This window comes from Nymphalis io, chromosome 14, assembly GCF_905147045.1.
Source record: "Nymphalis io chromosome 14, ilAglIoxx1.1, whole genome shotgun sequence".
Classification (NCBI taxonomy): Eukaryota; Metazoa; Arthropoda; class Insecta; order Lepidoptera; family Nymphalidae; genus Nymphalis; species Nymphalis io.
The window spans coordinates 6,696,087-6,768,175 of record NC_065901.1 but is presented as its reverse complement, the minus strand read 5'-3'; the positions used below and the strand labels follow the sequence as shown (position 1 = coordinate 6,768,175).

General features: G+C 31.7%; 3 protein-coding genes across 3 annotated transcripts; 1 reads left to right on the top strand and 2 right to left on the bottom strand.

The window, feature by feature from the left end:
* Nucleotides 1-56,197: 56,197 nt before the first annotated feature.
* LOC126773379 (dual specificity mitogen-activated protein kinase kinase dSOR1) lies at nt 56,198-63,045 on the bottom strand. Its single transcript, XM_050494312.1, has 8 exons — nt 62,732-63,045; nt 61,836-62,005; nt 60,935-61,210; nt 59,884-60,077; nt 58,915-59,079; nt 58,395-58,562; nt 57,991-58,146; nt 56,198-57,126 (listed from the first exon to the last, which is right to left on the bottom strand). The coding sequence occupies exons 1-7, from the start codon at nt 62,851-62,853 to the stop codon at nt 58,027-58,029; spliced, it is 1,215 nt and encodes a 404-aa protein (XP_050350269.1). The 5' UTR covers nt 62,854-63,045; the 3' UTR covers nt 56,198-57,126; nt 57,991-58,026.
* Nucleotides 63,046-64,328: 1,283 nt separating this feature from the next.
* On the bottom strand, nt 64,329-69,944 carry LOC126773338 (chromatin assembly factor 1 subunit A). Its single transcript, XM_050494201.1, has 6 exons — nt 68,804-69,944; nt 68,149-68,389; nt 67,281-67,748; nt 66,663-66,862; nt 65,727-65,888; nt 64,329-65,015 (listed from the first exon to the last, which is right to left on the bottom strand). The coding sequence occupies exons 1-6, from the start codon at nt 69,767-69,769 to the stop codon at nt 64,554-64,556; spliced, it is 2,499 nt and encodes an 832-aa protein (XP_050350158.1). The 5' UTR covers nt 69,770-69,944; the 3' UTR covers nt 64,329-64,553.
* A 371-nt stretch (nt 69,945-70,315) lies between these two features.
* Nucleotides 70,316-71,175, top strand: LOC126773445 (uncharacterized). The gene is made up of 2 exons (XM_050494402.1): nt 70,316-70,649; nt 71,034-71,175. The coding sequence occupies exons 1-2, from the start codon at nt 70,350-70,352 to the stop codon at nt 71,166-71,168; spliced, it is 435 nt and encodes a 144-aa protein (XP_050350359.1). The 5' UTR covers nt 70,316-70,349; the 3' UTR covers nt 71,169-71,175.
* The last annotated feature ends 914 nt before the right edge of the window (nt 71,176-72,089 follow it).

Genomic DNA, 72,089 nt, shown 5'->3' with positions numbered 1-72,089 from the left:
CTTCCTTGTCGATCAAACTCAAATTTGACATACGATAGACCACTCGAATTGGACAATGATTCGATTAGTGGAACAAACGTTCGAGAAGTATACCATATATATCGTCAGCTTCGTCATATGTCATAACGAATTCTCTCATTATAATTTCTATACTATAAAAAAGAACGCACCTGTGTCCATTTTCTTGTCATTGAGAAAACCTCGAACTCTTACGGGATTATGCCGATATTGCACTTAAATATCATAATCATACGATATATTATATAGCCCGATAAAGAAAGTTAGTTAGTTGAACAAACGTTATGTATAGAACTTCACAATAAACAGCTTAGATTTGTATTATATTATAACAAATTTTATCTTTATTATTATGATATATTATTGTAAAGCCTGATAAATAGTTAAGTTTTGTTATTAATTAATAGCTTATTGAACTTTTTAAACTTCTATTGAACTAAGTTATTAACGAACTAACAATATTAATACTTTAGTAACTTTTTGTTTAAGTGTACATCCTGCCATTTTCGATTTATATTTTTTTTTTCCAAACTATATACCAGTTTTTGAGCTTCAGCTGATACAAGATTATTTTAGTGGAATAAAGTATTTTTTTTAGTAAGTATTTAATTTTCTAAGATTTTTCTCTATTTATGGACGGGCCGTTGGTGTGGTTGGTAGACTTACCTTTCACGCCGAAGGTTGTGGGTTCGATTCCCACCCAGGACAGAAATTTGTGTGCATGAACATGTCTGTTTGTCCTGAGTGTGGGTGTAATTATATATATAAGTATGTATTTACAAATGAAAAATAGTGTACGTAGTATATCAGTTGTCTGGTTTCCATACACAAGCTTTGTACAAGCTTAATTTGGGAACAGATAGCCGTGTTTATAATGAATAAAAATAAAAATATATTTTAAAGTTTCGCAAATGATGTGAAGTAAAAGTTAACACATTACGAGTATTGGAAACAGTATAAAGGAATATCATCGCGTAACGCAGTTCACGGCTCATTTATTTGGCATATTCGACATGGCCATTCGTTAGAGGAAGTTTCGGTGCACGCCTTTGATTTACTCATTTTTGCAGCAAAATGTGCAATTCCACTGAAGTTTATTTTAAAATACTCGCAGTGTAAGAATTATTTTATATTACAAATGTTAAACCATCCAAAAATGATTGCCATTCGTACAAAAATAAAAAATATGGTATCTATACAATCAACTTTTATTCTTCATTCGAATCAGTGTGTGTATGTACTAATTTATTATATAATGGTACGTAAATATATATTGGTGTTTATTTATATAAATATTTTTATTCAAATATGTTTTGAATAATAAATATTTCTTTATTTTTCATGTGGCAATAATTGTCCTCCACCCTTACGTGTCTGGGAGAAATTGCTTTAGGCAATAGGACTGCCTATTGTTGTTGTTGTATTATTGTTCTTTAAAGATTTCATACTTTGTAAAATTGTTTTTCTTTTATTTGGTGTACAATAAGTATTTATTATTATTTTATTACTCGTCGTCGCTCATATAATCGCTCATATAAAAGCAAGTTAATATTATCCCTACCAATAAAATATAAAGAAACAGATTTTCACCATATATTTTTTTTTATAAATAGAAAGTGCACTTTTTTGTACATTCAAGACCATTGACTAACAGTACGAGAAACTAAATCAACATTGCAAACTTTCGAATCGACATCGGCTTAATTTAAATTATTAAAGATTCTTCGACTCCGTTTCAATTACAAAGGGAGAAAAAAATAGAAGAAGTGTATAAAGGCTAAGTAGTTTAAACAGTACGTCTTATCTGTCATTTCTTAAGTTATATATTCTTTTGAATCTGTGCTAACATTTATAACGATGCTTTACTAAAAAAACTATAGGGGCGAGAATCAATAAACTCTTTGAAGGCGGCTTGGACTGCCCCATCGGAGTTGAATTTTTGTCCTTGTAAGAAGTTGTCCAAATTCCGGAAAAAATGGTAATCTGTTGGAACAAGGTCCGGGGAGTACGGTGGATGTCGCAGACAATTCAATTGTAGCTCATCTAACTTAGTGGTTGTTTTCTTGTGCAGTGTGTGGTCTTGCGTTGTCGTAAAGCAGCAGTGGCCTAGAGCGATTGACCAATCTCGGTCGTTTAGCAGCTTGTTCTTCCTTCATGGTTTGCGGTTGCTGATAACTGATATCTGCCGTAATCGTTTGGCCAGATTTTAGAAAGCTGTAGTGAAAGACACCGGCGCTGGTCTGGTGAGTGTTTGATACTCACAAGTAATTTTTTCTGACTCAATTTTCGTTTAGGGCAGGATTTGGCTGGGTCTCCAGGGTTCAGCCATTGCGACGAGCACTTCCGATTATCGTACAGTATCGACTTTTCATCACAAGTAATGATTCGATTTAAAATCTCTTCATTATTGTGTCGGTTGAGCAAAGTAACACAGCAGTCGACGCGTGTTTGCAAGTTCGATTCACTCAATCCAAGAGGTACCCATCGTTCAAGTTTTTTTACTTTCCCGATTTGCTTCAAGTGGATTAATACAGTTTTATCACTTACCCGAAGCCTGCAGCTATCTCTGAAGTGCTTCGTGGTGGATCCACTTCCACGATAGCCTTTAATTCTTCATTTTCCACTTTGCTCTCCGGCCGTCCACGGGATTGGTTCTGAAGGTCGAAATTTCCAGAACAAAAACGTTGAAACCAAAAACGTACCATGCTTTCTTTGGCGATACCAGCACCGTACACATCATTAATCCTTCGAGCTGTTTCTGTAGGACTGGTGCCACAGATGTTCATAATTATACCGATATTTCATGTTTTCCATTGTGCGGTAATAAGCGACGCCAAAGAAAAAAATAATGAGGAAAAAACAAATGAAAGCCTGTTTTCAAAACTCAAATGTACCAGCTAAATGAATTTATAAATTTAAATTTGGAATTCTTAACCAAAGAGGAGATATTTCAGATCAAAGTGGTCAGTACGACAAAACCCTAATTTCATATGTAAGGACCTAATATATCAAATGACATACATTATTTACTTCATATATTATTTCATCTTCGTTTAATAAGAATAAAACCAATTAGTAATAAGATTAATAAACATACAAAGTACCTTCTAAATTTTTTATCAATAGTTTTTTTTCTTCAGGTATCACAAGATATTTTGATTTATATCGGAATTATTAATTTATCGGAACTTATATTTGCAAAATATTTTATTTTTAATGGCTTTTTTATGGAAACGATACGCGCTAATTGCCAATTACAGTCTTTATTAAAAAGTCCTGAACTCCAAGATTTTTATAATAGAAGTTTATAATTATACTAGTTGTTTCATAATTTAATATAGCAAATTATCACTACACTACATTACTTACATTAAATATTATTACCCACCAAAAAAACCTAACCTCCTAGTATATTGTATTGTAGTATGACATTGTTGCTTAAATATTTACCTATATATTTACTTTTAATAAGTTACCTTTTTATCGATGTTTATATTTAAAAGAATGCCTTGCTTTGCTTTTGCTAATAGATTTCACCTATTCAATATGAAAAAACTTAAAAATCTGATATTGTCGCACAACAATTGTCTATAATATAATATACAAATAGATAAAAATTAGGAATCTAAATTATTAATAGCCTATTGTGCATTGGAGCAGAAAATGGAATAATATAAGTTTTATAATTGAATGTGAAACATGAAAAAAAAACAAATCGTTGTTACAAAAGTGGAATTTTCTTTTCTTTTTCAAAACGAGATCGTTACGCAAATTGAAGCACATATATCACGGAGTACATTTTTGCAGTAGATATAAAGTTCTGTCCGTAAAATCTGAGAGCAAGAAACGGCCATCAGTCACATACGTCGGCGAGGAATAGTCTTTTATATTATAGTGAGTAGCCGGAATCGGTTTTGGTATTCTGACCACAGAGTTTATTGCTCAGTTTATTTATTATAATGTTATAAAGTATAGTTACATTTATAGATATTATTTTTATTAAAAGCTAGCTGTGCTCCGCGTTAAATTTATATTATAAACACGAAATTATAAAAAAGATAAAAATTCTAATTTTATTCGTTCCCGAGAATGAGATATTAATGAAAATATGGTTTAGTCATTTTAATTATTATTTAATTACTTACATATATAATATATCCTTAAAATTGCAGTTAACAAATATTTACGTAAAATTTGTGTGGTTCTTACTTCTGATAGACTTGACTTATGATCTTTAAAATTGCCCGAACAAAGTGACTTACAAAAATAAATATGATGCTTGGATTGGTTTGGTTTGGTTACTTATAGCCAGCTACAAGCTTAAAATAACGGTAGTTACTTTATTACTTTTAACAGACACTTAAAATTTATTTTAGATGAAATAAACTTTAGAATAAGATGAACAATCACCTAAAATGAATCTTATAGACTGCTAGAACTTAATATTATCATCCCAATCATCTTTACCGATAAAAAATACTTAATAATAAAAAAGGGTTAAAGATATAAAAGTGATAAATAATAATTTTCTAATTTAACAAAAACGGTTTTGAAATTTTAAGCAGAGGGAATATCCGACACAAAGCCGTTTCGCTAATTACACCGTCCTGGATATAATGGGAACGTTATAGCACCTTTCAAAGAGGTCACTTTCAGAACCCTCGCTTTAAAGGTGGAATAGTTTTATATTAAGAACAAAAAGAATTGAGCATCAAAGTTTGTTATAGTTTGTTTTACCCGATGGTAAGGCTTTGTGCAGGTCCGTCTTGGTGGGTACCACCCAGATATTTTACCGCTAAAAAGACGAATCTCAATACTGTTTATTGTTGAAAAAAAGGCTCCGCTGACTTTCTTTCTTCTTTTTCTTTCCACACCTGTAGTGGATTTTTGACTATTAAGAAGTATATGTAATGCTTCTGTATCGAATAATCATTTCGACTTTAACTTTGAAAAGAAGCCTTGAGTCACAGTCAGTGGTAATCAATACACAACAACAACTAAATCACAAACATCCCAACAATCTTAATGCGTACTGAAAAGGAAAATATGTATAATATCTATATGCAATAGATTAGGTATCGTTAGTTCTACTAACAGTACGTCTTTAAACGTAATTAACAGTTTAAATACCATGGTTGGCGACAAATTAGCGCTTAGAAATTCATACTAATACTATAAATGCGAAAGTGTGTTTGTTTATTTGTTTGTTGCGCTTTTAAGTCTTAACTACTCAATCATCATGAAATTTTGCATAAACGTAAAGAGATACACACACACATGGGTAAACCGCGGAAACCTAGTTTGATATCTAAACTTTACTTTTTTTACTTATTATATAAGTCCGAAATATATTTTTTTTTAATTTTATTTAAACTCAAATAAAACATAATCATACAATATGCCGTATATAAAACCATCTTGGTCAATTTGTCGTCATATTTCCTGCTAATAATAAAAAAGCATTATTTTCTAACCAAATTATATTTTTAACATCAGTAAAAAATAGTAGAACAAACTATAATACATCGCAATGACACCAAATTTTTGAAAGTAATATGTGACAGTGACATTTACTATAATTATAATAATTTTAGCACTTAAATAACACACACATCAAAATAGCGTATCAACGAAACTGAGTTTTCAATATTGTGCGAGTGAGATACGAAGTAATTTTTTATAGAACATTATATATATATCCGTTTGAATGTAATATATTATTGAAATACATATAGAGCACCCAAGTAAAGAGCCTAGTTAGTTATAATAATGTGAGATTGCTTAAACAGATTAAGCTTGCTTCAAATTCGTTTAAATTTGCCTGAGGCTTGGCTCGTTTCACTCTTAATTAACTCTAATATGATGTTTCCGATGTTTCTCGTTACAGTAATGTTGGCAAACTTATTCGTGATGCCCTTTTGAAGGGTTCTTATGGAATACGAAATTGATCAAGTTTACTTTAGAAATATTGTTTTAGAATTATATTATAGTTTAAAAAAAAACGTCTTTGTCAGTAAAATGTATTTAATATTGAAAAAACAGTAATAAAATTTACTAGTCATTAATCAATCAAAAATCAAGACTTATCATTTTTATTTTATTATAATAGGTAGGCAGAGTGACGGCCTCCACCGCCCATAAACGCTGCCTATTATCAGTTTATTACATCACCAATGCATCGCCAAATAATGCAACCAATCTTAGGAACGAAGAAGTTCTGGCTCACTCAGCCTTCAAATTGAACTCAATAATAGTAGTGTTATTTAGCGGTAGACTAAATGATGAGTGGGTGGTACCTACCCGAAGGGGCTTGCACAAAGCCCCACCAACAAGAGTTCCATTCCCCTCTCACCATCGGACCGACTCGGTTATACCACGTTTTTGCATCGTAACGACAATTAAAATTACTTTAAAATCGATTTCCTGTATTTGCTTAAGTACTGACTTTGGTTATTATATGCAAATAAAACTATAAGTAATAGATTAATCACAATAAAAAATGTAATCCCTGCGAAGTTAACTTAATCTATAATAATATTTCTAAGCATAATTTATGGATTGTATACATATTCGATTCTTTCAAGCTAAATGTATTTTCCATTAACAAAAGCCAATAAGTTCATTATAAATTCAAATTGAATCCGCAAATCAAACACACCCGTCAATCCATTTGCCTGTATGTTTGTACGAGATAGCTTCGTTAACAACAACAAAGATCGTGTATTCAATACAATTCATACGCAGGTATAACCAAGTTAAGTGAATGACGTACCCTTATTCAAGTTCGCCATTTAGCTCAGTTTGTGGGCTTAAAATGTTAAACAAATAAATTTTAACTTTTCAACTGATGAATTTCTCATCGTTCAAGTAATTTATTGTTATAATAAAATTATGTTTAAAACAAAAACCGACTACCAAAGTTGGCCTGAATACGCATTAAATAAATCCAATACCAATAAAATTAAGGAACATCATGGAGCCAAACGTAGCCAAACGTAAAAAGTGACATCAAATCATATATTCCAATCCACACCAAAATCGATAAAAATTTTACGCAAATATATGTACAACAAAGAATAATTGAGTATATATACAGATACAGGACACAGAATTCGGAAAAACAAAATACGGAGGAGGCTATCTTAAGTTGACTTAATATGAATTAACTTTCATTCTCATGCTATTATTGGTACTAATTGATATGGTTCTTACTATCATAGTAGTCATTATAACACCTACATACAAAATTATGCAAATGTATGTTATGTTCAATCAAAATACGAATAATTTTAATGAAGTTTAGTAAGTTATATCGTGTTTTAGAATTAAATTAAATGTAAAATAATCACTGGCTTGGCATGTAAATCTAACAAAGAGAAACCGGCAGTTTTACTTTTTATTTTTTCTCAAATGACATACACAGTCAAATGTATACAATTCAATTTAGAAATCCTGCTGGAAGCCTGGAAGCTTATTTAACATCTTTATATGTATTATGCAATATGGCTTTTGTATTTACTTTTTTTAAATAATACTCAAATTTATTAATAGGTAAAATTAAGAATGTTTCTTTCTGAAACCCGCCTACGCAGAAATCTGTGCTGCTCATTTCTATTCCTAAAGAAATCAAAACCTTCTTAACGATATGTCTATTTGTAACTGTAGTTTCGTTTTGCACATAAAACGGTTGATATGTATGTGATTAATGTCGAAACAGATCATTGTCTAAAAGATAGCCTTAACATATTTTTGGCTTAATTGATATCAACTCTAAAATAACTTGTACGTTGCTTATTTTTCAAATTCTGTAACTAAAATGTATACGAACTAAAGATAAATATTTATTAAAATATTATAAAATGATAATTTTATTTATATTATATTCATTCAATTAACTCCAACTTCATTACCTAAAGAAAGCTATATAGATTAACTTAGATAATCTTCTGACGAGAAAAAGCATTGAAATAGATTCTTCCTAATCCTATAAATATTCAATAAGAGTCGTGTGTCCCTAGTCTTTTTCAAAATAGAATACATGATATATACAAACATTTATATACAGTGTCTTATATATCGTGTCTTTTGTGAATAATAAACATAAGCATACATAAACACATGCAAATTCATAGATGTTGTTTGAACACCTATGAACGATGAATTGTCCATGAACCCGCGATCTTCCCAGTTAAGATTCACCTGTTCTAATCACTACCATCTCGGCTATTTATGGATTATTATACTAACAATGATGGCGTCAATCGAAAACCGCGGTACAAGGACAAAGTATGACGTCAACGAATTAAGCCAAAAGAACCTTGATTAAAACCGTAGAAGAGAAAAGTTACAAAGAAAATTCGTTACAGAACGATAGAGCTAAAGCAAAATCCACATTATTTACATAATTATTAATAACATCTACAGTGTGAATTAATTATTTATTTATTAAGTGTATATACATGACACACGAGGTCAAATGATGGCAACAATACTAGCAACATTTCCCCTTATAACGCAATTTCGATCCTTTGAGTGAATAATGAACCAGCCCTCCTAAATAGATATGATAAAGTAGGTCAAAGCATATTAACAATAGTTGTTTTGATATGATACTCGTCTTTTCGAGTTGAATGAACATCGTGACGTCACAATCAAGCCAGAGTCCTTAATGCGGGGCAACTTATATTAGATACCATAAAATAAGTAAACACAATGAATTGTACTGCTCACCTAATGTGTGTCTTCGCCCACCACTTTACTACTTGTATTGTAACTATAATAAGCTTCATTAATTGCTTTCAATCAAATGAAGCAGAGAGAAATTGCTGTCGCTAAATGATATCAAAGTCGTCATCATTTTCATTTTATTCATCGTTGAAGCGTCAATAGCGCAATGGTTTACCGAACGGGTCGGTTACGGCCTAGTGATGTAAAGTCGCAGGTTCGATTCTGAACCTTTTAGATATTTTCGTCTCCACTACTAACACAGATTATACTCTTAATTTGAGAGGTAAATAGGTACTATTATTTATTATATTCTTAAAAAAACATATATGACAAAATAGTTTATATAACATTTTGGCGTCTACATGTCTGTACGAAGGTTTAAAGAATCACATTAAACATCAAATAAATCTATGCGGTATCTAAACAACCATAGTTGGAATAAAATACAACCATTTCTGAATATTTTTATTACGACTCGTCTGACAAGTACGTAGCAATTTGTTATAGATATAAAAAATATTCTATTAAATAACAACTGAGTTAAGATAAAATGAAATGTATTATATTATGTAACATACACATAATTATGAGCCGCGATGGCCCATGGGTTGGAACATATGTTGGCTCAAATGTTCTCAAACACACCACAAATTACAGCACCACCGCACCTTCATGTGTTTTTTTTTTTGTTTTTAATTTAGCTTGTGCTCGATGTTAAAAACATACTAAAGAACCTACACATGTTGCATGAAAATCTGCCACATTTGTATCTACTAATTGGCATTGGAACAGCGTGAAATCAGTTCTTAACCAGCTCCTTAAAATGCGGTCTTCAGTCCAGCAGTGACATTTACAGACTGTTTCGTTACTTTTTAGCGTTAAGCGTATAAATTCGCCTGAGTTCAGTTTACTTTATTACGAAATACGAAGAACTCATTATTATACATATATTTATTCAATACATATTCATCGTATACTTTTCGTAAGTGGTTTATTATTATATCTCCAGTTTTCGTTTTCGCCAGACAGATCTGGTATATATTTATTTTATACTGGTTTTTGTAATATATTTATAAATTTTTAAATATAATGTTTTATCAAAAACGGCGCAGTAGTCTTTCCATGATGTTCCGACAGACAGACAATGACCGTTTTATCTTAGAAACGTTATGTTTTGTGTGTATGTTTTTCGAATTTCACGCAAGTACTATTAATTCGATTGATATGAAACTTTCATATTTTTTTAGTTTATAGTTTCAGATCCGACATAGGCTCTGTATTATATGTACATTGTCTATTTTTTTAAGTATAGCTTAATATGCTGACGTAGTAATATAGAAAATAATTTTTTTAGACATTTTTTTAGTATTATAAATATTTCACAAATTTCTAACATATTAAATACATAAAGCTATAAAAAGCAGAAATTGTTTTATGGTATAATATTAACTGTTTATTTAATTTCATCTAAAAATAAATAAAAACTCCAATGCAGATTTTCAACACAGAATAAACAATATGATATTATTAATAATTACATTTCATCATCAAATTATACCCACACTAGGAAACCTATATCGTAGACTACTGTTAGAAGTCCATGTTACAATTATATTTACAACAATACTTTGTGTTGCCCAAATCAAATCAAATAATTCAAGTCATCCTGCTTATTGTGTCACAATAAGTATGTTATAATTGAGAGGATTTGCTGAAATGCAACGATAATGATACCTCGTTCTACTAAATTAATTAATTTACTGAGTACTTAGAAACATAAATATCATATATGTATATAAGCTATAAGCTTTTATACTTCAAAAGCGCTTTAGCACTGTGTACGCTATGATAATAATTACTGTATAATATTATATAGTATTCTTGTCTCGCTTAAAATTATGCATCGGTACAATATTACATGATATATGACTGACGGACCGGTTGGCGTTATTGGTAGATACTTGCCTTTCACGCCGAAGGTTGTGGGTTCAATTCCTACCCAGGACAGATATTTGTGTGCATGAACATGTTTGTTTGTCCAGAGTCTAGGTGTAATTATTTATATAAATATTTATTTACAAAAGAAAGTAATATATGTACTATATCAGTTGTCTGGTTTCCATAGTACAAGCTCTGCTTAGTTTGGGATCAAATGGCCGTGTGTGAATAACGTCCCAGTATATTATTATTTGCCATAATTTTGGTCTTTTAAATGTTCATCCCGAGACGTACTTGTCTTGAAGAATCGCTCAGGCTGTTTAGCATCTCTTCCTAATCCTGCAGAGTCTCCGCCATGATGACAATGTCGTCGGCAAATCGCAGATGTGTAATGCGTTGGCCATTTATATTAATTCCGCGTCCGTTCCAATCGAGCGTCTTCAAGACGTCCTCCAATGCATGTATCCCCGAGACCAGTGGTCGTAAATGGTCGTGAATATATCTACCTGGGCCAAACTATACAACTTGGCCGGCACAACTTTGAAAAGGAGGCTAAAAGAAGAATACGTTTGGGCTGGGCGGCATTCGGGAGGTTACGTCATATTTTTGAATCGTCGATCTCACAGTCGCTTAAGACCAGGGTCTTCAATCAGTGCGTCCTACCTGTAATGACTTACGGTGCCGAAACGTGGACACTTACCGTCGGACTGGTCCACAAATTTAAGGTCGCTCAGCGAGCAATGGAACCCGCGATACTTGGGGTTTCTCTGGCAGATAGAATCCGAAATGAGGACATTCGCCAGAGAACTAAAGTCACCGACATTGCGCGTAGAATTAGCTCGCTGAAGTGGAAGTGGGCTAGTCATGTCTCTAGGCGCATTGATGGCCGATGGAGCCGACACGTGTTAGAGTGGAGACCACGCTTAGGCAAACGTAGTGTAGGACGCCCTGTAACTAAATGGACCGACGATTTAAAAAAGGTGGCAGGTTCGGGATGGATGCGGACTGCCCAAGATTAGATGGTTGGTTGGTTGGTTGGAAGATGGGATAGTTGGCGCTCTATGGGGGAGGCTTTCGTCCAGCAGTGGACGGCAAAAGGCTTAAAAAAAATATTATTATTAAAAAAATATATATTTAGCATAAGTTTTAGTATAACTAATCCGATTTCATAAAAAACATGTTCATATTATTTTAAATAATAGAATAAAAAACTTATCTTTTTATTACAATTTAGTCAAACGTTAAATATAAACATGAATCACTGTAACGTACAATAGGGAATTGAGCCTAAGCTAACCTACCTTCAACAGCACCAACTAGCGTACGTAGACTAAGCCAAGTACGTGTCTTCGGTCCTCCTATTTAGTCTTCCATAGGTTACCAGTTGCTGAAGAAACCAGGTAGTGTCGGCCACACTTATAGATTTGATGTTAGAACTCACAGAGAACACAGATTACAGCTTTTTATGAGAGTGTAAAATATCGACCGGTCGGTTCAGATTTCTATGAGAAGAGAATAGATCAACGCATGTGGCGCTGTAGTCGCGCAACTAACCAATAGGAACGTTTTTATTCGGTTTCCTCTATTATGAACGAAGAAAGTAATCAAACTCATTACCAAAAAAAAACAGATAAATATTGTTTAAGAAACATTTTGCCTTATAAATTGAAACAAAATTTAATCATTAAATTTGTAGTATAAATTCTAATAAGAAATTAATGAGAAGCTTATTCCAATTTGGAACAATCACTTACTTCGTACGTTATATATAAATATAACTCGACTGTCTTGTTAGTCTATTAGATACTTTTATATATTATTTTTTTATGATTAGGTTCAAATACCATTGGGTTTTCTGTCGAAAATTCGCAGTAGCAGCTCGGAGTCTGGAAGTTGGAAGTGTGCACACTCCCGTACCTCGGAAAGCACGTAAAGCTGTTGGTCCTGCTTCTGAACTCTTTCCGATCGTGTCGGATTGCCGTCCCATCGGATTATGAGAGTTAGGGAAATAGGGAAATATATCCTGCGCAGTTGACTAATCTCTCTTGAGAATGTCCGATGAATTAATTAATATTGATATAACAATTGTATTAAATAAAACATACAATTAAATGTTTTCATTTCATCGCAAAACACTTCCAAATATTTATTTAATATTATAATTAATAATTAATAGAACGTTTAATTTAATAATTTATAGAGCTAAATAAATAATAGAACGTTTTCATGATTTAAATCCATCCTTCAGTTTAATATTAGATTTCAATATATGGAATTGATACATTGATTTTGACGTCGTATTACCAAAATATCATATATCCCAAATATAATGTTACACAACGGTCCAGTCGGATAAAACTGGACGAAATTGTTCGATTTCAAACTCGCTGAAAGCCTACCATTATTCTGGGTGACGTTGCAAGTTACTTATCGTCATCCATATTCCGAGCCGCGTCCCTTATCACACCTCAGATGACGTATTGAAAGGAATTTCGAAGTATTCAGTGAGCTTTTAAGATAGCAAGTATCTACATTTTAATGAAGCTTAAATTATCTTTGTTCAATTGCATATATATAAGATTTCACTGAAACTGTTTTTATAAAACTTTAAATAATTAAGATCAAGATCAAGATATAACTTGAATATAATTAAGATTTTTATCTTAATTTTAAACCCATTAATGATAAAAATGGTTGTTGATATTTTTTATCCAATATTTACAGAACCGTCCTTGCTCGAGTAAAATTAAAATTAATTCCTTAAAGAGGAAAACGCTTCTTCAAAGTTTGTATTAAAAATGAGCTTATCCATCTGTTGAATAAATACTGTGTTTATAATTATGTAATATTATTGCTTCTCAAACATGCAAACCTGCTAATATTATAAATGCGAAAGAGAGATTTTGTTTGTTTGTTTGTTGAATTATTAGTGAATTATTAGTACATAAAAGGACATGGGTAACTAACATACCCTTTGCCTATCTACACGCGGGCGAAGTTGTGGGCGGAAATTAGTCAGATATATAAAATTTAATAATATATATTAGCCGAGATGGCCTAGTGGTTAGAACACGTGAATCTTAACCAACGATCGTGGATTCAAACCCGGGCAAGCACCACTGAATTTTCATGTGCTTAATTTGTGATTATAATTCATCTCGTTCTTTACGGTGAAGGAAAACATCGTGAGGAAACCTGCATGTGTCTAATTTCATTGAAATTATGCCAAATGTGTATTCTACCAACCCGCATTGGAGCAGCGTGGTGGAATAAGCTCCAAACCTTCTCCTCAAAAGGGAGAGGAGGCCTTGGCCCAGCAGTGGGACATTAACAGGCTGTTGCTAACTACTAACATATAAATATATCTTGACCGGCCGATGGAGCCGACACGTGTCACGCGTTAGAGTGGAGACCACGCTTAGGCAAACGTAGAGTAGGACGCCCTGTGACAAGATGGACCGACAATTTAATAAAGGTGGCAGGTACGGGATGGATGCGGACTGCTCAAGATCAAGATGGTTGGCGTTCTCTGGAGGAGGCTTTCGTCCAGCTGTGGACAGCAAAAGGCTGAAAAAAATTATATAAATAAATATATAAATAAACATTATTTTTATTCAAATTTTATGTTCAATTTCTTTTTATTTTATTTCAACTATAAGTATATTATTATTGTTAGATTGTATATTCGTTGGTTAATTTCCACATTGTAAGTAGTCGTAAGGATAATTTTTTTTTTTGAAACATTTTTTTTCTGATCTTTTTACCCTACTATCCGTTATTCGTAGCCTTCTAATCTGTAAGTAGCAAAAATATAATAGATTTTGAATTACTCCTCGTAGGCAATTCAAAAAGAAAATGAATCTTTTTCAAATAAAGTCACCGGGCATGATCAAAGACGAAGGTAATCGTAGTAATGTAATGTATTATTTCATTACTACTATAGCTGAAGGCAAACCTATTCGTAAATACAAGATTCATAAGTATTATATTAACGAAAAGGTAAAAAAAAACTTATAAAATGTTTTAACAAAATGAATCATTGTTCCGATGAACAAAGGTTATGCCAAAAGTCGTTCTGTATCCAACTCACTATTGTTGCGGCTTTCTATTCAACAGCCGAATAATGGCGTTTTTGCAATGATTATTATTTACAAAAACAAGAAACTGAATTTCGGTCTAACGCTTCGGATGTTTCGTACAAAATTTTAAATATAAAACTATATTATATAAAGTAGCTAAGCTACTTAGTGGTTTACTCTCTCTCTCTCTCTGTAAGTAAACGAATTTTTTAACTTAAGCTAATTTAAATGTTTTAAATGCAAGTGTCACATATATACTTTTATTACTTGGTGGTAGGACTTTATACGATTCGCACAATCGACAAACGGGAGTATTCTCGTGTTCGCGGTTGGAAGGGGGAACGAACCAGTGCCACAAGCACAGGGTCATAGCATCTTTGTTTCAAGATTGATGGCTTATTGTCGATGGTTAATATTTCGTACAGCGCCAATGCCTATGGCGGTGGTTGTGGCGATCAGTAACGATCAGTTAATGTACCGGTCTATCTTCTTATTTTAAATAAATATATAAAAAAAGTCCTAACACGACTAAAAGTCTTGTGACAAGAAAAATGCGAAACAAAGATGGGTTTTATTTTTTATATTAATTCACGTATTCCTTTGTACTTTCGAAGTTTATATCTTTTTACTTATTGTATTTTGACAAATAGAATATAATTCCGTCGTTTTTTTATGTGTGATATTTTGGTGTGATAAGCTTTGTAATGTGACAATAAAAAAATGTATGTTATAAAATTAATGGTTTTAAATTGTTTAAAAAAGGATTTATATAATATAATAAGGTTTTAAACTTATTTTTATTCAGGTTTTAGTTTTTTTTTTTATTATGAAAACAAATAATAAGAGCTTATACACAATAATAAATAAATACATAACGTAAAGCAACTAATTTTTCACGTTAACTCATCGAAAACGAGTAGAAAAGAGTTTGTGTTATAAACTTATGAAAGGTTACTTGTGTATTATTGTATGGAACCCTAAAACCAGAATTTAAACATTAACAAAATTAAAAACATAATAATTATGCTTATGCACAATGTACATCTTATGTATAATGATTAGTGCTCATCAGATATTCTACCGCCAAATATATATGTATATATATAAAAGAAATATAAAAAATTAATATTATATACATATATAATATTTCTTATAGCGCCAATGTCTATGTGGTGATCACTTACTATTAGATGGACCATTTGCCCGTCTGCCTGCTTATTTTATTAATATATATGTATATATAAAATAACACATATATATATATATATGAAAATACATATATTCACGTGCCATTATAATATCAGAAAGCTTAGATGCAATATAGTGTACGAACCAACAAAGTTTGTTTGCTTTTTAAAATGAAAGCGATTTTTCATTACAGTCTACACAATCTAAACATCGTTGAACAAAAATATCTTGTTTATATTGGAATATTTTAACCGATAGATTTTTTATTTATTACAGAAGGCATATATGTGAATAGATTTTCAGCTAGATTTTGGTACTTTTAAAATTATAACTTTACAACACCAGTGATTGATTGCATATTAACAATCAATTTATCAAGATCAATTGAATGTACAGTTTTTTTAATATAAAAGAAGTAGGAGTAAAAATATTACTTTAAAATAAAAGGAAGCATCGCAGATGGTACAAGACTAATGTCCTTAGTAAGATCTAAGTGTCTCCGAGTCAGTAGTGAGTAGCAACATCGAAGTTTCACTTTGATAAATTACAATAAGTATGCTCTGTGGCGCGTGATGGATTAGAAAGGACGGACTTACTTAATTTTATAAATTACACACATTTTTTTACCAGAATGTATTTCTATTTTATATCAAAATTCAATACATATTTTATTGTTATAATAGTATTTGCTCAATGGCTGGAATCGAGTATAATACAGTGAAATCAAAGTGGAGACATTTTTTGCGTTCTTAGTTATGAACGATCAGCAGATAAATAAATAAAAAAATACTTTTTTATTTTTTTATATGTATTTACTTAATATAATAATTACATATTAAAAGTAAATTTAATCATTAATTTATTCAACTCCAGACATTCTGTATTCATCTTCAACGTCGCTTTCATCCGAAAAATAATTTATGTTAATGATAATTCGTTCCGATATTGTACCTTAGGCCTTGTCTCTATCCTGAAATAGCAAATATTTCTCAATTCTTCTTTTTTATTTTTTCCTATACATTTTATTATGAACTAACTACTTATAAAATAATAATAAACAAAACGGCACTTTTAACGCTAATTATTATATAAATAGTTATCATGTACAATAATTCGAGGAACGTCGACGTAGCTGTCGCAAACTAATCTACTTCGGTTATAGTATTAAATTACTACAAACGCAAAAACGTCTCCAAACTGATTTACCTGTACTTTACTATTATTAATTGTGTTAAGCTCAAATACTCAATAAGAAAGTATATATTAATTTGCATGTTTCGAATATTTTCCTTTACTGCCGAGCACGAGAATTATAATCGCAAATTTAACACATGAAAATTTAGTGGTGATTACCTGGGTTCAAACTCCCTACTATTTTTAATATTGGATTAAAATTCACCTTTTCTAACCACTGAGCCATCTCAGCTCCTGTAGGTACTTAAATTTACGATTAATTAATGAAATAGTCTTATTTTACTACACGCTGTCGTAAGCCTACTGGTATTACAAGATAGCGATTTTGGCCTGTTATATGGCTAAGTAAGTACTCATATAGAACCCAGTACTGACACCTCTGTGGGAGCAGATTAAGTGTGTGATAAATTACAACAAATAACTCCCTAAAGACTGTACTTCTAAATCGAATTGCTTTTATAAATTATTTCAACGCTTACAAATTCTATTACTATGTAAATTCTAATACTATATTGTAACTAAAATACGAAAAACTTTTTCAAGCAACGCTTCTTTCGAATTACGTTTATTTGTTAACTGATTAATAATTTATTACAAACTATACCTAAGTGACGCGATACGAGAGAGAAAAGTAAGTACTGAAATGGAATAATTTGAACACGTGAATCTTAACCGTGACTCAAGCCCGTAGGTGCAAATCCACCTAACACGACTGCATTTTCATGTGCTTAATATATTTTTATAATCCATCTCGTCCAGGCAACCTGCATGTTTTAGATAAAAATCTGCCACATATTTATCCACCAAACCGCATTGAAGATCAAAGAAGATGAATTGTGGTTGAATTATTTCTGGACCTTAGTGTATACATAAACACGACATAAAAATTTACAAATAGCGATATATTAACAATTGTTCAATTAATGATAAAGATTCAACCGATTGTAATTGAATTAAAAAATAAGAAAAAAGTAATGTAAAATCCAATAGTAGCAGACCCTTTTGACTGAAAAATAAATAAAAAAAACGCACATTTCTGCTAGCATCAAGTTGCACCAATATATTGGAAACCTAGAGTAACTTCGCTCGGAATTTTCCAATAACGGCGGCAATGAAGACGGTCTGCGTGCGAGAATGCGAACCCTACAACTTGATATTAAAAATTATTACTGTGTAATGACCTCTGAAATATCTCAGGTACTTACAGTTAAGTAGCTTTAGAAAAAAATAAAAGTGAAACTAAAGTAGCAATCGTCGAACAAATATAAGTTATGTGAATATTAATAATGGCATATTTCAGTGTAATTGAATTTTATTATGCCAGTGATATTTTATTGCTTTTTTATTAAAGGTTAGCGTAATATATATTTTTTTAATTTAAATAGGTAGGTGGAATAGCAATCGGCCACTTTAACAAATATTAACCATCCATTGCATCGCAGATGAGCCACCAACCATGGGAATTAGGATATTATGTCCCTTTGTGGCAGCCCGCATTGGAGCAGCGTGGTGGAATAAGCTCCAAACCTTCTCCTCAAAAGGGAGAGGAGGCCTTAGCCCAGCAGTGGGACATAAACAGGCTGTTACTGTACTGTACTGTCCCTTTGTGACTGTAGTTACACTGACTCACTCACCCTCCAAACCGGAACACAAAAAACTAACTATATTTTTAATTGTATTTCATATAATCGTTAAAATGTCCTATACATTATTCGTTGTTGAAATATAAATAGGTATATTTAATTAATTTCATTTGTTCTTTTTTATGCCACAGCTGGTGGTATTTGGGCATATATTAAGAGCTTTCTCAACAAATATTGGATGAGTGGATCACGTAGATGCTATTTGTTAAAGGTTGGTATGTGTGACGGGTCGGGGTATCGTGTGCTGGCATCTGACGCCATCATAAACTGAAAATAATGGCTCACGCTCAAAATGAAGTTCGGTTCACTCTAATCTAAACCCGAACGACGGCAGTATAATTACAGATAAGAATGACTTGTATACTTAACTGTTGAGATCTTTGTAAGTTGTTTGTTCATGTATTGTAGTTCTTATCTTATTAAATTTATGTTTTATTCAAAATTATAATACATACATCTAGTAAATAAACTTTATAAAAGTTAGTAACTGTACAACAATATAATTAACAGTTATTCAACAGTTTCTAGTAAATGTTATTGACCTTTTCTTATTATAGTCTCTAGTTTCTTTAATATAATATTAGGTCCTTACATAGGATACGCGTTTGGGCTCTACAACCACTTACCATCAGGTGGAGTAGAGTCATTTGCCCTCCCGGCGAATATAAAAAAAAATGAAATTAGCGTTTTGTCGTACTGACCACTTTGATCTGAAATATCTCGTCTTTGGTTAAGAATTCCAAATTCAAATTTATAAATTCATTTAGCTGGTACATTTGAGTTTTGAAAACAGTCATTCATTTGTTTTTTCCTCATTATTTTTTTTTTTTTTGTGTCGCTTATTACCACCGCACAATGGAAAACATGAAATATCTTATGTTTATACGAGTACGAGTTCTACTGTGGCACCAGTGCTGAAGAAATAGCCGGAATGATTAATGCGTACGGCGCTGGTGTCGCCAAAGAAAGCATGGTACGTTTTTGGTTTCAACGTTTTTGTTCTGGAAATTTCGACCTTCAGAACCAACCCCGTGGACGGCCGGAGACCAAAGTGGGAAATGAAGAATTAAAGGCTATTGTGGAAGCGGATCCATCACAAAGCACTTCAGAGATAGCTGCAGGCTTCGGGGTAAGTGATAAAACTGTATTAATCCATTTGAAGCAAATCGGGAAAGTAAAAAAACTTGAACGATGGGTACCTCATGAATTGAGTGAATCGAACTTGCAATTTATAATACGCGTGTTTACGCGTCGACTGCTGTGTTACTTTGCTCAACCAACACAATAATGAAGGGGTTTTAAATCGAATCATTACTTGTGATGAAAAGTGGATACTGTACGATAATCGGAAGCGCTCGTAGCAATGGCTGAACCCTGGAGACCCAGCCAAATCCTGCCCTAAACGAAAATTGAGTCAGAAAAAATTACTTGTGAGTGTTTGGTGGACAAGCGTCGGTGTCGTTCACTACAGCTTTCTAAAATCTGGCCAAACGATTACAGCAGATATCAGTTATCAGCAACCGCAAACCATGAAGGAAGAATAAGCTGCTAAACGACCGAGATTAGTCAATCGCTCAAGGCCACTGCTGCTTTACGACAACGCAAGACCACACACTGCACAACAAACAATCACTAAGTTAGATGAGCTACAATTGAAATGTTTGCGACATCCACCGTACTCCCCAGACCTTGCTCCAACAGATTACCATTTTTTCCGGAATTTGGACAACTTCTTACAAGGACAAAAATTCAACTCCGATGCGGCAGTCCAAACCGCCTTCAAAGAGCTTATTGATTCTCGCCCACATGGTTTTTTTAGTAAAGCGATCAATGAAGTACCTATGAGAAGGCAAAACAATACCATTAGTTTTTTATTTTTAAATGATTTACGTTCCTAAGTATTTATTTTACTTATTTATTTGGTGGTACTCGTCAGGTATCCATTCATCATATAAAATTACACCGCCTAACGGCAATACTTAATATCGTTGTGTTCAAATTTTAATTAAGCAAGTAGGCACAAGGTCAAATAATATCTTAGTTTCCAATATTGGTTTATTTGCAAAGGGATGGTTAATATTTCTTATAGTACCAATGTATATGGACCGCGGTGCCCCATTTGCCAGTCCACCTATATATTTTGAATATAAACTTAATATTCCTATCCAAAGTCCGTGGACTTGAGCTCGCAAACAATTGTCAAATAACAAAAATATCATAATTTATTCTCTGATATCGTTACAAGTGTACTACGTATACAATAAAAAAACAGCTCATATTTTTTTACATCAAAATTACTGGATTCTCCTTTCGCGGAGATGGAAATCTAAATGGATGGTTCGGTAACACAAAGTGCGCTTGCGGGAACAGTAATTCATGACGTATTCAGAATATAGTGTAATAATCTTATACGTCATAGAAGTTTACGCTTCGCTTCATATAATTTCGATTTTTTTCGATTCCTAACCTATTAGAATAGAATAGAATAGAATAGAATAGAATAGAATATGCTTTATTGTACACCAAAAGAGTTACAGAACCATTTTAAACACAAACACAATAGAAACGAAAACTATTTTGTACAAAAGGCGGTCTTATCGCTAAAAGAGCGATCTCTTCCAGACAACCTTTGGGTGAAGGACATGAAATAAATAAATAAATAAAGCGGTAAGGAGGTGTGCTAATCATCTCAATTTTTATTTTTTAAATAAATATAAATATATATATATACAGTACTATAGCTAAATATACATACATATAAATAAATAATATATACATAAACATACATATATAATATATAAAACAAAACATTAAAAAAAAGAATGTTATTATGATAATAATAATAATAAAGTGCGGCAGATAATAAAACAACACTCCCTGATAATTATAAAGATAAATAATATGCCTTGAGTCGGATTTTAAATGTGTTAATAGTTTGAGATTGTCTTAAGTGGAGTGGTAAAGAATTCCATAGGCGAACTGCTTGGACAGAGAAAGAATTGGTATAAAAAGAAGAAGAGTGAGAAGGAATTTTAAGAATTAGATTATCGTCAGATCGTAGAGTGCGGCCGTCCTTAAGCAATTCAAAACGGTATTTAAGATAGTGCGGAGAATTTGGATGAAAAAGTATACAGTAAAGAAGAGAAAGAATATGAGTATTCCTGCGAAGACGGATTGGGAGCCACTCTAGTTTTTTTGCGAAATTCAGACATGTGGTCAAATTTGCGGAGTCCGAATATAAACCGAATACAGAGATTTTCAATACGCTCGAGTTTATCTAATTGCTCCTCTCTTAGGTCAAGATAGCAGGTGTCAGCGTAATCAAGGGTGGGCAGGAGGATGGCTTGAGCTAACGCAATTTTGGTAGGAATAGGTAGAAAATTACGTAATCTACGAATGGACCCAATTGAGTAAAACATTTTCCTGCTCACCACCTATTTGTGACATCCATGAGAAATTTTGATCTATATATATTCCTAAATTTTTAACTTTGCTGCTTAATGGAATTACAGTATTGTTAAAGACAACAGGTGGCAAACAAGAATAGTCTACACGAGGTAATAATTTATAACTGCCAATTATAATAGCCTGGCTTTTAATAGGATTTACTTTGAGACCAAAAGAAAGACTCCAATTTAAAATTTTGTCTAAGTCAGAATTAATTAATTGAATAGTATGTGGTAGGTCAGTAATTTTGGAATGGGCATAAATTTGGAGATTGTCGGCATAAAGGTGGTAGGAAGAAGAGATATGTTGACTTACAGAGCTAATGAAAATTGAGAATAGAAGAGGAGATAAGACACCGCCTTGGGGAACTTACCGCCCAGTTAACCAGTCCGAGTAAGAATCCTGGATTCGAATACGTTGACGGCGACCATTAAGATAACTATAAAACCAATTAACTACCGATGGAGATATATTAAGAGAATTTAGTATAGCCAGGAGTACGTCGAAATCTACAGTATTGAAAGCATTACTAAAATCAAGCAATGATAAAATTGTAACTTCCTGGTTATCCATAGCTAATCTGATGTCATCGGTAATCTTGACTAATGCAGTAACCGTACTATGGCCAGATCTAAAACCAGATTGAAAAGGATTATTAGTAGTATATACCTAGTAATTGCGTTATTCATTGTTTTCATTTTTTTCTTTGTCTTATTAATGCTCCGAATCAAAATTACTTATAATGAATCGTTATCTTATAGGATTAAAATAATATGAAGCAACTGCCGCTTTGGGATATAAATTGTAACCGGAAGAACCGGCAAAAACTCAGTTTTTTTTTACAAACTATATATTACTTTATTATATATTAAGCTTTATATAGTAATGCTCATTATGTTGTCAGACCCGGACTTCACTTCACTTTGACATATGAGGTCTAATAATTTCGTAGCGGTTAGAGTACCTAAAATTACATTATTTTTGGCTGGGTGAGATGTGATCCCTCTGATGGCCGCGGCTGTATGTTGTATATACTTACAACAAACAGTGTATTATGCGTTAATATTTATTGGATATTTTTTGTTAGTCAACAGTAAGTATAAATAAAAGTTCACGATAGCATGATTATTATTTTTTCTAAATTTTAAATGTTCCTTAGTTTTAATCTTATGTATTTTTATTTACAATTTATTTGATTGATAAAGTTTCATTGCAATAAAAATATATTGTAAATTATAATTGCTTAAAATATGAAATTAATTTTATTATTATAATAATTATGCAAAAAATTTAACAATTTAACAAAAAAAAATACAATACATGTAGAACAAATAATGCATTAATAAAATATATAATTTGACTTTGTAATCACAAATATTGTATTTAATTAAGACATTATTTATAAAAAATATATTTACATATTCAAAACTCCTTTGATACAAAATGATATAAAACGAAGACATTTGAAATAAATCTAAACGACAAATATATTGCACAACTATTTTCCATTCAATGTATTCGATAAAACTTGTATTGTGTCGATATTCACTCAAACGCGAAAACTTACTCAATATTTGTAAGTGTTGTCGGAAACATCTGTTCAAGAGTCAATATTTGCTTTACTTATTGTTTAGTATATAAAATGTACGTACATATGTGCGTTAACAGTATATAACAATAAATATTTTTGCTTTATTCCTTTAACTGTGAGGTAATGGTAGTTTTTTTATAGTATTAGGAAATTCGACGAGCATACCACCCACTGTTTGGCGGTAGAATATAATGAGTGGGTGGTACTACCTATCGAGACGGACTTGCACAAAGTCCTATCACCAACTATAAATAGATGCTATCTTATATTAAACATATTTTTGTTTAAAGAAAATTTGTTAGTAAATAAATTTGTTAGTAAATAAACTGTGCCCCTGTGCACTTCGCCCACTCTGTTTAACTTTACATTATATATGCCTTTTTTTATAAATATGATTAATAATAATATAAAACAAAAGTTTTTATCAATAAAAAAATACCCCTTTTTGGCAGTAAACGTCTTCACTTTCATGATTGTGTTCTAAACAGGCCGCTTCGCATCCGTCGCACCCATGTTGTATGTCGTTCTCGCTCAGCTCACTTGCCTGATCGGTTGACGTTTATGGTTACTGCTCCGCTCTTTTAGGCCGTAAAATTATATTCTTTTATTCGTAAATAAACGAGCTATCTAAAGCAATGAAATTCCTAACAAACATTCCAGTTTATTTGCAACAATTTAAAACATTAAAAAGCTGTTTTCCTATTTTATTTTTTTCTTATTATAAAGTTGTGATATTTTTGTAATTATTTCTTGTATTTTCGACACTTTTTATATATCACAAAGAGGGTTTGGTGCAAAGTTCAATATACATTTGTTACAGATAGTTAATATTAGTAGATTAAAACCATTTTCAGCTTTTCGATAATTAATTAGAATACAAATAAGGGTTATTATCATTTTTTGAAACAAAATTTGTTTTATGAACTCATTATTTGTATTGGACACGTGACCTGAATGAGAATTTGAGTTATGTATTTAGTTAGTAAGCAAATAAAAAGCCAGGCAAGTGCGAGTCGGACTCGCACACTGAGGGTTCCGTACCACCAAACAATACTGAAATATTTACCAGGTTATTTTAAGATTTATATGCATATTTCATAGGTTTTCTTTTAATTTGTTCATAATAATTAATTTCCTTAATTTTTTTTAAGTATGTTTTTAAACAACAAATCAACGGTGTTCGGATTATTCTTACAGTTGTGCTACAAGATATTGCTTCTTGCCAAATTTCGTGATTTTAGGTTAAAGGGAAGCACCTTATAGGTTTTAATTCCCATACATTCGGGAAATGCCACATAAACAGCCATAAATTTTAATGCGTAGACTTATAGGTTTGATTTGCTCCAAGGGACCGCTGATCTCCGTAACAGCCTGTGAATGTCCCACTGCTGGGCTAAAGGCCTCCTCTCCTCTTTTTTGAGGAGAAGGTTTGGAGCTTATTCCACCACGCTGCTCCAATGCGGGTTGGTAGAATTCACATGTGGCAGAATTTCAGTGAAATTAGACACATGCAGGTTTCCTCACGATGTTTTCCTTCACCGTAAAGCACGAGATGAATTATAATCACTAATTAAGCACATGAAAATTCAGTGGTGCTTGCCCGGGTTTGAACCCACGATCATCGGTTAAGATTCACGCGTTCTTACCACAGGGCCATCTCGGCTTTTTCTGGGCCGCTGATCTCAGTATTTGGTATTTATTTCAACTTTATACCTCTACGCGTTCTTGATAAAAAGGGTCTTGACAGACAGACAGATAGACGAACAACGAAATGATCTTATAAGAAGGGTTCCTTTTTTCCTTTAGAGGTACAGTACAGTGAACAATAACAGCCTGTGAATGTCCCACTGCTGGGCTAAGGCTTCCTTTCCCTTTTTGAGGAGGTTTAGAGCTTATTCCACTGCGCTACTCCAATGCATTTTGGTTTGAAATGAATGAATGAAAATGCGGTTTGGTTGAATACACATGTGGCAAATTTTCAATTTCAGTGAAATTCGACACATTCAGGTTTCCTCACGGTGTTTTCCTTCACCGTTAAGCACGAGATGAATTATAATTACAAGCACATGAAAATTCAGTGGTGCTTACCCGGGTTTAAACCCACGATCATCGGTTAAGATTCACGCGTTCTAACCACTAGGCCATCTCGGTTACAGTAGAGGTACGGAACCCTAAAATTTACGAATTTATTGTTAATAATAATAATAATAAAATAACTTTATTCGCCAAAAAGAAACTATGACAAAAAAATAAGGTACAAAACCATAAAAAAAGAGTTAATAATATCATATTTCATAATTTGGTGAAAAGGTCGTAGTCTCAGCTAGGCTGCTTTTCAGTCTACGCCTTGTACATATGCTGCCAACACAAACGCTACATTTAGTGCAGTAATTAGTAATTCGGTTTCTTAATCGGAGGTGGGATATCGTTCCAACACTTAGAATCAGCGAAACGAAAGCTACCTCTAAATGCTTGCAAATGTGGTTTAGGCAGTACTAGTCGCGGAACTCGGCTCAATCTACAATTGGATTCATTTGTTTTTTCATTTTTGATTCAATTATTCATTTGTTCAGACCATTTAAGTTAATCCGTCAAATAATTGGAAATATTACGATATTTTAAGGTGAAAGTGATATTATTTAATTTAAGTGTACGGCGATTTTTCATATTTAATATATTCTTGGAATTTAAATAATGTGTAATATGCGAATATCGAGGTATATTGTAACAAAATCTTAGACAAGAATTTTGTATCCTCTGTATTTTCCTTTCAGACTTTTTATAAAGGCAGGGGCCATAAAGGACATCAAAGTAGTCCAACTGAGATAGAACCAAGGATTCTACAAGTTTTGATCGCCCTGATTCACTCAAAAATGGTCTAAACTTATAAATCATTTTGAGTGAAGCGTAACACTTCGAAGTAACAGATGATATGTGTTCTTCAAAACGTAATGACCCATCCAACTTCACCCCAAGATTCTTCGCTAGCTTAGACTCAACTGAGGAATGACCATCTATAAAAATCCTATGACACATTTGACCAAGCAATACCATTTGTTGCCTAGTACCAAAAATTATGTAAGTACATTTTTGTGAATTCTTCGACCAACTAAAAATTTGAGAAAGATCATCATTAAAATTTTGGATAGTTTTATCATTATTTATATATGGATTGATGTTCAATAATAACTGTGTATCATCTGCGTATATGTGGACTTAACTAATGTGTGTTTCAAAGAATGTTAAGCAAAATTGCTAATCTTGTATTTGTTTAGCTACGGATAAATCGAGTTTAAAGTTAAATATAAAATATTGTAGATAAACTACATTATATTTGTTGTTTGATTAAAAACATAATAGAAACCACATAACACTAAAATTATCGCTATAGAAAATAAATCTATTTTATTTTTTTGATTTTTACTCCTAAAGATTATTGAGACAAAACCCTCACTCTTGTCGTTTTATTTTTATAATGGTAAAAAAGTTTTTGGCACATAAAGTAAGAAGATGGACAGATGGGCCAACTGGTGGTAATTGGTCACTATCGCCTATATACATTGGAGCGGTAAGAAATATAAACCATTATTTACATCGTCAAGGCGCCACCAATCTTTGGAACTAAGATGTGCTTTGTGCCTGTAGTTACACTGGCTAAGTCACTCACTGCTTAAGAACAAAGTCATAGTCATTTTGCTCGTGGTAGTGCGACGCTGCATACCTTCAGGTTGCTATCGAACGATGAGGAAGTACCACTCTCTCACTAAAAATCAGCGTGAAGTGGTAAACTACCGCGTTTCATTCGGTATGTGGGATTTCCGGAGGCCTAATCCCCCTCACGAGGTTGAGGGGTAAATCCCAAAGTCAAACACAACGTACATTTAACACCATATCACGATTGCTTACGATAATTAATACAAGTATAACTTGAACCATACACGCGTAATTACATTGACCACAGCCATTAGTACAACTTAAAGCCAATTAATGCCAGCGTTTCTATTCTCAATTCCAATCATCATTATTTATAGCCAGGCAAACGTATAGGGTTAATTGGTAAAGCACTACGTAATATATCTATCGTACTATCGTAAAGAATATGAAAATTGCCTAGTTTTAAATATAAATATACAATGGTTATATAATCTTATTTAATGGAATTAATAATATTGCATTGTGCGTACCTTAGAATATCAGAGCAAATATTGCATTGAAAATAATAATTGTATTCATTTATAATCACTTTTTTTGACATTTTATATGCCTTAGACAAGTTCCATTCAAATTGCGAATTATATATATTATACTTTCGTTAAACGATTTAATCAAATCTTTCCCGATTAGGTTAAATGATGTCTCTAGAATATTTCGTCACGGTAGCATGCGCAAGCAGTCCCGTGGCGCTCCTCGTTAAGACGGAAAGGGTGCCGCTGGTTTTTCAGTACGTATTCCAATGTTCGGGGCGCAATCGGTGCCTTGAATATCGGCGAGCCCCTCTGTTCCCGTGGGAGAAAACCGTAATGCGTTTTTCCAGTGTTAAAAAAAAATGTCTAGAATATTATAAGTTGTTATTTTTAATTGAAGTATATTAAAACGATTTATTATGTTTGTAATAGGCGATGATTACTTACACGTTTATATTTTAGAAGCTACTTTAATATGATAAATTGATAAATTTTGTTATAATTTAAAAATATTTTTAATACGCAAAATATTGTAAACTTTCTATAAAATGAAAAGAACCATGAGTTTATATGGACACTGAATCCGAAATCATAAATACGATATAATAAATAGACTTTATTATTGATACGTGCTCGTATATTGTATATAGTTAAGAAGGCAAGCATTTAGAAAGCAAGCTTGGAGCTTTTTTAGAGCACTCATTTAAGCATCGTTACATTGTATCATTATAAACTAAATTCCTTGAATTATATTTATTTATTTATTTGGATCTCCAACAGTTGTACATAAATTACACCCTACAAATGATTTACATTTCTCAAACTAAATATGTACTACCAATTCAGTTTAAGTGAATGTAATTGACGGGCCGGTTGACGTGGTTGGTAGATACTTGCCTTTCACGCCGAAGGTTGAGGGTTCGATTCCCACCCAGGACAGACATTTGTGTGCATGTCAGTTTGTCTTGAGTCTGGGTGTAATTATCTATATAAATTGTCTGGTGTCCATATTACAAGCTCTGCTTAGTTTGGGATCAGATGGCCGTTGGTGAATAATGTCCCAGGATATTATTATTATTTAAGGAGAACACGCGATTCTCAACTACAACAACAATGTTTTAACTTAAAAAAATGATTTGAAATGATGTACAGTAACAGCCTGTTAATGTCCCGCTGCTGGGCTAAGGCCTCCTCTCCCTTTTGAGAAGAAGGTTTGGAGCTTATTCCACCACGCTGCTCCAATGCTGGTTGGTAGAAAACACATGTGGCAGAATTTCAATGAAATTAGACACATGCAGGTTTCCTCACGATGTTTTCCTTCACCGTTAAGCACGAGATGAATTATAAACACAAATTAAGCACATGAAAATTCAGTGGTGCTTGCCCGAGTTTGAACCCACGATCATCGGTTAAGATTCACGCGTTCTTACCACTGGGCCAAGTAAAAACAGGGACTTTGTTATATTCGTATACTTTTCAGTTTTATGAACTCTTATTAGCTCTTCATTATGTATAATCAATAAATAATAAACAATAATAGACTCACTAATATATATTTCGACATTTAAAAAAGAAAATATAAAACTGCTCTAAAAATCTAAACGTAAAAAGTTGTATATATTTCTTTTTATACTGTAATGCAAAACGACAGCTGTAATTAACCACCCTTTTCATCCGGAAGATCAAGATTAATTCAAATAATACGCTTCTAAGAAACAAATATATTGCATTATCCGAGAAACTGACTACAACTACTACTGAAGGTTGTGATTGCTTATTCGATCATCCGTAAACATAGTTGGCCCGCTCCGGGTATTATTAATTAAGGTAATAAATAAACAGTGATTCAGTGTTAAAATTATTTGGATGAACGAATTTATATAGACATACAATTTGTTTTTAGTAAAGAAGACGATGAAATATAATGACGCATAAATGTAAGAGATCACTTTCACCTACGTACACTGGTACTTCAATAAGGATCGAGGAAATCATTGCTTATTCCGTCCACCAATCACAGGATGTAATGGGAATACACATTATGCAATATAACATAATACCGGTGGATTAATTGGGGAATGGGTTCCACCCAGTCAATATCAGATAAAGACAAAAAGGAAAACACGCACGTGATAAAATATACAATAAAATTGTTGTGAGTGCCAAGGTATCTACGACAATTGATGCGTAAATAAAAAAATCTAACACTAACCTTCGAAATCTTACGCTGACGTCATCTGATGCTCGAAATCTCACGCTAACTCGTCTGACGCACGAAGTCTCAGTTAGCCCCTACCGTGTACCGAGCGCTAAGATGCTTGATGTATGAAAAATGAAAATAAATATTTGCAAAAATTAAACGCATTCTTGTGATTCTTACATATATGTGATTTGTTTTAAATGTCTGTCTCATGACACGCTCAATTTTTATTAGTTCCATTTATAGCTACACTTTAATTTCTTTATGAATTATATCGTACACACATCATATTATTTTCAGAAAATATATATAAAAATGTCTCTACGATACGTTACCCGAAAATCCAGTTCAAACAACTTTGATATAATTTTGTGTGCCTTACCAACTCTCTCGTTAACAAAACGTCCCAAGCGTTTGTGGCGGCGTTATGTCCGTTTATTCCTACTTTAACTTCATATTTATTTTTTAAATCTACTTTTATTATAAAAAGCCTGATTTAATATTGATAAATAGTATAGATAAAATTTCAACAGGCCGATGTCTGTACATTATAGATATTGAAAAAAAAATACTTTATTAGAGCAACAGAAGCATAAAGTACTTTTTTTTTAAAAATATGTCTGTCTGTATGTTTTTATCCGCGTCAAGCAAAAACTACTGAATGGAATTGAATGCAGTTTCCACCGATGTATTGCTAGAGGTCTAAATTAAAATATAGGCTATATTTTACTGCACTATATCTTATTCCAATTGTTTTTAATATTACCCGAAACTCGAGTTATTCAATGAACTTTATGCTAAATAAACAGATTTTCAGGAAACCAGAGCCGCAATTACATGAACATATAATAAGTTAGTCGTTGTGTATAGTTGTTACTCAAAAAAAACATAGTTTACAACTACTCTTATACAATAATTACAAAACAATATTAAGCTTTTTTTCATTGAAAGCAGTAATCGAAAAAAATGTAGCCATAGAATCGAATAGAAGATAATAGAATAAAAGGACACACAAAGTTAACAGAAATTACAAATAAGAACATGGCGATCCTATTGCCAGGTTGCTATCCTATAGCAAAATGTAGTTATTTATATTTACTAATACTATAAAGAGGTCAAATTTGATTTGACTGAGTAACATAGCCTAGATTACTATGTATGTAGTGTAATATACATAGTATTTAAAACCCAAAAAAAAACTTTATATTGGACCGACCTGGGATTTGAACCCAAGACCTCAGTGTCTGCAGCCTTTTATCTAACCACTAGACCAAGGAGGCAGTCACTTAGCACTTTACTCTATGGGCGAAAAGATCGATTGGCGGATATTTATACCTAATTGATTAAAAAATGCACGAGATAAAATCTTTATTTTACCCGTACGAAGTAGCTAGTCATTAATAAAATAATCAGTTAATTTACGAGTAAGTATTTACGCCGAAATAATCCTAATTTCGGGGGATCAAACGTAAATAAACCTAAGTAAGAGCTTTCATCTGTTAACATGACTACATTTATATTTTACAACTACATTTATTTGATCATCTCGTGCTTGACGGTGAAGGAAAACATCGTGAGGAAACCTGCATGTGTCTAATTTCACTGAAATTCTGCCACATGTGTATTCCACCAACCCGCATTGGAGCAGCGTGGTGGAATAAGTTCCAAACCTTCTCCTCAAAAGGGAGAGGAGGCCTTAGCCCAGCAGTGGGACATTAACAGGCTGTTACTGTTACTGTACATTTATTTGATCACTCTAGGATAATCACTTTCACACTATATATACTCAGTAGCGAATCTAGACAGCGCGATTCGGGAAACTGACAAATTCAATTACCGCCATATATCACTACCGAGTAGTAATATACGCTATTATACCCAGTAAGTAGTAGTATTGAAATGTTTGTATATTTGTTTATATATATATATATATATATTACGGTATACGTTATTGCCACTCGCTGTTATTGTACTTCTATAATTATTTTTTTGCATATGATTGTTTGTAAGCCTGGGTACAATTTAGTAGTGCTGAGAGGAGTAGACTGTTATTTCCGCGAGTCAACGCGCAATGTCAACACTTCCGTAGCCGACGTCGGCTGAGGCTGATGGCTGCAAACATCGCTTTTTTGTCGCACATGCTGAACAAAGTGCCCGTTCTGGGCACTAGCCAATTTTCATTTTCCCTTGCTTTGATGTATATTTTATGTGTAAGAACATTCTTTTGAATCGTTCAGAATCGACGCTTATTTATTTATAATAAATAGGTGGACTAGCACATTGGCCATCCGTGTGATCACCACCTTTCCTAGACATTAGCGGTGTTAGAAAAAAATAGCCAATCCTTACATTTCCAATGTGTCGCCAACCTTAATATGTTGTGCCTACTATTACACTGGTTTACTCTTATAACAGTCAAATCGAGTCAAAGTGCACCGTCAGTAGATAAATAAAAAAATATTATTATTTTTATAGATACTTATAATACATAATAAAGGTAATTTTTAATCAGGAATTTCTTCAGCTCCAGCCATTTCAGCCATCCTCATCCTCGCTTTCGTCCGATAAATCATTTATGACAATAATAATTCGGTCTGACATTGTATCTAAGGCCTGAAAATACTTTTCAATAGCATGTAGACAAACATTTCTCGATTTCTCTACAAATTATGAAGCTAAATATTTCCTCAGATAATGTCATTATAGCATTTCATTTATTCATTTCATTTGGTTGCTGATTGGCATTTCAGACTATTCAAAAGTACCTTGATTACCGTTGATTACCTAAAAACCTTCTCCTCAAAAAGAGGAGAGGATGTTCTATATGGACGAGACACATGATGTCTGTTCTTGTGTAATGTAATTGTCTAAGTCATCATTTTTAGGTTCCGTAATTCCGTAACAGCCTGTGAATGTCCCACTGCTGGCCTAAGGCCTCCTCTCCCTTTTAGAGGAGAAGGTTTTGGAGCTTATTCCATCACGCTGCTCCAATGCGGGTTGGTGGAATACACATGTAGCAGAATTTCAGTGAAATTAGACACATGCATACTATTATTGCTATAGGTTATTGAGACAAAAATTCGATGGCTAATTATATTTACAAATGAGCTAAGGCTACCATTATAAATTAACTACAACGTTATGAGTATTAATTATCATATTATAGTTAAAAAAAACTACCAAAAGAAATACCTCTAATAATAATTTATAAAGAGTAATGAGAACCCGAACTGACGAGGGCGTGTAAGAGACGCGCGGGTGGAATATGAAATTTTGCTGGCTTTAGACCCAATCTTAAAGGTAGTAACCGTTCAAGAAAAACAAAAGATTTTTTAATTATATTGAATGATCTTTAACAATTTTTATTAGCCAATACAAGAAGCTATCTTTTTATTCCCATGGTAGGCTATGACACATACATAGGGTTAAAAAAAAATTATTCTCATCAAGAAACACATTCACTAACATGAGAGGGTATCTGTGAAAACTTTGCATTATTGTCAATAGACTAGTCCCATCGCAAATACACGGATTAAGTACAGCTAGGAAGTTATATGAGTGAGTGAGAATTTATTATTATTTAATTTATTTTACATTATTATACAATTTGTTTCATCGAACATGTATTTTATTAGTCTTTTAAACTGATGTATACTTTTTGCTTCTTTAATATTTTTTGGTAAATTATTAAATCGTTTTGCTCCGTCAAACAAAATATTTTTCTTCCCATAGTTAATAGTACGAGGACTTCTTAATTTCATTCTTTGTGATTGTTGGTTTTTATTCAATTGTATTTCTGTGTGTATTTTTTATCTAAATTTTTTTATTAGTATGCAAATAAAGTAATTGTAAGTTTGAGCGACATTCATTATTTTTGTATGTTTGTAAATTTTTTGAGTTGATGTATAAAAGTCGTAATTAAAAAGTGTTTTTATTAATTTGTTCTGCTTAACTTGTAATTGCGCTAAGTTTGTTGGGGCAGCTGTACCCCAGATTTCGATTAAATAGTCTAAATGTGGTTTGATTAGGGAGTTATAAATCGTATACTTTACTTCGCGTGGAAGACATCTAGTAATATTTCTTATAATTTAATGATGTTAATTTGCTTTTAATTTTGTCAAGATGTGGTTTCCAAGTTATGTGGCTACCTAAAATTAATACAAAGTACTTTTCTTCCCCTACTTTATTTATAATTTGATTATTTATCATTAATGGCTTCTGGTGTGTTATTTGCTTATTTTTGGTTGAAAAAATTATATAATTTGTTTTAGTAGTATTTATTGTTACTAGGTTATATCGGAACCAGATATTTAAATTATTTAAGCCTTCTTGGGCTTATGATTATGGTTGCCTTATAATTATGGTATAGATAGTAACGTCACGTTTTAATCCAATGTTTTGGATGTTTTTTTATATATATAAGAAATAGGGGTCCCATTATCGATCCTTGTGGTATACCAAACGTTATATTTTTAGGATTGCTTTGTATTTTACCAATTTTAACAATCTGAACTCTGTTAGTGAGATAAGATTTAAAAACGTTATATGCAACTCCTGTTATACCGATGGCCGCTAGTTTTTGTAATAACCGATTGTGGCTTATAGTGTCAAAAGCTTTTTTAAGGTCAATAAATATTCCTAAGGCTATTTGTTTGTTATCAATACTTTGTTTTATTTTTGTAATCAAATCCACTGTTGCGTATAGAGTATTAGATTTTTGTCTAAAACCGTACTTTTTATTATATAAGAAATTTTGACTTGAGCGATTATATATAATCCTTTAATAATTTTTTGAAAGAATCGAAAGAACCGATATGGGCCGATAATTACTGGGATCGGATTGACATCCTGTCTTAAATATTGGCGTGACTTTGGCAATTTTGAGACTATCTGACTACTAGACTGATGATTTTGGGAAATGTTTCATCTTTAAGATTTTTATTGAAACTAGTAATTTCTTCAACTACTAAGTTTGAAATAAATTTTAGAGATTTAGTAAATATGCCATCTATTCTTGAACTAATATTGGAATCTAACTTCCGTATGATCCCAGCTACTTCACTTCCTGTAGTCGGTGTAAGTTGGGTCAGTGTGGTTGTTTTAGATGAAGGCTTACAATATATCGAATTATTACTGTGATAATGTTTAGGGATTTGATTAGCTAATGCCGATCTTACATTTGAAAAAAAGTCGTTGAAGCATTCTTGAAGTTGAAGATACCTCTTACGACCGTTACACATTTGTCCAATATTTGAAGTTTGTTTGGAGCTACGATTTTCTTATGTTGGTTATTGGTGAGACTGTTTATTAAATTCTGCATTTTTTAGGTTTATTCTTGCAATTTTTTTAAGCACGAAGATAGAAATTACTTTTTGTTTCTTGTATTTTTAGAGTAACTTCATTTTGATTTTTTATAAAAAGTTCTTTACATTTTTCATCATGAGGATTATTTTTGTAACTAGTCCATAAAATGTTCCGTTGATTAATTTTATTTACAATTTCTTTATTTTTCCATTCTTGTCTAGGTGGGTTCAATATTTTAGTTTTGGTTATTTTACTTTTCTTAATACTCGTAGTAATTTTTTCTTCCAATACTCGATACTCACAGTTTTTTGTGTCACTTTGTTTACTTTCCATTATTTTGTACATCTCGCTGTAGTTCACTGCATCATATTTAATAGAAGGTTTTGATAGTTCTTCTTGATTTCCAGATATATATGTATGTGATCCGACATCGGTGTATTTATTATGGCAAAGTGGAATTTGTTTTCTTGTAAATTGGAACATACGTGATCAATAATGGTATTGGTAGTGGCTGTTTCTCTAGTACAGTAATCTGGATTGATGTTATTCAAAATATTATATCCATTTTCTTGTATGATTTCTTTGTAGGACATAGTCAAGTTATCTGAGCTTAAAAGGTTAAAGTTTAAGTCTCCAAAGACGATTCCTCTCTTCCTGTGATGCAGCTGGTAACTATAAGTACCGAGAAAGTTTTTATCATTTGTCAATGTTGGTTTTCTGTATATAACTCCGATATCCAGAGATTAATTCTTAAGATGTACCCAGAGGTAATGATTGTCATCCAGGCATTTTTCTTCGATTAAATAATGATTTAGGTTCTTCTGTATAAAAAGAGAAACTCCACCACCACATGCATTACACCGGTGATTGAAATAGTGTACATAACCGATTGGAGTCTTTTAGCTTCATAGTTTGATTTAATCCACATTTCCGTCACAACAATTACATCCAGAGTATTTTTAAATGACTGAATTACACATTTTAGTTCATTTAATTTGGTTGACTTAACAAGGCTTCGAGCATTTGTATAAAGAAATCTAATAAATTTTTTGCTACTTAGGACATTTTCATAAGAATCAGTAATCTAGTAGGAGATAATGTTATCTAAAAGTATGGTATATATATTTTTGTTTTGATTAGTTTTCAATTTATTTAGTTTTTTGGAGCAGATTTGGTGATTTTAGAAACTACTCTTATATATTTTTATGTACATTAAAAATACATAAAAGAAATGCCATTTATACCAGTTGAACATATCTAAATATGTTAAAACATAAGCTCTAGATTGAAATTCATTCTATTAAAAATATATTTATTTCATTTATAATTTTTTATTTATTATAATTCTTCATAATTTTTCAATATTATAAAATTTGCAGTAATTTTTATGTAAAATAGATATTATCTAAGGTAAGTATTTTATCAAATATTTTTCAGAACTCTTAGATAGTGTTTTCGATTATTATATTCACTGCTTGTAATTACGTTTTATTTCTAAAAATAAAATATATAAGATTAACAACGAGTGTGAAAAAAATAAGCGTAAGGAATTTAAATACCTAACATTACAGTTGTTAACTAAAGGATTTCTGACTTCACAGAAAAAAGGCGACAAGAAGAACGTTGCTCTCGTGTTTGTGGTAAGGTATAAACTGGCGCTAAATTATAAATAGAACTTTTTAATATATTTAGCACGAACAAAAACTCTTGCTACTATTAAAGTAATAAGAATTCTGGGATTTTTTATATGGACTTGAATAAACTATTTTTCCTGGAAATTGAGTTTTAAAGAGAGGAAGCAAGATGGTCAAGTACACGGAAAATGTGGATATTAGCTGAAGGTCGAGGTTGAAAATTCAGCTGAGTACAAATTATTTAAAGCGGAAAAGAAAACTCATCACGAGAAAACTTCACTTATCCTGAAGAAATTCATATACAGCCAACGCGGTTGTTATATAGTAACAGTCTGTGAATGTCCCACTGCTGGGCTAAGACCTCCTCTCCTTTTTTTGAGCTTATTCCACCACGCTGCTCCTGTGCGGGTTGGTGGAATACACATGTGGCAGAATTTCAGTGAAATTTGACACGTGCAGGTTTCCTCACGATGTTTTCCTTCACCGTCAAGCACTAGATGAATTATGAACACAAATTAAGCACATAAAAATTCTGTGTTGCTTGTCCGGGTAAACCAACGATCATCGGTTAAGATTTACGCGTTCTAACCACTAAGTCAGCTCGGCTATAAACCAAATAAATATAACCTCCAAATATTCTTCCATTAGGGCACAATTATGTTCTACAACGGAATACAAAATTGATGTTTCGTTGTTGGAAATATTTTAATAATGGATATTCATTCGTTTCGTAATAACAAATGTTGCTGCTATCATGTCGAGTTTCATTAAAATCCAATACTCGCTTTTATTCGTGGAAACAAAACACACAGAGGGACGGAGAGATAGTGCTTTCAAATGCCACATCACATCACAACGATTTAAAAAACATTACATATCCAGGCATGGGTTCTTTATAACATATCTATTTAACTAATGTTGTAGAATTATTTTTTATTATTACAACCATTTATTTTTGTAACAGGATATGCATTTATTTTTGTAACAGGATATTTAATTATTTAATATATATTTTTATTTATTTATTATCAAATGTGAATTGTTAAGTGATGAGAAATAAAGACCGGGGTTAAAGGTCTATTGGTATATAATACGGTTTAGTAAGTTCCTTATAAGTATTAATTATTAAATGATGTGGTACAGATTTGGTAGGATTTATCTTAAGCTCTTCTAAGTGACAATGAACGAATGTATAACAAATTTTGTAAATTCATGGACGACAAGGACGTAAATATATTTACCCAAATAAGCTATTCTGTGTACGGGTATGCATTTGCATATTTTAAACTTCATTTTGTAGGTAAAATTCATTCCTAAAATAGCTTTAAACAATGAACGTAGACTATTATAACTTTGGGGTTCATTTCAGGGCCGTAATTACTACCTAAAATTAAGGCTTACAAAAAAAGGTCAAGCTGGTTTGAAAGTCAAAAATGTATAATTTCTTGTTAAATATTTTGAAATAACCATCTTTAAATATTTCATATTTTACATTAGCTACAGTCATAAATTCAATGTAAACAAATCTGGGTAGTGTATTTTAATTTATTTATAAGTACAGATTCTATAATAGTTTATTTATTTGTTGAAACTATGTACAGACATTTTTATAATATACAAAAAAAAAAAAAATACACATTACAAATTTATAGCAAAAACACGCCGTCTAAAATTATGTGTATATCATAGATCTGTCTTATTTTCTATTTATAATTATTGTTATATAGATTTGAATATTTATAAATATATATTACTTGGTGATAGTGCTTTATGCAAGCCCGTCTTAGTAGGTACCTACCACCCACTCAAATATTGGCGATGTAAGGTACGGTCAATATTTAAATATTTTTTACAACGCCAATATCTATGGCGGACATATATACACGGTGGACACTTACAACCAGGTGGACCATTTCCCCGTCCGTTTTATAAAATAAAGGCATTTAACATTGTTGTAAGATCATGCCAACATGATGACGTAACCTGGAGCTAGTTAGTGGACTCTTCAATAGCTACTAGTAAATCTCTCGAGTTTCGGCTTCTACGGTTTGTTTTAACGAGCTCTATACATTGCGGTAAAATATCAGACGAGTTAGTGGTACCTACCCAGATGGACTTGCACAAAACCCTAACATCAAGTAAAAAAATTATTGTTATATTTTAATAATAATGAGTTATGCAATTATATATTCTACTTTCCTTTTAATTTCACTACATTTACCTATTGTCTTATAAAATTTCTTTCACCATATCAATGAAATGAAATGACCACTAACCTTCCTTTTTCTTCCTCTTTCTTTATTTAAGTATCTTTAATGATTTAAAAATAAAATTGCAAATATTCTTGTAATGTAAACTATGTGTCATCTTTTTATTCTTCCCTCAAGATATGTGTAATGAAAGACACTAATGAATAATGATCATAAACATAGAATAAACATCAAGAATAGTAATGCTCCATTATGGCGAAAAAATAAAAAATACTTAAGTTTACGAGCGAAACCGCGATAGGGATTGCTAGTGATCGGGCTTCAGACTGATGCATGAATTTATGCCTTAATTTTCCCGCGCTGTCAGCGTAAAAAACATGTACCTTTAATCACAATCATTAACAGTTTTCGTTCAGTTTAGTTCACGCGCTCAATTAACTTCTGCTATAGACATAACTTTTGGACTAATTACAATTGAAAATAAGCAATTTTAAATCATATTACAAGATTAAATTGAATGTAAAAGGCTATTTTTTGGATCTTTACATTTACTCTTTATATACTATGATACAAATGTTTATGGAATTAAAATTCAATGTGCAGCATAGAAGTGTAATTACCTATATTGTTAACCTAGACCTTAAATCCCTTGTGTTAATTATACTAACTCACTCACCCTTTCAACTAAAACCTATCAATACAGCTTCTTGTCCAATAAGATCAGGTAGGTAGTATTAAATGAGGCTTAAACCTATCAACTACAAATATTACAACATGATCGTATTTCAACAAATATTACAATAAATAAAAATCTTTTTATGGAATTAATTTTATTAGTAGTAATAACAATGATCTGATAAATTTATATATACAGATATATAACAAAGATTTGTGTAATTTAAAAGTATTGAAAACTTAATAATTTAGTGTATTTTACTACCTAAAAGGCACGCTATTGCATGCCGAATAAAACAAGTGAGCAAGTGTTTAAATGAGTATCAAAGGCGTAAAGAAAATAAATGAAGGCATTAGCGCCGACCCTCGTAAAGCCGTTTACTTTGAACGTGCCGCATGGAGAAAGATCCATAGAGCATTTAAAACATGTTTCATGTAGTTTTGTTTGAAAATAAGACATTAGATAATTAATCGATGACAATGTTCCTAGAATTATAAAAAATTTGAAATTACTCACGTTATGAAACAAACCTCAAAATACTCTACAGAACTTCTCCTAGAACCGAGGCAAGGTTTTGGCACACTAGTGAAACGTTATTTCCTCTACAGATGAGTTGTTTTGGCAGAAATTAAAACTATGTTTAAGTTAAAGTTAATAGAATTTTTTTACGGAATTAAAGTTACCTAAATACCCATTCTATTTAAACAAAGATGTATATTACCATGTAATTTTTTTTTAATTTTTTTTGTTTCACAATCAAAGAAGTCACAGATAAATAAAGTACTGGTGGTAGGGCTTTGTGTAAGCTCGTCTGTGTAGGTACATCCAGTCATCAGATATTCTATCACAAAACAGCAGTACTTGGTATTGTTCTGTTCCGGTAAGTGAGCCAGTGTAATTACAGGCACAAGGGACATAACATCATAGTTCCCAAGGTTGGTGGCACATTGGCGATGTATGCGATGGTTAACATATCTTACAATGCCAATGCTTATGGGCGTTGGTGACCACTTACCATCAGGTGGTCCATATGCTCATCCACCTACCTACACTATAAAAAAATTAATATAAATGATCAACGATTTAGTCTGATGGAAGTATATTTTATCAATAAGTCGAGAAGAATTATATCAAGTACTAATCCTTTAACCGAAGGCGTTTTTAAAAACTGTTTGATGAAAAAACATAAAAAAAAAATATTTGATTACAAATGAAAATAGTGAGTCGATCGATGTGTAATAAACACAGTAGTTGATAGTTGGTAATACGGAGAAAATGTTATAAACACACTGTTTTGCTGAATATCCTGAAATTGTCCTGAAATTATTTTGTTCGTCGTATATTCATATTCCAAGAAATAGAAATCGATGACTCGGAACAATTTTTGGAAAACATATTTGTAGTAATGTTGTGATATTTTTATTTATTCTATCGAGTACTTGTCGAAAAGTACTCTTCCGAATGCCTTTCTAGAGATTGATGAGACTTTGTGTACGGATTAATCATGATACATATCTCATTAACAGTGCTTAAAAGGTTTCCGGTCTAAGGTATTAGGATCAAATTTCAGTTTAGGTTAGTAAAAAATATTTATTTTTTTCACCTATAAATTATAGTTCCGAGATTATTTGTCTTATTTCTTATATACCGTAGATTTGGCTGCCAACGCCTGTTTAACAAAAAAAAAACAGTTGTATATATATCTATATGTACTAATAGTACTGTAAATTAATTGTGCTCTAATCTAGGATCACTAATCTATCTTATTTAAACTAAATTGAAGAGAATAAAGGCAATAGATTCTCCTAACAAATTAATTGCGAAGAAAAAGCGTAATAATTTAACCTGTACAAACTCTGCAGCAGAGGAAATAACGTAAGAAAATATATATTTCTAATAATAAATTTTAATTATAAAAACATCACAGTCGTCGATTAAATTCTTTGGTAAGCAAAGCAGAAGAGACTAGTCGTTGTTTTTTTCTACATAATATAAATCACTACATATTATAAAGTGGGCCCGCCGCGTCTGTTTTTCTATCTGATCGTGATAAGCTCAAAATATACCAAACAGATATTCATAGAGTTTTCACCAACGAACAGAGTTATGAGGAAGGAGAAGGAACCTTCTCCTCAAAAGGAAGAGGAGGCCTTAGCCCAGCAGTGGGACATTCACAGGCTGCTACTGTACTGGCGTGCGCCGCGTAAACCAATAGAATTTTTTGTATTACGGTACAAATGTTTTGTTTAGACCCTTATTTTACACGTGCGAAGCTGGTACGGGTAAATAGTAATACTTAAAAGTAACGACTTTGAAATTTTCTTCTGATGGACAAAGGTCTCGATTAACGAAAAGGACATATACGATACGATATTGGCCATTGGAATTATCAATTACAATTATTAGTATTATTATTTGTAATGAACAGACGTGACAAATATACTAGTACGGCAACATTGCGATGTGCTTTAGAGGATTGATATCACAAAATTAAACTGAAAGTGATTAATGAAACCGTATAAAAGTACACTCAGCTTTCATTTTATAGTCAAAATTATTTTTTTTCTAATTGTTTTAAACAAACAAACAAAATTTACAAGATATGAACAAAAAGATTTTCATACCATAGTAGTACAGTAAAATTCTCATTAGTGTACATATTCCTAAATCCTCCTAACTAAGAGAACTTACCCACCTATGGGACATGTACGTTATTAGTTAATAGAAGAATAAAGAAGAGACTTTTACATGTCAACATAACAACAGCTAACTGTACTATCGTATTAATTTGTATCTCCCTTTGTCGTATTTACGAACTGTAGCGGCTGATTGTATAGCACTCCCAAGGAGTTGAACGTTCGCTACCGAATGTACCTACCGATGTGAAAGCGTGACACATTCGTACTCGTAAGTAAGTGCTCCTGACAGACAACTACTATCTTTTATGTAGAAAAATGAGGACGCTCTAGCAACGCACCTCTTTACGTTTTCCAGCTGCAATAAAGGTAATTTTCGAAAATATTTTTCTTTAACAATCTACTCGTATATGCTACAATCTAGGCTGTTACGGAAAATTTAAAAGAAATTTTGATTGTCAAACGGTTATAATTTTAGAATTGCTGTCAGTAAATTTCTTATAAAATAATGTTATTATTTTAAAAAGAAAATGAATGTTCAATGAATATACATCATTTTAATTTATATGTTCGCTCGATATATTAGGGATATTTTAAAATTGGTTGTTGTATTTTCTGTTTTATTCTTTTTTTATAATAGTAGGTGAACTGGCAAATGAGTCACATGATGCTAAGTAGTCCCCATCACTTATAGGAATTGGTACTGTAAAAAATATTAATCATTACTTACAAACTTTTATCTTGTGCGTAAAACTTCCACTGGGTCAATCGCTTTAAACGCTATCGCTATATTAAGCAGTTACTAAAAAAGACAGTTATCTCGTTAATATATATATATATATATATATATATATATATATATATATATATATATATATATATATAATTACATATATACGTTTAAATTACACTTAGAATATTTATAAAAAAAATTTAGTACATATTGAAACAATTCATAAGAATTTTCGTAAGTAAACAATATAATGAATAACGAAATTGAAGACGAAAAATAATTTTGTAATATTTTTAACGTCTATAAATAATTCATAAGTTTAAGAATAAGAAATATTGCACGACATTAAATAAGGTGAGGTAATATCGGGGCATTTAGTGGCTCATAGGCGCTACCTCCGAGGCAATATTTCACATTACAAGCGGGTGTCACGGGAGAATTAATGAAATCCTGCCCCTCGTCCAGCCCTCTTAATAGCTTCGCCGAACGTTTACCTACACAGGAGTGTTTCATAAACTTTGTAATGTATTTCTTTCATAAGAAGATAGGTTTTTAATGATCAAAAAACTTCAAAGGTGACGCCAGCACCTTTTACTTATCGTTTTAAGCACTTAAGATTTTTTGTAGTATAAATGTATATGATATATTTATATCAACAGTAGAAGAAAATCAAAACTTAACAGGTTTATTTAATAAGCAGTTTTTAATTGTCAATTAATAAAATTTAACATCTGAATTTCGATTCTGACAAATAAAACCGTAAAAACCCTCGAATGTCTTATCGCCGGGCTAAAGACTCTCCTTTTGAGGAAAAAGTTCGAAGCTTATCCACTCCCTCCACGATGCTCCAATGCGGGTTGGTGGCAGTTTTTTCCACCTACACACATGCAGATTTACTCACGACGTTTTCCCACATCGCTAAGCACGAGATGAAATTAATCAAATTAAGCACATGAAAATTCAGTAGTACTTGCCTGGGCTTAAAACATAAATTATTGGTTAAGATTCAATTCTTCGTCTATAAATAATTATTATTTATTGATATACATATTACATGCAACCAACAAAAGCGTTGAAATGTTTTAAAAACGATCTTCTGATCGTATTTAAATGAAGCGCACCAAATTTGGACTTCTGAAAGCTTGTTTTAAGGTACGTTACAGTACACAGTTGTATTTAATCAAATTTTTGACGCTTTATAGCAAAGCGGTACAAGTGAATGTTGATAACGAAATAATTTTACGTTCCTTTAGACTATATCACGCAATAAAAAGTCGATTTAAAATAAATCAACAAATAAATATGGCTTTTAATTTATAGTATACAATGTTATTAAAATTCGGCTCCATCATACCATCTAGGTTCTCGTGTTACACAAATGGTACAATTAACTGTACACATTTAGTCGCGTAGAGCTCAAAGCATTTTTAAAGTCACGTCGATGTTGTGATCAATTCAGACAACTTTATCGAATATCCAATAATTCAGTTCAATTTATCTCATCTCAGAATAAAGGGATGAATAAGCTAGCTTCAATATCTATTGAAAAATCTATTAAATAATTGAATACAATGGGATTACGTTCATTTCTGAATAGTTTGCGGTATCAGAGCGATTTTAAAAAATGAAAGATTTTTTTTATGTTGCACTCCACCTAATAGCATTCAGAGAGGTTTGATCAAATTAGAATTTTATCGAGATCACTTTTAGGCGGAAGAATATTATTTTTTGTTCGATGAAATAAATTAAAAATATATTAGTAATTTTTTTTTTCTTGTTTCGAACATGTATTTTTCATCGACTAACGGGCTTACCTAATTCTTTCGAATGCAAATCAATAATAACAAATTGAGAGAAATCGTTAGAAAAGTAAGGAATTTAATTTTCACAATATTCGATTTTTGTCTCCGTACATACTTTTTAAATTGATATGTATAGTTTACAAGAAAATAGGCACTTAATGATAAAACTTTAATCCTTATATATATACAAAATTATGCAGAGTTCATAACGTAATCGCGTAAATTGCTTGTCAAAAAATTAAATCGTTATTGGTAGAAGTCGACAAGAATGGGTGTCTAGATGGAATTTAAATTAAAAAATATATAGTTACGTTTTACAGGTATGAGGTATGATTCCTGGAGGTATTATATTATACACACACATAAAAATGTAGTGCAAAAAATATAAAAATATGATACTGTAAAAACAATATATGTATGAAAAGTGCTCAGGGGACGCTTTAAACCGCTGAACGAAAGAACTCCGAAACAAAAGAGTACTTGAATTTAACGAAAACTTATGATAACGAGGACGCTGGTATCTGTATAAGTTAAAACTTTTCCCAGTTTAGATTTATTTATAATTAGCTTCTGCGGCTTCACTCGCTGCGTTAGGGGGCATGTTTAACAATAGCCTATAACCGTACATGGGGATCAAGCTTACTGCGAAACTAAATTTCATTAAAATCAGTTGAGTGGTTTGATTTGAAAGCGGAGTAAATAGACAGAATTACTTTCGCATTTATAATATTAGTATAGAGAAATATATTTTACTGGTGGTAGGGCTTTGTGCAAGCTCGTCCGTGTAGGTACCACCCACTCATCAGATATTCTACCGTAAAACAGCATTACTTGATATTGTTGTGTTCCGGTTTGAAGGGGTGAATGAGCCAGTGTAATTACAGGCACAAGGGACATAAAATCTTAGTTCCCAAGGTTGGTGGCGCATTGGCTATGTAAGCGATGGTTGACATCCAACATGCCAATGTCTAAGGGCGTTTGGTGACCACTTACCATCAGGTGGCCCATATGCTCGTCCGCCTTACTATTCTATAAAAAAAAAGAAAGGCTTCTTTTAAAATATTCTATATACATATTAAATAAATATTAATATTGTAGGTACATCCGTTATTTGTACATTTTTGCATTTTGATGAAATTTTTAATTTCACAAAACTAAGAAAGCAATTTTACATAATTTTCAGATACCAAATTAAAATTGTTATAATTAGTACGTGTTAATGAGTATGTATTAAAACGGATAACTATAGTATTTATAGAAGGGGCCTAATAAATCTCTATGAACATCTCGTCTTTACCAATTAGTGAAATTAAGAAATACATTAAAATACTTATTCAAAGGACTCTGTGTGGGCAAAAGGATTGAGGTACTCACTTCGATAGCAGAGGACGAGCACACGATTTCCGCGGCGTAGTACCATTACCCACCAACAGTAGTTAATTTTGAAATTACACAGCACACACGCACTTTAGTTACTTGCGTAATAATTTATAATAATTTTCTCTTCACTAATTGTAGTGAGTTTTATGACAAATTTGGAAGCTGACCGTCGCACGCGCACAAGTTCGATCATACACTTTGTAGCAACTGAGCGGGGGCGGGGGAGGAGCGGGTGCGTTTGTATATTTGTGCAAGTATTATAAATATTATTTTTTACGTTATATCTATTCATTTTAAGCACCTATTGCTTAATGTCATTTATTTATTAAATGGAGCATACACTGTAAATATAGCATTTGGAATTATAAATTAGCCAGAAATGACAAATCTCTGAAAGGTAATAAACACTGAGATATCGTATTAAGAATCAACAATCTTAACACAAAATTTGTTAAGAAACTGCAACGCTTATTACGAACAGCTTGCGATATCGGAATGATGTTCAAAAAAAAAAGGAATATTTTTTATATTGCACTCCAACGAATAGCGTTCAGGGAGGTCATGATCAAATTATAATTTTATCGAAATCACATTTAGGCTCGAGAATTTTTTTGGTCGATAAAATAAATACAAAATATATTAGTATTTTTTTTCTTTGCTTTGATTGTTTATTTTTCAGAGGTATAATTGAGTCCATTTATCTTACCGTATATAATAAATGTAAGAAATATAATTAAAAAAAAAAGACAAATTGAACTCAATGTAAGGTAAAATATAATATTTTTTTATACAGATTATCTTCAATTAGTAAGATTAAAAAAATAAAGATTTCGAAAGCATTTATTTCTGATAATTATACGAGGAACGAATTATTATAATATCTATAACAAGAAAAAACTTCCAAGTAACGTAATTCGTATCATTTCCTTATTTTATTTTAGAATAGTGAAATGTAATTTGCCCTAACAACTAAGATTCAGCAATTTTGAATGCAATTCTAGTTTCTCGTCTAAGATTAATCTTGGTCCATGGACATTGGTTCGCTTTTAGCTGTAAAGGAAATTGTCCTTTCAGCAAAGCATCGACATGTCTAGACGCAATAAGGGTTTTCAAACATGTATTCCGATCGGTTAGAATCGTGTAACGTGTAACGTGTAACGTGTAACGTGTAACGTGTAACGTGTAACATTACTACAAATTTATATTACAGTTTTATAGTTATTTTATGACATAACACGGACAAAGACGAGCCGGATGGCGCGGTTGGTTGGTTGCTTGCCTTTTACGCCGAAGGTTGTGGGTTCGATTCCACCTAGGACAGATATTTGTGAGCATGAACATGTCTATTTGTCCTGAATCTGGGTGTAATTATCTATGTAAGTATGTATTTACAAAAACAAAAATAGTATATGTAGTATATCAGTTGTCTGGTTTCCATAGTACAAGCTCTGTACAAGCTTAATTTGGGATCAGATGAAAAATGTCCCAGAATATACATAACGTTTTTATATTAAATAAATTTACGTACATATAATATTTATCTACTTTATAAGTTACTGAAAAGTCCTTAAAAGGGAGAGGAGGCCTTAGCCCAGCAGTGGGACATTAACAGGTTGTTACTGTACTGTACTGTAAGTTACTGAAGAAAGTACAAAATTTAGTAAATATTATATTAGTTTTTTCAATTAAAAATTGCTGTAATTTATAGTGATAGGTCTGTAGTATTAGTATTTTATAGGACGTAAATATATACTTTATGTTTATGATTTTCTTAAAAACCTCATAACACTTTATGACTCTTTCATAGATTATAAAATAGACATATATAAATCTAGTAGGTACACATAGTTATAGGTATAAAAATAAACATTCAAAGACCCTGTTAAAAAGTATTTACTATAAGATCAATCCTTATTTAAATGAAATTCATCAATAACATTATCGATTAAGAATCCTAAATAATAACGAATAGATCATTTTTTGCACTGTTATTATACCTTAAACAATTTGTTGAAGTATTTTAGCTATATTGAAATAAGATTTACATAGTTACGTGTGTATTAATGACATAATTAAATTAAAAATTTTAAAAAATATTTGAAGACAGCTAGCGATTGTCTTACTGAACGTTAAACAAATGTCACATTTGTTTAACGTCAATTGTCAATACTTATTGCTATTTTAATCATAATCTCAGAGGGATGTGGAATATCGATTGACCTACTTATACTTGTCTCGCATCGCGTTCCTGACAACTCTATTCGTTCCTTCTTATCACTTAAATAGGACTTCGTTTTTTGCACGCATTAAAATCCAATTGTAAGTTTTATATATTTCGATCTTCTTTTGGTATAATTGTAATAAATACAGTTAAATATTAATACAATTTAAAATGGGATCATTAAATGATCCCTATATCCCTTATAATCCCTCCCCTTATAAAATAGTTTCTTATAAATTTATTGATATGAAATTCCTTAAAAAATTTAATTGCTTTTTTTATGTTTTGTTTTAAAATTTATTGCGTGTTTTCGTAATTAATGTAAAAAAAGTATGTGTGTAATAATGTAAGTATTATGTTGTATTCACTATTTCCTTATCAGATATTATGTAAAAAGCATGAAAAAATCGTAGCAACCCCCAGTAGAATTGATAAAGAAATCGAGCCTTTATCATTCCAGGTTCATTTGTATTTTGTATGGATATACAAATATTTATTATTATTACTATAAAATCAAAAGCACAATTAAGTAAATTATACTATTTCTAATTTAAAATAATTTAGATTGGTTATATACTACCTAATTTACATACATAATATATTGTGTTGTAATATTATTTAGAATTATTTTTATTTTTGGAATCAAATTTGCCTAATTATTTAACGTAACCGTTTTTAAGTAGCTACAATTAAAAAAAAATTAATTCATACAATTATTTAAATAGCTAGTTAAGTGTGAAGTGAAGTGAATAAGTGAAGTTAAGAGTGCGTTCTTTCTTTAATATTTTTAAGCATTCATGTTGTGTAGTATGACAAAATATGAAATCCAAATAAAGAAAACGTTTCCAATCCAAAAAGGCTTTTTGCAGACAAATTAAGAACCTCCTTGCTACTCACGCTCACTCGGAATAAGATTTTAAAACACTATAATTCAAATAATTTGCGATTTAAACCATTTAAGGTATCTTTCGTTTAAACTTTCTTTTGTTATCGTCAATTTATTGTATCAAAGTTGAAAGGCATATCACCATTAGGTAAAACAACTGTAAGATTCTTCATAGTAATATATTTTATACTTTAATAAAAAAATGAGTTAAGGGGTGGTTATAAACCAAATTATAAGGTTAAGAACCGTTAATGAGTTAATACACAGAAGTATTAGGTATGTGCGAAAGAAAATAATTGCGAAAAGTATATAAAGTTGTAGATAGGAATAAGAAAACTGTAAAAATAGATAAAATTGTTACATAAAAACGAAGCATTGTACCAGCAATAGGTACTTCTCAACGATAAAAACCACAAAATAAGTTTTTATGCGTGACCGTTAAGAAATAGTTTCTCTAATAGTAAGATAAGATGCAATCGAGCAATTTTATTTATATTGCTGGTGTGTTAATAAATAAGAACTTCACTATTCACAATATAATATTATATAGGTAGTGAAAAGTATCAATTAATTACGGTCGCAGAATTATTAGATGGCATTATTCCTTTAAGCGAAGTAAAAATACTTATTCAGTTTAACAAGACAGTGCACCTGCTGCCGATGTAACTAAACGATGTTAAGATGAACATTTAACGGTCAGTCCATGGGACATATGGTTCTATAAAATGTTAAAAACATTTTTCCGATATGAAACCCTTCGACAAGGATAAAGTTTATAGATTTTGATATAACATCGTAAAAGAATTAAAAGCTGTTTTCTATGATGTGAATAACACGTCTCGAAAAGCTAATAGAAATATTATTTCCTGTCTTACTAGCAATTCACAGAAGAAATGGATTATATTTAATATTAAATGATGAAGTTATCATTTAATGTATGTAATAAAATTTACAACATGTATGACTTTTTATAGTTATCTATTTCATTAAATAAAGTAACTTTTGTCCACAATTTCGAGTTACGATATATAAGAGTACCTACATGAAAATATATATGAAATTGATTCACAAAATTAAACGAACCTAAGAATGAATCTGAATACACTTTGATTTTAACATATTACCCGACTTAAAAATATATCTGTTCATATTATAGAATACATGAAATATAATAAATGATTTTTTTTCTTTTAAAATTGACGAAACCAAAGGTGTCCATTATTAACCTTTGCCTGTTTATATAATTTGAACATAAATTTACATTCCTTGGGTTTGACACCGACTTCAAACAGTTTCGTAGTACCTAAAAAAACACCTCTTCATAAAATACCAAATTGAGTTCTTTTTAATTATTCAGTCCATTTCTATCCAAATTGTTAAAAAAAATACTAGTGAATTCGCAAAAACTCTATAAATATACACAGCTTAAATAATTGATATCAGACATTTATGAAAAGCGTTGTCGAATAATATTTATTGTAATCAGTTAAAAATGGAATTCTACTGCAGTAAGTCTGGCGTGTACTGTTAATCCCTTAGCTTCGTACCATTAATGGAAGCTCCTGTATAGCCTAGGAGTATTATGTGTACGAGCATTGTTATGGATAAGTTGTAAAAATAGTGGGATTATATTAATGCACCTAGCATTAATATAATTATTATACGTATTTTACATGTCTAAAGCTATCACAAGGCTAGCTTCGGTCAGGTGTTCTTTTTGTACCCCTGACAATGTGTGTGCAAAATTTCATGGTGATCGGTTAACACGAAAAAGCGTAAAAAACAAACTAACTATCGTATTTATAATATTAGTAAAGATTAGGATCACTAAATCATTTTAAAAAATCCGAATGGCAAAAACATTTTGGTACATTTAAGAGTGGTTCATCATTAAACTTCTCTAAGCACCTTTGTATTCTGTAAAATTTATAACGACGCAGAAAATTCGAGGCAATACAACAACAAAGACGTTTCGAATAATAGCTAATGAACCCTACTCAAGTTATTTCAATAGGCCTCCTAACGTCCAAGTTCGAATGGCTGAGTTCGCTGTAAACTTCTTAACTTATTGAGAAAACTCGAAACTTTAAATAGGTCGTGAGTATTAACAAACAGCTTCTAACAAACAATGTATTATTATACACATTACTCCCGAAACATGTAGGTTTTTCTTGCAACGCTTTCATTTTCGAACCCGACATTAGTGATATTTGAAGGTACACATATATGTATGTGTGTGAGTACAAATACAAAACAACATGTATTGGTAAACAAAGTAATAATACAAGTCATCAATAATCAGCCGTGATGACAATCAGTAAGCATAGTGTCTGCTTCTGCTAACGAAAACAAACCACCCAGGTCGTAATAAACAATGTCGGCAGAATAGTACCATGAGATTGATTTAGTAGAGCTTAACTTTTTACATTTACGTCGCGTGATGATGCAGGGCTGGGATGTCTGCGTCGTACTTTTTTTTTAAATACTTCGTTTGACGGGCAAATGGGCCATCTAATGGTAAGTGGTTACAACCACCTATAGATATTGCCGATGTATGAAATATTAACCATTCTCTACATCGCCAGTGCACCAACGTTGAGAACTAAGATTTTATGCCCCTTGTGCCTGTAGTTACACTGGCTCACTCAACCATCAAACATAACAATTATTACATAACAATTTATGCTTTTTGGCATTTTTTTACAAATTAAAAGTACTCAACGCAGGCGACGCCTTTATGTGACCGAAGTCTGGACTAAATTCATTTAATAGAAAATCGACACGTCATTTGACGTTAACGCGTAGTCATGGCAACTTCTTTAATGTATAATACCAGTCTGTTCGCAATAGCTTTATTTTCTTGGGAAAACTTGAATAACTGCAATTAATTCTTCAGAGTCGCATGCGTTAGCCACTATGCCTATCTACTTCTTTTTGTTCAAAATAATAGACTTTTATTTTATACGTATTCGAAATACACAACAATTAGCGAACAGCTTTTACTATTGTTTATATATGATTTTGCGTTACGTGATAACTTGGACCGACGACCTTAAGAAGGTGGCGGGCACCAACTGGATGCGGAAGGCGGAGGACAGGGATCTTTGGCGCACCTTGGAAGAGGCCTATGTTCAGCAGTGGACAACGATTGGCTGTTGATTGATTGATTGATAACTTTACCCTTTTAAAAAAACACATCTAACACACTTGGTGGTAGTGTTTTGTGCAAGTCCGGGTACAGTGAAACTATTTCTCACTTAACCTTATCCAGTGTACAGTTTTCACAACTTTTCTTGTTTGTCTGCTTTAGTTTTTTCACCTTAATTTGATTATATAGAAATATAAACCGAAAAGCTATTGGAAACCATGTCACTTGCAGTTTCAAAACACAAATTAGCTTTGAAATTGTATACACACATAATACAATCAGTATCGAGTCAAGCGATTTATTCGCCGGTAAACTGTGTCAGTACAACACACAACGCAAATGCGCTGTATTAAATATCATCTCTAAAAAGCAGGTCAAAATGTTTTTTTTTATTCGTGTTGTAAACTAATACAGTAACAGTAACAGCCTGTTAATGTCTCACTGCTGGGCTAAGGCCTCCTCTCCCTTTTTCAGGAAAAGGTTTGGAGCTTATTCCACCACGCTGCTCCAATGCGTGTTGGTAGAATACACATGTGGCAGAATTTCAATGAAATTAGACACATGCAGGTTTCCTCGCGATGTTTTCCTTCACCGTCAAGCACGAGATGAATTATAAACACAAATTTAGCACATGAAAATGCAGTGGTGTTTGCCCGGGTTTAAACCCACGATCATCGGTTAAGATTCACGCGTTCTAACCACTAGGCCATATCGGCTCACTTGCATCAAGCACACACATTTTTACAATGGCCTCACTACAGTGACACCTGACCATAAGTACTGAATCACTGATGCAGTCCACGGTACCTTATTGTCAGATGGAAGGAGGTAATGGACGGGGGAAGGAGGTATCAAGTCATAAAGCTCATGTGCACTACAAGAAACAGACCAGCAGGCACTTTACATTGGGTTGCTGTTCCAAGCTGTGGAAATTAACTTGAATAAGCAATGCATTGTTAAGTCTTCTAGTGCCACGACCCACCGACCACATTTCTCGGTTCATGCAGTTCTTTGGCTGACCCAAGTAACTGCAGGACTCCATACATAAACGGACCTCTTTGATATAAAGTTTAAAGCTGTTTTGGTGTGAAATACCTTTTGAACTTATTTAGCCAAGATTTTTAGCGATTTCAGCTTTAGGGTCGATGGATTCCAAAATGGGCGTTGGATGAAATAGTGACTCCTTGGAGCTCAATATTGTCAGCCAGTATAGTGTTTGTGAGATATTACTGTGATTTTATTTATTTAAAGGTCACATGTTTGTATGATCGGGAAATATAATAAAACCTTTTTTTTTCGATTAACATTTATTTATACAGAACTAACCTAATAAAGAAGCTAATTAAAAATAATACAGTTCAAATTTAGAATATAAAGATCGAAGTTTAAAATGTCCTCATAAATTTAGCAAGAATCGACGATCAGTGATATTAAGATAGATCTAATGATCATATACAATTTTAATAGAAAAATGATAACATATCGCAGTACGATAATTTTTAATAATATTTCTTGTATAGCATAAGCTAGGCCATGTACGTAATCCAAATAATACATGTACAATTATCATTATATAAATTGAAATTAGCAATACAAATATTTAAACAAAAAATGTTCTTTACTTCAAATTTTTTAAGAATCGTTGGTGTTTTGTGTTCGATAATTTAATAACAAACGTGTTCATATTACAAAGCAGAGAAATATCTCGATAATTCAACATTTAATTTTATTTATGATGCCAAGCCATTAGGAAAATATCCGTAATTTTAGTAAGCATACTATTTTATATAGAATTAAACTTTGAAGATGTTTTTTTTAAGACTCAGAGCAAGTACATACAGAGATAAATTCAATATAGTTGATAACTATATTTTTTTTTATCGAGCAAGTATAGTATATATCAACACAATCTGTAGAAAATCTAATAGATGTCAAAATAACATTCATAACTGATATTATTTATTTTTTGTGCAAATTCTTTTGAAACAGACTATAAAAGTTGTAAGATCAAATAACTTTGTGGTTTGTCTTTTAAAACTTTTGTGTCTACGGATGGCATAATGTACTCATTAAATATTATTTAAATCTAACACCGTGCCATATACATTTTTTTTTTCATATGAAAATATAAAAAATAATCCACAGCTCGCATAAACAACGATATAAATTTATATCCAAATCGAATTTTCTACTTATAAAATTAAATCCTTAAAACAATTTGAATTATTAAAATCATCTATTACCGAACAGTAGTTAAAGTCTTCTGAATATTAACCTAAATGTTTATGAAAATATAAGTTATAATTTCGATAATATATGTTACATCACATTAAAGTAGAATTTTCTAGAAAATTCATTACCATAAGAACCATTTAATTATTTAAATTAACATTATTTCTGACGATTATCAAAACATTTACTTATACTTTCGCTTATATATTTTTATAAATGCATTTTTATAATTATTAATTTAACATATAAGCTAAGTAGAGGCTAAATTAACAAAGGCCGAATAATGTTAAAATTATACTTACATTTTATGTGATCATAATATACATTAAAATTAATCACAAAAACATTATCAACTTGTAATTAGTAATAAAATCATTTAAACTTTTTAAGTTTTCTAAACCCATTATTGGGTTATTTTGGTTAATAGTATGTAACATTGTAAAAAAACTGCAAATTACAAAAAAAATATCATTGAACTTATAAAGTTATGTATATATTTATACATAATGGTATTGAATAAGACCAACCAACAAGATCAATAAATAGTTCACAAAATATCGTATAAGAAACGTTATCATACAACATACATAGTTGATAAAATAAAACTAATCACTTATACTTACAAAATATCTGTTGCAGCGTCAAAATTTATTAAATGCTTAGTGAAAAGCCAAAACACTTCACAAACTAGCATGCATATACGTAAAATATCACAAGAAAACTATAAATGCTCTAAACAGGAAGACCGGGCAAAAAATAGCGACCACCAAGCGAAAAACGTCCTAAACATGCGGGGATAAGGTGCATTATCAATATCATAAACAACGACAATGGTATGAAAGCGCTAATATTTCACGAAAATGATAGGATTATGAAGAACGTACTCCTATTAATTCCGTTCAGCGCCATCTATACTGTAGCGTATGCCTAATCTAAGTGCTGTAAGGTAAAAGGCGGGTCCACTAAAACAAAGCGCATAACAAAACAAACCAAACGGATAAGTGCATCACGTCAAATATAGAATTAAAACCGATATCTACAAATTTTATTTTTTGTTTTTTATATTTTTTTTTTCGTGTATTCTAAAAATGTTTTCTATTTTACAGGTTACAAGATGATATATATATTTTTAGTCGAGTCTTGGAACGCTCCCATGCCTGGGCGTGAACGCAGCCATTTGAGTATTCCAACGCTCCGATGCGGATGGCATCTTTTAACTATTTAAACAACAAGTATCAGCTGACATGAATTACGCACTTTCAGCAAAGAAAAATATGTCAAAACACTACTAACATTTTTTTTCGACTTGCGACTAGTGAAATCAACTCTACTTGACCATTAATCGATTAGTAGTTTTCAAAACCCCTCGATTAGTTCATTCCCGAATGCACTATGTTTTGTCACACCTATCTCAGACACTGTCACACACATCGCAATGATATTTCGTTATATCATATAACTCGTATATGATAAGGAAACGTTGATGCGCCAATGTGTCTACAGATTAAAAATCGAACCCTGTGTTATTTAAACTACAAAACACCTTAATTAGCCAACAGCTAAAACTGTATTTTCACTTTTATAGTTTAATCGCAATTTTTCCGAAGGATAATTATTGATTTTCTATAGGAATTACGATAATAGAGACGTGAACAAATATATATACGAATACTTTATCAAAACTATACATAAATTATTTCGTCATATTACATACAACTGTACTTTGAAATACAATAACACGATTTAAAAACACATATTCAACTTTTCACACAAAATTTTCATCATACAAATACATAATACAATGTCGATCTTTGACGGAGTTGCCTTGACATCTTCAAGATAACCCTACCAAAGTCGAAGTTGTACGAATTGAAGGAATAACACATATAAGAAATCATCATCTCGATTCGGTGAAGTCACGTCTCTACGGTGTCGGGTAAGGTGGGTAATGGCTAGAGTTGACATACTGTTCCGGTCACGTGGTCTCGCGCTATTCCTCTGCGCCAGCGTCCTCACTGATTGTCTCGCCTGCTCTGTCTTGGGAAATGTTTTGACCTGCAGTTGAGAAATATATATTAAGCCGGGTACAGTACCATGGGATACAATACATATGTATATATAGTTAGGAGATTCTTTAATCTCTACAACGACATTGTTAATTTTGTTGGTGCCCAGAGAGGTATTTAATTAATTATTGGCGTGACTTGTGATTTATTGAATTCATTCAATTGTGTGATTTAAATTTTTAAAAGTAATTCAGTGAGTTATTTATACCAATACAATACCAAATAATACAATATTTGGTGTTCTATTTTTAAAAAGACAAATTCGAGGTATTTTAAAATCAATTTCACTTCTGGATGCTAAAGTTTATACAGCTTTTATATGTAGACTTTGATTTCTCCCAGCTTATCAGATTCCAACACCCATTCATGAGTCCTCGACACCTTTAGTTCTTACACACAAGTGAGTTAGTATACACTCATTTAGCTCATTATATTGAAACTAAATATTTATCTTAGTTCATACTAAGATACATTACCCAAAATAAAATTACATTACCTTCCTCAGTAACAGCCAGCTTGAAAGTTGCAAATGAAATGGCTGTATCCACGTCTTTTAATAAGGAAATACTAATAATTATGACCGGAAACAAAGAAACCTCATAAAGGCACCAAGAAATTGTTTATTAATTTAATCTTAACGGTAAATTAAAAACCGCTTGAGCGACGCCTAAGGTACGTGTATCGCAAATGCGTAAAACTATCAATTTCTTATATAATCTAGTACCATAAAATAATGGAACAGGTTAGTGCGATTTTAGTTTTATAAACATGAAGTCTCAGCGCCTCTTACAACACCGAAGGTTAGAAATGAAATAAACATCTTGTATTTATAGATAACTTGAGTATAGTTCACCCTTTTTCGCTGATGAAAGTATGCACTTCTTGCAGCTTATGAAGAAAAAGGAGACACATTGGAGTTGGGCGTTGAGGGCATGAGGTCCATGGTCTTGCACACCCAGCCTGCTATGTCAGCCTTCTCCGCGTCTGCCTGACGGATCCACTCGTGGTTCTGGAAGCAACATCAGTACACATTAGTTAACATATTTTCTTATTTTAAATTAAAACTAAATGGTTAACATTTCTTGCAATGCCAATGTCTATGGGCGTTGGTGACCACTTACCATCAGGTGGCCCATATGCTCGTCCGCCTTCCTATTCTATAATAATAATAAAAAAACAATATATATTTCTGTTCCTGGTTCATTTACGTTCTATTATTTCCTTATTTATATTAACTAATATAATGTAAGCTCTTACCATAAGCGTCTTAAGATCGGCTCTTTCATCCGGGTTCTTCTTAAGGCAGCGATCCACGAAGTCCTTAAACACGTCCGAGAAGAGTCCCGGAGGCAATTCGGGTGGCGGTTCGTTAACTATATAGTCGAGTAGTTCGAATATTGCCATCGGGCGTGGTGAATTCGGAGCCTAGAGAAGTATCTTTATTTATTATACTTTATTTTCAATTTTTTTTTGTTTTATGGTTTAGATTTAGCTCTAATTATATATATATATATATAATTGACTTAACTTATTATACAATAATAATGAAAAAACAACTAAGCCAATATACATAAAACTTATACCAGAAGATGCAGAGTGTTTTGGAAGTTTTATTATATAATATTATTATATAAATAGCTGAGCTGTTATTGTCTTGACAAGAGTGAATTTCTTGTTCTTGTTATACATAAATTGATCGACCTGCACAAATATGGGCAAAATCTGATTATGAATGATAATATTATATTTGACTTAGAAACATAGTATTAGAACTCACTTGACCAGGCGAATGATCCTCATTCTGTCCACCAAACATGGCAGCCAGGGTCTTAGAGTCGGGAGGTGGTATAGGATACATTCCAATCGCCATCTCCACCAAAGACAGTCCGAGCGACCAGATGTCTGACTGAACCGAGTAGTGTGTGCCTTGGAGACGTTCGGGCTGAAAAATCATCGAGTTTTATTTTTAATAATGTTATATCATAATGTAAATCATAACGTAAATGATTTTTAACCAGAGCTGGTTTTAGCTTATACCGTAACAGCCTGTGAATGTCCCACTGCTGGGCTAAAGGCCTCCTCTCCTCTTTTTGAGGAGAAGGTTTTAGCTTATACCATTATTAAATGTAAAGCTACAGAATATACCTACAGATACGAGGAGAGTCAGCAAGAAAAAAAAAATATAATTCATTCAAACGAAATTAAATGCTTTTATAGGACATCTTCGGCTGCGTGTGGGATGGGTGCAGGTATTCGGTATAAAGTATCATATGTCTTTCCTTACTCTTTAAGCAATGAAGCAATCATACCAACATTTTATCAAAATCGGTTTGGTGTTCAATCGGCTAAACAGTCGTGACCTTCGAGGTTGTTTATCATCTACATATAATCTAAATAATCTTGCATTTTGTAAATGCTATTATGTATAATATAAAATATTTTATTGCCACTGTACACACCCAACTTGATACAACTGACACTTGCTTGTATTAAAATACAACATGATTTCAAATTAGATGTAGTAATAATAATAAATTGATGTAACATTGACATTCAAAGAGGTGCAAACAACACTAATCATTACAATAAAAATTAAATAGGCATGTAAAGATAGTAGAATATTTATATATATATAAATATTGTACTATCTTTGTAATAAATAATAATAATAATATATATAATAATAAATATTGTAATATATATATATATATATACTGTAAATTATATAAAAAAAATTTAAACATACCGACATATAACTCCTAGTACCAACAAACGAATTAGCCATGGAGTCGATTAGCTGTCCGGAGACACCAAAGTCACAAATCTTTATTTCTCCATTACTATTCACGAGTATGTTGGACGGTTTCACATCACGATGCATGATGGCGTGCTTATCGCGCAAATAGCTTAACCCTTTAAGGACTGCAGACGTTATTGTTCCTGTAAATTACAATTATTATTTATGCTCCGTTACCGTTATATATATACTTTAAGCCGAGACGGCCCAGTGGTTAAACGCGTGAATCTTAAACGATGATCGTGGGTTTAAGCCCGGGCAATCACCACTGAATTTTCATGTGCTTATTTTATGTTTATAATTAATTTCGAAAAACATCGTAAGGCAACTTGCATGTGACTAATTTCACTGAAAATTTGCTACATGTATATTCTACCAACACGCGTTAGAGGAGCTTGGTGGAATAAGCTCCAAAAAACTCTCTTCAAAAAGGGAAAGGAAGCCTTAATCCAGCAGTGGGACATTCACACGCTGTTGCTGTTACTTTGTCGGGATCATATATTATATATTTATTTCTAATACATAAACTATTATTTAGCAATTTATAAATTAAAAATATAAAACAATAATAAAATAATTGTTCCCTATTCTCAGTAACGCTTGTGAACCCCTTGTGAACCTCTTGATTTTCAGTCCAGAGTTCAAAAATCGTATTCGTCTTTGACTTCGTCGACGTTTTCAAACGAAACAGATTCAATAATTATACAATTTTCTTCTTTTATAAAAGCAATACAGGTATCCTACGCAATACGACATGACTTTTATGTATACTATTTCTAAAAGACTACGCAAAAATGCGTCAAAATTTCAATTAATGAAGGACGAAATGTTATAAATAAATTTTATTACATAACATATTAGTGTTGTATTTTAATTTTTGATATACACCTTTAAAGATTGGAAAAATTTCAATCCATGTTATTCAATTGACGAAACATACTGTTACATGTATTTAACACAAAATTCAAAAGGTATACAATATTTTCAATACACAACTTGCCTAAAATTGACTCAGGAATTCTTCCAGCCTTTTTCAATATCAAATCCAATGATCCTCCGTCCATGTACTCCATACAGATTGATATTTCGCCGTCACTGTAAAAAGCCCCATAAAATCCCACTATATGAGCAAAATTACACTCGTGAAGCACCTTTAGCTCTCTAATTATCTGTTTCTTTATTGCTGGCTTTACTTCCAAATGTATTAGTTTCCTCGCCATTATGAGACCAGTGGACTTGTGACGAACTTTCATAACAACCCCACCATTTCCTTGACCTAGAAAATGTATACATTTAATACAAAAAGTACTCACAATTATACATCAGTATTTACATGTTTATTTTGATACAATACAAAATAAAGTTCTTTAAAATGAAAGCTTCGTTTTGATGACAATGTCAAAACTTCTAGCTATATATATAAAATAATAACTGTATGACTGACATATCATAGACAGCCCAAACCAATGTGGCTGGCACCATGAAAATTTGCATACAGGTTCCTTTTGCAAGGTAGATTAAAGGCACTAAAAAAGGATTTTTAAAAAGTTAACTACTAAGGTAATGATAAAGGGGATAAAAGTTTATATGAAAATCCTTCATTATGGAGAAAGATGAAAATTGGTATTTAGCAATTCTGAATTATAATGCAAGTGAAGCCGCAGGTAAAGCAGTTCACAATATAAGCAAGAACCAGTAAAAGAAACGCAAAATATACTTCCAATATAATTAAGAAGCATTCGTAGTTCCACATCCATATAAATATGTAAAATATATTTAAATTTGCATGAACAGCTTACAAAGTATCTAATAGGTTGATATGATGAATAACATAAAATATAAATACTATCTATCTATTTATATATATATATCTATTAGGTATCATAATTGTAATGCCATACCTAATTCTCCTAACTTTTCAAAGTCATCGTCACTCAGTTCTCCAATCTTCTCTTTCTGACAGAGGAAGACCTCTATCCTGCGTCGTTGTGTGTCATCCATTTCAATTTGCTCTAACCTCTCAGTTAGAGCTTCAATGCTTGTTTTCGACTTGCCTGCTAATCCCTGCCGCCTAAACATGAAATTAAATAATTATAGCTCTCCTTCTAATTCTTAAAACGAAAAACAGACAGACATGCAGACAAATTATATCTTCATAAAAGGTACTTCATGATTCTCAAGAATAATATTTAAATAGTTATAATTATATAACCTATTTCTTACTCACTAAAAATGTGTATGGTATAACTATATTTTATTATATAATAATATATGATATATATAAATACAAAATATTTTTATGTCAATGACAATACAGGTTAGCATTTCTATCCTTAGTAATATATGTTATTCTTTGTGCCTGTAAAATTGGCTAATCTTTCAGCCCAGAATACAGCAATACAATGTATTGATGTTTGGCAGTACAATAATTATGGAGTGGGATATACCTACCCAGGTAGGCTAAGCATATGCAGCAAATATATATATATATATATATATATATATATATATATATATACACATATAATTAAAACAAATTCAATTTGATAAAGAAGTAACATCCTGCAATTTTATCATCAAGTACTGATATGTAAACCTGTTCAATTTTAAAGGTATTTCTTGCAATACCTACTTATACAAAATTTAAAATATAATTAAGTAAATTTCTCAGTTTATAAATAATATTCAATAGCAAAAAAATATTTCCTAAAATTAAAAAATTAAAACGAAAAATTGGTTGGCTACGTAAATGAAATTTATAAAATAACTAATATATGAAAATATTCTGTTTGCTTACTCTGATGATGCTGTTGCGGATTTAAGTTGAGGAGTCATATTAGATGGTGTTATAGCAGGAGCTGTGTCTATAGACCCCGGTGGGAGGGTCAGATTTAATTTATTCTTCGACATTTTGTTCATTTTTAAATACCGTTTTATCAAGGCATTTAAGCGGCTAACTTATTCCTTACACACTATAAAAACTACGCGCTCAATGATTTATTTTACACAATAGAAAAATGTAAAATACGACATTAATTCGACTAAACACCCGATGTAATATAAATTCGTCAGAGTTGAAAGTAGTACGGTTTTTGTTCGCTCGGATAATCGTGCGAAATTGTTTGACGTTTACATTTTAAACGTCAATGTCAGTTGATCTTATCAATTCGTTTGCTCATTCATAGTATTGACTGTAAAATCTTCCAAAAACAAACAATACCGAAGACATTCCCTTCTGTTTAGGGCCATGATACATCCCAAAAACAAAAATGTATGTGGCGTTATTTATAGTAAGTTATAGCAGTTCCGGGTGATCCCGGACTAGTGCTGTTATTTGTATTCTTGTATTATTATTTTTATAGCGTGCTTATTTTTATAGTGGCAATGTCTATCAAATGAAAGAAAAAAAAAATACTTTACGAATCGTATATTCAGACCACAATTACCACATTAAACGATTAAAGTGAAATATGCAAGAGTAAAAGTATATTCGGTCAAATAGAATAAAAATTAAATGAGCTCTTCACATTACTAGGCCAAAATCTTAAATGTTTATATTAATTTACCTGGTGGTAGGCTTTGTGCAGGCCCCTCTGGGTGGGTACCACCCAACCATTAGATATTCTGCCGCTAAGCAGCAATACTTAGTATTGTTGCGTTCAGTGTAACTACAGGCACAAGGGATATTACATCTCACAATCAGTTAACCAGATTGGTGGCGCATTGGCGATGTAAGGGAAGGTTATTATTTCTTACATCGCCGATGTCTATGGCCGGTGGTGAACACTTACCAGGTTAGGTGTCCCATTTGCTCATCCGCCTGCCATTATAAACAAATTTGTTAAATATCGCTGGTTCGCAAGTCTGGCTAACTTAAATTAAAAAAAGTGCGCGCATTGTGCGCTTGCTATATTATGAGCTTTAAAAGTTAACACAACCCCTTACAGTTTATCATATCACAACATATTATCCACATTTCTAAAATCAAAATGGAGGTATAAAAACGCGATATGATTAGACGTTAAAAACATTGGATGTATGATGACTGATAAGTCTAAAATTAAACATTACAGATACAGATTACGAATTTTCTGTGTATCTGTTTTGACACAAGTACATTTTTCCTCATTTATAAATGCCATCATTTTTATATAAATAAAACAGTTTATTTATATGTAATTTTTATATATATTTAACTAAAATAGTCTAAATTAATTCCATATCTATATTTACACATTTTATAAGTATTATGATATTAAAATATACTTGTAACCGGTCCAGTCATTAGAACAGTAAGAATTATTAAATAGAATATAAAACAAATAATATTTATTTAGTTATATAAAACAATTATTAAATTGAATAAAGATCTTATTAAAGATCTAGGAACTGTATAATAATGTAAGAATAGACATTCATTTAAGGTTATTCAATAATTATTTATTGTAACAAAAATACCAACTGTGAGTTATATAAAAAAGTACAAGATTGATAAGCATATTTGATATAAAATCTTAAACTTACAAAGAATACTATAGTCAAGTAATTACCTTAAATATAATATTAAAAATGGAAAAGCGTAATCAAAATACAATGAAATTAAAATAGCTCACAATCAATCAAGTTTTTTTTTTGGTTAAAAATGTGTTAATGCCTGGTTGATTCTTCTTACTGTCCTGAGTTAGTTTTTTAGTGTCAATTTTAGGTTTTTTGATTTCCTTGTCTTCTGTTTTGGATTTTTTCTTTTTCTCATTTTTAGGACTTTTTTGATCTCCATCGGCAGTCTTTTTCTTCTTAGCTTTTTTCTTATCTGAATCATCTGATTCACTTGATGGTTGTAAAAATGGAGTTGGATCATTCATTATCATAGACAATTTACCGAAATAATTCCATAGGGCATCAGCACAATTATCTGGCCTGCCACCATCTGTTGTCTCCCATAGTAAGCCATATAGTCTCGGTTTTAATTTTTCCATGGGCTTCTTCATTTCAAACTCAAATTCATCTTCTAAATGCTTCAGTCTCGCTTTTTGTGTTTCAGGCGAAAGGGAAAGTACATCATCTTCGTCCATAGTTGCTTCCTGTAATTTTTACCCATATTTAATAATACATACAAACCATTCGGATAACTGTGAACCACAATCTAACTTTGAACAAAGATGCGTAAATGCGATCTTATAAATATGGCGCCAAATATGATTGGTTCTTTTAAGTTTATTTGTCTTTACAGTGTACTATAATGTGTTGTGGCAATGATGTAAACCCATAATGAGTTATCGGTCTTTGAGTCTGAGAAATATACATTGTAGTGATAAAACATTTTATTGCAAAATATTAAATTTGGATCAATGACTAATAAATTAAAAATTTTGAACGAGATGGCCTAGTGCTTAGAATGCGTAAAGGACCACTGAATTTTCATGTGCTTAATTTGTGTTTATAATTCATCTTGTGCTTGACAATAAAGAAAAACATTGCGAGGAAACCGGCATATGTCTAATTTCATTGAAATTCTGCCACATGTGTATTTCACCAACCCCTGGTTTGTTGAAATACCTGCATTGGGACATTCACAGGCTATTACTGTTTGAACAATGACTCTTGACATAATATTATAAAAGTAAAAGATTTGAGATTTGAATGTGCCAAGGGAAAATCATTATCAGTTGATAAATGTATCTTTGGAAACTGTGCTAGCAGTGAAGTAACAACAAAATTAATAATTGTACTATTTAAAGAAAATAACTAAAATCAAAAGAGAACTGTTACGAGATACTATTTTCCAAACTAACCTCATCACTTAAGTAACCATGAGGTACAAACACCTCATTGTCAACTTCATATTCATCTGCATCTTGTTCATCATCACTTCCAGCAGCACTACCATCTATACTCTCACCCTCCTGCTCCTCTTCCCACTCCTCATCACTGTCGACTTCATAGTCTAAAAGCTTCTGGAATAGAATATAATGATTAAACTTAACTTTTCTTTTTTTGCATTGTTTAAAGCTTTGTTCAAATTAAAAACAGCAAAAGGCAATTACAATTTTTATCCTGACTGGCGATTGTGAAACTGCTTGGAAATAAACACATACATGCATATGGGTAGGTACCACTCACTCATCAGATATTCTACCGCAAAACAGCAGTACATGGTATTGCTGTGTTCCGGTTTGAAGGGTGAGTGCACCCTTCAAACCGGAACACAGCAGCAAAGGAAAGCAGCCTGTAATTACACTGGCAGCCAGTGTAATTACAGGCTGGTTAACATATCTTATATATATATTATAATGCCAATGTCTATGGACGTTGGTGACCAATTACCATTACGTAGCCCATATGCTTGTGCGCCTAACTATTCTATAAAAAAAAAACATAGACAAGACGTCAACACATCCAAGAAGATTTATGGCCTTATAAACATTGTTTAGCAGGTGATTAGTTAAATATATTTTATGCTGTATCTTATTCTGTTAAATGTCAAATCAATAACGACAGAAAGAAATTAATTAGTATTTAACTAAGGAGTTGCTATATAACAAAGGCTGTTAATGTTTAAATAATTATTTTAACCTTAGGTTTTGTAAAGTCATATTTATAATCTAAAGCAATACATGTTTTCGGTGTTTTAATTATGCTTTCGATTCTCTTACCAATTGATAAAATAACAGAAGGAGAAATAAGGTCTTAAAACATCTAATTCATAAATTGTATTCTTTTTTACATACCTCATCAGTTTTAAATGGATTTCTTGGATTAATAAATTTGCTTTTTTTCCTCCATGTACCCCAATATGGCGGCCGCCTATTCTCGTGGAACGCAAACAATTTAGGTCGAAGTTTTTCACGCTTAACTATGTCACAAGCTATAGTTTCACCAGCTCCATCTACTGGTAAAAGTTCTCCATCTTCTGGTAGAAGTTCATCTTCTGCAATAAATAATTAACAATAAATAATTTGTTTATTTATACAAAACAATGTATTATTTACACCTGATGGTAAGTGGTCACCAAACTCCTTAGACATTGGCATTGTAAGAAATGTTAAACCATCGCTTACATCACCAATGCGCTACCAACCTTAGGAACTAAGATGTTATGTCCCTTGTGCCTGTAATTACACTGGCTCACTCACCCTTCAAACCGGAACACAACAATACCAAGTACTGCTGTTTTGCGGTAGAATATCTGATGAATGTTTTATTTGAGTCATAATGATTGTTTTATTTCAGCTTACTGAAGGTTAATTAAGTAGTCTTTTTAATAATTTTTATAACCATTAAATAAAGGATAATTAATATTTTATAATTTTAGATGTAAGTATAACTTAATAATTTTCATCACTTACCAACAATCATGACATCATCATCATCATCTTTATCACTTAAAGGCCAAGTCTTTCCATTACACAGTGGCTTATGGGATGCTTTCAAACTTTTAATATACAATGAACTTTCTGAAACATTTTGCTCTTCTAAGAAATTATCGAACGCTTTTCTACTTTCTTCATCAAGAGTGACTCTTGTTGTTGGTGCTAAACGCATATCAGACTTAATTGTGAAACTAGACAATATATCTTTATTACTTATTGTTCCAAGAGTCACTTGTTCCTTTTCGCCCTTTTGTTTTGGTACAAAGAAGCTAACAAAAGCCTCAGCAGCTTTCTTTTTCTTCTGCTCTTGTTCTAATTTTTCTTGTTCCAGAGCTTCTTGTTTTTTCCGCTTCTCCTCTTCTCTAGCCTCTTTTTCTTTCTTTTTTTGTTCTTCTTTCTCCTCCTTCTCTTTTCGCTTTTGCTCTTCTTTTTCTTCTCTCATTTCTGATAGTATAACAAATAATTCATGACATACTTTAATTAAATAAGAAAACTTAGGCAGTAAAATTCAATTAGTTAATTATGATCCTTACTAATATTATAAATGGGAAAGTGAGTCCGTTTGTTATGCTCACATCGTAACTACTCAGCTGTTTATCACAAAATTTTACATACATATTGTATGTATGTAAAGTACCAAACTTCTTCCCTTTATTATACACGGGTGAAAACTAGTAATATATAAATAAAAAATAACTTTGACTAAGATTTATAAAAAAATTAAAAATGCGTGAACCATACTTGTCCATGTCAAACATCTATATATTTTAGACCATAGTTGGTTTAATCTTAATGCATTTTTTATGCAATTAATAAAATATTAAAAACAACCAAACCCACTCACTTTTCTCCAACTCTTTTTGTTTTTCTTTTTCTTCCTTTTCCTTTCTCTTTTGCTCCTCTTTTTCCTCCTTTTCTTTCTTCTTAGCCTCTTCCTTCTCTTCTCTCTCCCTCTTCCTCTGCTCTTCTTTTTCTTGTTTTTGTCTTGCTCTCTCATCTCTCTCTTGCTGTTTCTTTTTTTCCCTTTCAGTCTTTTCTTTTTCTCTTTCTTCCTTTTTCTTAACTGATTCTAATTTCTTTTGGAGCTGAAATATTTTTTATAAATTATTTTATATTTATCACTTTTAGATTTTTTTATTACGATAAAAATAATAAAAGCCATAAATATCATTTATTTTCGTATTTTTCTGAAACTGGCTTAAGATTAAAATTCCTACAGATACCAACAGGTATGATCATTACTTTAAATAAAAGCTTAAGCACTATTTCTGACATAACACAATAAATTATAAGCATGTCACAACTTTGTAAAAAAAAATTCTCTTACTTATAAAAATTTGTTAACGGGTGTTTAGTTAAACATTTTCTCCTTCTAACATCATTGATTTAACATTCAAAAGATGAGGACATAGCATTGTTTAACTAATCATTCTCTAAATAACATTTATAGATAAAGTCACCTAGAGTTAAAATCTGTTTAAATAAAGACAATGACTCACTTGTTTTGGGGTTATTTTTGTATTTGATTCATTCAATGATATATCACCTTGGCTATTGGTGAGAGATACTTTTCTTGTTGAGCGTCTAGGTGTAGATGGATTTGAACTGAATGATTCATCACAGTTACTTAAAATAGAACTGTCAGTGTTTTTGTCTTCTACTTTAGATTGGTTTCTTTGACTTCTTTTTGGAGTTACTGTACTTGAATCATTTAATTCTTTTATATTTTTTTCTTGTTCTTCCGAAGCTCCATCATTCTTTTCTGTGTTAGAGTGCAAACTTTTTTCATCTTTGCTAGACGAACAATCTATATCATTATTTAAATTTTCCTCATTTTGAATTTTAATATCATCTGAACATGAATCTTCCACAGTAAATATGTTATCTTTTTCACATTCCTTATCATTATCATTACTTGGAGGTGTGTTGTCATTATCATTTTTTGTGTGTTGTTTATTTATTTCTTCAGCTTCTTGTTGTATTTCTTCTGATTCAATAACTTCCATTTCTTCAACCACATCACTTTTGTTGTCACCATTTTCATTTGAGGGCTCAGAAATATTTTCATCATTTGCTACAGAAGTATTGCCTACGGTTTTCGATTTTTTTGTGATATTTTTTTTCTTTTTAACATTCTTGGCTTTTTGCACCTTTTTCTTCCAGGCAGTATCTACTAATTTTACATAGGGATTTAATTGCTTATCCACCTTTGTAACCTGTGAACCTTCTTTACTATCATCATCACTAATTACCACTAATTCTTGAGCCAAATCATCATCTTTGCTGATCTTGCCGACTTTTGTAATAGGTTCAGGTTCAGGAACAGAAAGTTTACGCTTTCGAGATTGAGGAGAAATAGATTTAGGTGAAACATCGCTTATTATCATAAACGGTAAACGAGCTTGTTTTAGAACTTTTTTAGTAGGGGTCACTTCTTCATTGTCTGAAGATTTTTGGGTCTTCATATTAAAATATTAATATTAAAACGTATACAGCTAAACAAAACTGTAGTGTATTAAATTTATCTTGATGTGTTAAAAAAACAATCACATTGCAAAATTCTGCACCTTTACTTAAAACTTTGACTTACTGTCAAACTGTCATGAAAGCGCGGGAGTTTAATATATTTTTATTGTATTCCATCCCGCAGCAAACGTATTGCTCCATACAGCTTCTTTATTATTTTATTTTCTTTCAAAATTTGAATCAGTTTCGGATGAAGTTATTACTTTACTATACGATAATAATAATTATATTCATAGATTATGTTTACTATTTGTAATAAATAATTTATATATTACATGATAACTTATTTTAGGAATATAAAAGTAATAAAAAAACACTATTCTATATTATTCTAAATAAAATAAAGATGAAACAATCATATGCACAGGGCGCATATGTTTGTTTCTATGCATGTGCATGCCGTGTGTTCTTAAAAATAAAAATTTGTACTTGTAACATTGGAACAAACAATTTGACATTTTTAAAAATAACAACAATACAATATACTTTTAAATTTTAACAAAGAATTACGCCATCAGAATGTCGAAGAAAAAATATAACTTTAGAGATGTATCTTACGGCTTGCAAAAACTTAGAAACTTTCTATTAGGAAGAAAACATACACTTCATGGTCGATTTCCTCCCTTATTAGCTCCACGTACTATTCCACCTGCTGAGATACCAAGGGGACCCGATTCTAAATATTCTGAAAAATATTACTTTAAAAGAAATGCTTTTAATTCAGTTCTACCACCAGTTGTGGCACCAGTGGCTGAAGGCCCACCTATTTTAAAAGATCCAGTCAAAAAAATTGCTTCTACGGTTATTCCTCCTGACGCCGTAAGTGAAGTTGTCCCAATAGAAATAAACTACCAATTCTTATAAAACTTAACTAAAAAACGAGTCTTAAGTTCATATACTAATTTTTATCTTGTATTCATTTATATTCATTCACGCAGGTACAAATTTTATTTATAAGCGCCTGATATCAAGTATAATATTACTTCTGCACTTTTTGGTTTTTGCTTACTTATTTGAAGAAAAGTACTTAGTACTATTTTGTATTCAGAAATGTTCGCCAATACTTCCTTGGTATATAGTGTGATTTTTAAAGATAATAATGTATACAAAACTTTTAATAAGAATATTATATATATATATATTAGCAAATATTTAAAAGCATTAGATATTCTTAATCAAAAAAAAGATATATTATTTTTCTAGATATGTTTTAACTACGCTCCAACACCAGGTCCTGCGTGGTGGTGGGATGGCCATTTCTACTACGAAAACGTGCCGGATCCGATTCGTGTTCCTCCAGGAAGTGCTTCGCCCTGTCCATCTTCACCTCAACAATAACAACAATAATTGATTAAAAAGTTACTGTTTAATAACTACTATGGAATAAATATTAATGCTTAGTATTTATATTTCTGTCTAAGTTACCTAATTTATACAAAGTATACGTATATAAGTACTTAAATTATATATTTATGATATATTTTTGTAAAGATAAATATTAAGTATGAGGTCACCACTTCCAGCTACTACAGCAGGATAGGTTAGAACTTTAAATACGTACGCGATAATGAGTACACGATATTGTATGTCTTGAGTAGACTACCATGTCGTTTGCAAGAGAGTTGAAACAAGCGTTGTGTTAAATATATGTTCATCGCTTTTCTCGCCGCTTTCACACTATTTACTACGCATCGATGGTCATAAAATTACAAAACAAGGAGTTTCTCTTAAAAATACATAATTTAAGTTCGCGCGACACAGGTAAGCATTAACCGTAGGAAGTTTAATTTACTCTTTGGAGAAGCACCAATAGCAAACATAACCACGAATCCCAATATTGAATATTATGCATACATAAACAATAAACTTCCGGCTTAATATAAAGGACATGCAGTCTAATCAAATTTTAAAATTAACGCTTTAAAGCGCTAATTTATAGCAGATCAATCATGAAGTTTATTTAAATTAAAATAACTCCATATATAAAGCTTTCAAATTCTTCTGGAACTTTAAAAACTTTATAGGTACACGTTTTATCTCTTTAGATGTTTTATGCTACAAGAATAAAGACAGTTTAAATGTCGCCTGTTATAATATTTTTATTAGGCTGTTAGGCTTCATGAATAATATTCAAATCATCAATCTGGGATATGTAATATATATATTTTTATATATAAAATAAGTATGAGTATGTCCCTTGTGCCTGTAGTTACACTATCTCACTCACTCCGATACAACCGGAAAGACTTCAGGAGCAAG

What these genes read in the sequence shown, in the direction of transcription:
- LOC126773379 (XM_050494312.1), bottom strand. Translation starts at nt 62,853, where the DNA reads ATGAACAAAATGTCGAAGAATAAATTAAATCTGACCCTCCCACCGGGG. An exon ending in TCCGCAACAGCATCATCAGA is followed by an intron (nt 62,006 to 62,731) that starts GTAAGCAAACAG and finishes TTTCATGTTTAG; the next exon opens with GCGGCAGGGATTAGCAGGCA. An exon ending in CCGATCTTAAGACGCTTATG is followed by an intron (nt 58,147 to 58,394) that starts GTAAGAGCTTAC and finishes TGTTGCTTCCAG; the next exon opens with AACCACGAGTGGATCCGTCA.
- LOC126773445 (XM_050494402.1), top strand. Translation starts at nt 70,350, where the DNA reads ATGTCGAAGAAAAAATATAACTTTAGAGATGTATCTTACGGCTTGCAA. An exon ending in CGGTTATTCCTCCTGACGCC is followed by an intron (nt 70,650 to 71,033) that starts GTAAGTGAAGTT and finishes TTATTTTTCTAG; the next exon opens with ATATGTTTTAACTACGCTCC.
- LOC126773338 (XM_050494201.1), bottom strand. Translation starts at nt 69,769, where the DNA reads ATGAAGACCCAAAAATCTTCAGACAATGAAGAAGTGACCCCTACTAAA. An exon ending in TGATGATGTCATGATTGTTG is followed by an intron (nt 66,863 to 67,280) that starts GTAAGTGATGAA and finishes TATTTATTGCAG; the next exon opens with AAGATGAACTTCTACCAGAA. An exon ending in ATCCATTTAAAACTGATGAG is followed by an intron (nt 65,889 to 66,662) that starts GTATGTAAAAAA and finishes ATTCTATTCCAG; the next exon opens with AAGCTTTTAGACTATGAAGT.